Source organism: the organism of the source record quoted next, unplaced genomic scaffold (assembly GCF_019419815.1).
Source record: "Pyrus x bretschneideri cultivar Hongxiangsu unplaced genomic scaffold, Pyrus_bretschneideri_v1 Contig14, whole genome shotgun sequence".
NCBI classification, from domain to species: domain Eukaryota; kingdom Viridiplantae; phylum Streptophyta; class Magnoliopsida; order Rosales; family Rosaceae; genus Pyrus; species Pyrus x bretschneideri.
The window spans coordinates 5,014,406-5,086,494 of NW_025999435.1; the positions used below are offsets into that span (position 1 = coordinate 5,014,406).

The 72,089-nt window shown below is 35.8% G+C and overlaps 2 protein-coding genes across 2 annotated transcripts in view; both read right to left on the reverse strand.

The window, feature by feature from the left end:
- The window catches only part of LOC103926607 (uridylate-specific endoribonuclease B), a gene marked incomplete at its 5' end in the record, with an annotated part of 2,758 nt that extends 144 nt beyond the window's left edge, over positions 1 to 2,614 (reverse strand). Inside the window, 8 exons of the mRNA XM_009335407.2 lie at positions 1 to 299; positions 492 to 563; positions 713 to 1,321; positions 1,687 to 1,758; positions 1,837 to 1,911; positions 2,191 to 2,259; positions 2,364 to 2,441; positions 2,552 to 2,614. The exon at positions 1 to 299 is cut by the window's left edge and continues 144 nt beyond it. Coding sequence (XP_009333682.2) covers positions 66 to 299; positions 492 to 563; positions 713 to 1,321; positions 1,687 to 1,758; positions 1,837 to 1,911; positions 2,191 to 2,259; positions 2,364 to 2,441; positions 2,552 to 2,614 — 1,272 coding nt within the window. The remainder of the gene's footprint in view (positions 300 to 491; positions 564 to 712; positions 1,322 to 1,686; positions 1,759 to 1,836; positions 1,912 to 2,190; positions 2,260 to 2,363; positions 2,442 to 2,551) is intronic.
- Positions 2,615 to 13,273: 10,659 nt separating this feature from the next.
- LOC103926609 lies at positions 13,274 to 54,107 on the reverse strand. The gene is given in 65 exon segments (XM_009335408.3): positions 13,274 to 14,020; positions 14,575 to 14,683; positions 15,336 to 15,388; positions 15,509 to 15,721; positions 15,798 to 16,079; positions 16,179 to 16,337; positions 16,694 to 17,053; positions 17,134 to 17,355; positions 17,513 to 17,639; positions 18,246 to 18,382; positions 18,480 to 18,657; positions 19,340 to 19,843; positions 21,006 to 21,187; positions 21,509 to 21,664; positions 21,733 to 21,831; positions 21,913 to 22,261; positions 22,369 to 22,442; positions 22,567 to 23,331; positions 24,326 to 24,826; positions 24,981 to 25,105; positions 25,641 to 25,683; positions 26,134 to 26,328; positions 26,553 to 26,822; positions 26,947 to 27,109; positions 28,624 to 28,787; positions 29,335 to 29,824; positions 29,936 to 30,295; positions 30,607 to 30,942; positions 31,107 to 31,191; positions 31,299 to 31,588; positions 32,724 to 32,827; positions 36,594 to 36,785; positions 36,886 to 37,536; positions 38,833 to 39,126; positions 39,297 to 39,440; positions 39,643 to 39,751; positions 39,893 to 40,077; positions 40,169 to 40,282; positions 40,989 to 41,120; positions 41,206 to 41,553; positions 41,635 to 42,054; positions 42,257 to 42,331; positions 42,405 to 42,569; positions 43,069 to 43,167; positions 43,262 to 43,358; positions 43,771 to 43,880; positions 44,038 to 44,241; positions 44,346 to 44,393; positions 44,396 to 44,557; positions 44,636 to 44,756; positions 46,146 to 46,213; positions 46,807 to 46,902; positions 46,976 to 47,080; positions 47,184 to 47,508; positions 47,628 to 47,720; positions 48,092 to 48,262; positions 48,715 to 48,875; positions 48,966 to 49,154; positions 49,261 to 49,362; positions 49,900 to 50,017; positions 50,105 to 50,199; positions 50,585 to 50,635; positions 50,722 to 50,856; positions 52,301 to 52,404; positions 53,789 to 54,107. Coding segments are annotated over 65 exon segments (13,023 nt in total). The 5' UTR covers positions 53,886 to 54,107; the 3' UTR covers positions 13,274 to 13,672.
- Between the last annotated feature and the right edge of the window lie 17,982 nt (positions 54,108 to 72,089).

Below are 72,089 nucleotides of genomic sequence, written 5' to 3' on the forward strand. Positions count from 1 at the left end.
AAAATCAAGAGATAGAAAAGGGCGTGTGGAAACCACTCCTCTGAGTGAGTCTTTTACCCTTGATTTCAACACTCTGCCATGGGAAACACAGACCCAATTCTTTCTCCAAAGCTATAGCATTTGATGTTGACTTGGTATGGACCCAGCTCAATACGGTTGTCCTCCCCACCCATGTAGAAACACAAGGTGTACAATGCAAGTTCAAATTCTGGGCTCACTCCAACTAATGTGCTTGATACCGCTTTCAAAACACCATTCCACTCGAACTGGATCGTAAGCAACTGGGTTTCAGAGTCTGGCTGCCATTTAGTAAACATAAGTTTCCAATGTCAGAGTAGTAAAAAGACTCAGATTCTAGCAAGGCAGTTGTCAAAACAAATAGAAAACGATGAGACGATGCTGAAACAGTACGGAAGTAATTTAAGAAACAAATACTATTGTTTCCACTATCTCGTAGCCTTGCAGGCGGAATATAGGATAGATTTACTTACAGTTTGTCCGCGTCTACGGGGAAAAATATAACCTTGATAGTCTACCCTTCCTTTTGCTTCTTCAAGGTAAAACTGGTAAGATATGGTAAAGGTACTTAGCATTTTCTAAGGGTAAATAAAAGTCATCAACTGGTTTGTCAACTAACATCATATTCATCTTGACATAATAAGATATGACAGGAATAAAAGTTATAGGCAAAGAATAAGTCATAAAAGACAACCTGAAGCCAATTGTGGAAGCCAGAAACCTCTTCTTCACCACGTTGTTTAATTTCTCCGACAAAAACATGCTCAAAAGCCGAGGAGGAAGCAGATGTACCACCACGGCCGTAAAGATCAAACCAGAGAGTGGACAATGTTCTTTTGAATTCCTGATAGCTCTCAGATACAATGCCCTTACGTGAGAGATACTTGTGAAGATATTTAATGGGGGCAGTTCTGCTGATTTCTTCTACGAATGCAGCCTGCTCTTGCTTCTCCTCGGATGTGATAACTTCTTTGCAACCCGCATTTGGGTTGTAGTTATCTAAAAGAGAACAGAAACGAGAAAAGGTAGGCCTCCGAAATATATCTTCACTCAGCCAGGTAAATAAGCTTCCTTCTGCCAAGTCTTCTCGTTGGTGGACCTTCTTCCCTCCACCACAGTCAATTTCATAGTCCTTTCCAGGCACTAGACGGTTTAAATCAAGTTCCCAGAGTTTATTGCAAGCTTGTGACAGATCAGAAAGCTCTTCTCCAGAAGGTTCTATGTTAGCACCTACTTCAGCCTCATCGGAGTATTCTTGCTCAGCGGCAGGCCGCTTATATCCATTCCACTGGCCCATCTGAATCTGTTGATTTTTATATCAAGTGAGAATTACATAGTGTGGCAGTACAAATTCATTTCATGTTACTTAGAACTAGTAAGGCAAGATTAACTAACTTCGTCAGATTGATTTATTACAAGGATATTCTATAAGATTAAACAGAATCTGTGAAATCGAGTATTTGATCAAACTGTTTCAATGTTATGGTTCCAAATTTTCTAAAAAAACAGTAAGTTAAGCTCAGAAGCCAATCTATTGACAAAACAAACTATAACCCAACATCGAAAAGTTAAAGACCAAACTTTTGACAGTGCTGTCCCCAAATATGAAATGCAACTAAGATCTTCAGGTGACCTTTTTAAAGTTTGGTAAACTCAAAGAAAGCAAACCTTGTGTGGTTGTTGCCTTGAAGGCTTCTTCTTGCCGACAGTCTCCCAACGATCCTGATTTTCCTCTTCGTCCTTCACCATGGATAATCAAATATAACGAAAATAGCCCCTCTAAATTATAATTAAACAGATAATTTTAATAAGACAAACCTTCCTGCGTGAGTAGTTTTGGTTATAACCATGTTGTCCACCATCATTATTCGTTTCATATCCTTCATGCGAAGCCTGCATTTGAGATATCATTGAGAATAGGACATATCAAGCCTTAATCACGAAGTCTTACTTTATTGCCACATCAGATGGTTTACAAAATCCGATTCAAAAAGATGGTTTCCCTAGCATTCTCCGATTATGAAACTAAGAATAAAGTCCTCTCATTATGTATCCGTAGAATTTCCGATGCAGAAGTCTATATGTTTTTTTTTTTTCCTTACGCATCAGATGTTTACTTTTCTAGAAAATGTTGTCTTGAGATTTAAAACAATGATGAAAAACAAAATTCACCTTGTGAGGTCTCCTTGAAGGTTCCGAATCCACATTGTATCCCCCTGTGTTCCCCAAATGACTCTGTTCCTGCAACATCACACAAGCAAATCACATCAATTACACACCAAACAAACCGCGATAATGCAACCAAAACCCCAATCCAGTCCAGTCCAGTCCAATCCAATACAAACCTGTCTATTCCATTGATTTTCGTTTAACCCATGTGGGCGATCACGATCACCCTCATCCTGCTCCTCCCCGGACACAACCTGCGAATTTTAGCACGCACCAGCAGCAAACTTCAACTCTCTGACTCTTAATCAAAATTAAGAAATTCAAAAGGGTTTTGTTTTGAAGAATACAAGGGGTGGTAGCTAACCTGCGCCCAAGAGGATCTGGACTGTTCCTCCGGTCCCGTGGACCGGGTTCTTCGTCCCTGTTGTCATCGTGACCGATCGCCACGTCGATCAGACCCTTGATCAGACCCTCCATTGAATACTAGAGAGAGAAAGGTTTTCAGAGAAATACTAGAGAGAGAAAGGTTTTCAGAGAGACAGAGAGAGATCCGAAAAGTTGAAGAAGATGAAGAAGGTAGTTGGGACTGAAGGAGTGGCGGGTAATGGCAAACTTTATAAATAAGGAAATTGTAAAGTTTGATCGATTTGATTGGATTGGATCGCGTTTGACGTTTTTGCCAATTATTTAATGCATTGGATATATATTTCAAATAATAAACAAATTTTTAAATGCCACTCCAATAAAATATTTCTCAAATCATTATTCAAGGAGATTTTAAAATGCATTCAGAATATAGGATGTTACAGTTTATGATGTTATATAAGTGGAAAGAAGTTTTTTTTATTTAACTATCGTTCCATTTTATAATAACATATAACGTATGTGTCCGTATTCTAAACAAATTGAAAAATCTCTACATTATTCATAACAAACTTAGTTACAAAAAATGGAAATGCTCCTTCAATACAATAGACTAGCAGTAATTTAAAAAAAAAAAATATATATATATATAAGTAGACTGTAACATAGCACTATAACAAAATTATAAAAATAAAGGATACAAATTTTTTTTTTTCTTTTTTGCTTTTATGATAAAAGAATATGTGGTCTACGAGAATTACCTAACTCACACGATGAGTCATCAATGATTTGACCAAACACACTATTATGCGAGTTGGATTTAAAATTTTCACTAATAAATAAAAAAATAATTAATAAATTGTAATACCGATGATAAGTTATATACTTAATTGAATTAGACATTTTGACAATTCAGTACTATGATACGATGATATTCCTCTACATTTATAAGTAAAATGTTTTAGATTCAAATATCGTTGATTGAAAAAGAAAATGGCCTTTTGAACCTTTTATATTCTTTAATAAAAGGCAATTCTTTTAAAATTGTTTTATTTTTTGCCGACACATTTCCACCATACGAGTGTTGACACGTGCGTGGTGTAGAAATAAACACATTCTCTTTTTCCAGATCGAAGTCGAAGTGCTTCTGCAATATACTTTTAGCCACTACGATCTACGACAACGTGTTGGGTCCTCTTATAATGAACTCTCTCATATATTCCGAGCCTTCATTTTATTTTTCAATTTTTATTTTATATTTTTTTAACCAATGATAGTATCTACATTAAAAAGGGGTATGGTTAGTCTTATAATGAACTAAATTCATCTTTGACGAAAATCGAATCTAAGATCTCTCACTTACAAGTGAAGAGAAATATCATTCAATCTTAATACCAAGTGGCTTCTTTTTGTTAAAGTCTTCATTTTGGTCATCATCATCTTTTTACTTTTTTTTTTTTTTTAAGGATTTATTTATCATTGTTTAAAGATATTCTTAAAATTATTCATTAATTTGGAAACTGTTTACTATGCATAGAGTAAAGCAAATCAACGAGAAATTTTTTGGGGTTTTCGTAACATTAGCTGAGCTGGTGTTCCCAGTCCATAAGAATTTTAGACCTGTTTGTCTATTTTTTTACATTTGATGAAAATGACTCCTATGTCATTTATTAACTAGGGTTTACTCTTATAAATATATGCTTTTAAATTCCTACCGTCAAATAGACCAAACAAATAATATCTCATCACTATCTTACGTTCTCTCTCGAGTCTCAATGATTTTGAATCCAGATCCTACTTCTTTTGCAGAAAGACACTTTCAAGGAGAAACGGATAAAATTTAGGAAACTTTAACAAAAAGCTTCCGGAACTGTTCACTTTAATTAAAAACCATATTTTTACACTAAAAAGTCAATCCTAGTACTATTCATTTTACCCTTTATTTTGTCCTTACCGTTAAAACTCAAAGTTTTCAAACCATTTCCATTAGTTTTTCTTAAAAATTATGGATTGCTTTTTGGTTCTTCCAAAGACTAAAATTGCAGGATTCAGCAGTTTACAAGTTTTGTTTTTGTTTTTGCTGTGTATCAAACAACAGTTACAAATTTGGTCATTACCAAAAGTGAGATACAAAGTGAATAAGCAAAAGAAGAAAGAAAACATTGAAGCAAATGAGTATGAATCTAATAGGCATAATTTTCATATCCATAGTTTATGTACGAAGTTGTGGTGTTGTATTTTAGCCGACCGGCATTACAAGAAAATATCATTTTGCCAACAAATTTTAAGCTGACAAAGCAAAGTTTTGTCAGCACAAGAGTTCTTTCCTAATGAAAATTTTAATTTATCAGCTCATAGTCATTGAATCTATATCGACTATAAATATGTCAGCACAAAATATTTGTATCGACAAATAAACCGACAGTCACAAAAGCATACAAGTTTGTCGCCTCTGACATATAAAAAGAAGAGTGCAGACTAAATCATTCTCCCGCCTTCCGGTTTTTAGTCTTTTGATTCACCCACTTCTTTTTTGGATAAATTCCCCCTTAGTTCTATAACCACTGTATTTTTTTGGTAAAATAAAAAGAGAAAATGTTGTATTTTCATTCAACCCTAATATTGTGGATAACCCACCCTCCCTTTCTCTTTGACTTCGTAACGCTCTGCTCTCCGTCGATCTCGCTCTATCTGCTCGTCGTCGCTCTGTATTCTCGTCATCGCCGTCGATTTGTTTGCTTGCATCACCGTCTCTCCATCTACTCTCCGTCACCCGTCGCTCTATCTGCTCTGCGTCATCTTCGAAGTGCCCAACCATTCTAGTTCCAAAATCTCCAATGCAGAGTGCTTCTCTGCATGTCGTTCTCTAAAACCTTGGGTATGTTCTCAATCTCTATCTACTTGTCTTTCCCCTTAGTTTTTTGTTTAGTCTCTACTTTATGGTGCTTTTCTTAGTTTTGTTCGACCATTGTAATTTTGAGGGATTTTGGTTAACTGAATTTGGTTGAGAATCTCATTTAGGTTTGTAGTTTCTTCTGGGTTCCCTGGGCTTGAGGATGATTAATCCACTTTCTAAATTTTATTTACTTTTAACTTTGACTTCTGGGAAACTGCAATCAAAATGCAGTTATGGTCATATAGTTAGAATCGAATACGAGTGTTTACACCACATCAATCAATACATCTGTGTAACCAATTGAATATGGAGTCAACTTTAACTAAAAGCTAGTATTATATTCTGTAAGAGTAACAGTTTTGAGAAGATCAGCTTCAACGCATCCCCCTAATTATAACAGTAGAGCAATTTTTTTAGGTATTACTGCAAGAAAAGTTCATCTTCTCCTGATTTACATGTTGTACTACTGGTGTACTGATTTTGGAAGTAATCATGATTTAAATTATTGGTTGTGAATCTTGTGATTCAAGTGAAGTACTCTTGGTTGATGTATTCTTCCTTCTAGGAGAGGAGAACTTTTGCATGTTGTTTTTCTGGCCAGGATCTGAGACCCTTTTGGCATCTGCTGCTTCCTTGTACCTCTATAGTTTCAGGTGTTGTTGGATCATTCAAAGTGTTGTTTGCAAAATCTATGTAAGTTAGTTTTGCAGGATAATTTTCTTTGTGTAACGTAAGTGGTGCAATCATGCAATTCCCTTATGTTTCTAATTCCTTTGTTTTTCTTGGCAGATCTAACCTGCTATGTTTCGCCATGTCTAGCAATTACGAGTTATATAGCTGGTTCACATACTCCGTGCTCCTTTTATTTCTATGTACAGCTGGATTTTGGGTATCAGTTATTGCAAAATAAAGTTTAGATTGCTTGGTTTACAAATTCTTGCAATTGCATGCTATGGTGCTAGTTTTATTTAGTTTTTATACATTAATACTTTCTACTTCTACTTGTGCAGATGGTTTGGTTGAATGAAGGGTTATCCTTTTTCGATGCAAATCTTATTTTTCATATGTTTCAGATTGCTTGGACATTCTTTTCATTTGTACCGGATTTGTATAGTTTCAAGAATTCCACGATTTGTATATATTCACATTCAGCCTCTAAATGTACATTCGAAATTTATCAATCAATAAAGTATTATTTCTTAACAATTTTGTGTATCGTATTTTGATATGCATATATAGTAGCTGAGCATTGAAGCATTTATTTTTATTTTGTTTTTTATAAATTAAATGTCTTTCTTGACAAAACAAATTTTGTCGGGAGAGAGAAGACTGCGTCGACGAAATATTCATGGCAATAAATACATTTTGTTGGCTGAATAATACTATTTTGTTGGCTGAATAATACTATTTGTTGGCTTAATACTATTTGTGGGCAAAACAAATCTCCAAATCCTAAACCTTATACTAGAATCTAAGGCTCCAGATAATATTTTTTCTGTAGAGATCCATTTTGTGAACTCTGGTTCTGCTAGGTACTAGCTGGAATTTCTACGGTACAAAATAATTGAGGTTCACCATACCAGCCTAAGAAGAAGGGTGATGAACAGTCAACTAGTCATTGGATTAGATTAACCTAGAAGTCATTGGATCAATCTTACGGTAGGTGTTTATAAGCATAAAAAATTTGTGAAGCATTTATTAGTAATGATTTAACTAAAGCGCCACATGTTGTGGTTGATAAGAAGAGAGGCCGGGTGTCGAAGTCCAACTCGTGGGGAACACCACCTGTCATGTTGAGGTGTGTGTACCTGAAATATCGAAAAATTTCTCCAAATAAACAATTATGGTGGTAAATAATATTTTCATGATTGTCAACTTATTTAATTCATAAAGAAGGTCTTCAAATCGAGTTAAAATTTGCAAGAGATGATATGTTGAGAGAAGTGATGTCATATCGTTATGTGATAAAAAATAGCTCCTTACATTAAGGATGGAATTAAAATGACATTGAATGGTGCAGTTAAAAAACAATTGCATACTCCTCCCAACCCCCTAAAAAAAGGTCAAAACATAAGGGCCATTTGATATCCTACTAACAAATTTTATTATTTTAAAAAATATTTCGTAAAATCATGTCTGAAGAACATTTTTTTATTATAAGAATCAACAACTTGTTTGGTATGAAATTTAAAATTATTTTTCAATCTTAACAATTAAAGAAATAAGAAAAGGAGAGAGAATATCAAAAGAAGGGGAGAGAGAATCCAGACTAAGACAGAGATAGCTGAGGAAAAGTATAGGAAGACAGAGATGAGAGAGTAAGAGGAGAGAGAAAAATCATAACAGATTGGAAGAGAGAGGAGAGTTCAGAAAATTATCAGATGAGAGGGATGAGTGAAAATAAAAGGAGACAGCAAGAAAATCATAACATATGGGGAGAGAACAGAGAGAGAAGGGAGGAGAGAGAAAAATTAGGAATAAATAAGATAGAAAGAGAATATGAGAGACAAATGAATTTAAAAACTGACTTTTTGAATTTTTCGTAAGTAAGTTAATTTTTTAAGTTGGTTTTGAGTCTACTTTTTAAAGTAGTCTTACCAAACAAAAATTATTGACTTGAGACTTAAAAAGTGTTTTTGAGTTAAAAAAATTGGATTATAATTGCATATCCAAACATGCCCTAAGTAATTTGGGCTCACGAATCACAAATACAAATTTAAAAAAATGCAGGAAATGAATGAAAAATAGAAAAATATCTCATATTTAGCCAACAATGGAAAATGACTACTACACATAAAATTTTAGCTCTACTACTGTCTTACGTAAGGAGCCAAGTAATGTCCTATTTTGGTTTAAGTGTCAAAATAGTTCATGTGTTTTACACACTTGGCCAATTTTGTACGTGTGTTTTCAATTTGACCTATTTGGTTTTGTATTTAGCTTTGTTAGCCAATGTAATCCAATCAATCTAACTTAACTTGAAAATTGTTTTTGAACTATTTTATAAAAATTAAAATATTAACTATAGATATTTTTTAATACAATCGATATTTTACCGTAAACTACTTTGATTGAAAAAGTGGAGTTGGCAATACGATAGGATGAAGCAAAAAATCCTATCCATATGGCAATCAGGGCCGGCTGAAGTACACACCCACCTAGGCCCCCAATTTTTTTTTTCTTAAAACACACATACACACACACACACACACACATATATATATATATATATATATATATATATATATATCTAATAGTTATAAAAAATAAAATCATAGGCAATAATAATTTTTCACAATTTTTTTTTTTTACATTTGTTTCTTTTCTCTCACCCACATGTAACTATAGTTTTACACCTAAAAGGAAATTACTATCCTATTCACTCTAGTATTTTCCTTAGCCGTCATATGTAGTCCCTGTAATCCAACCGTTCATTCATTTATTGAACGTAATAAGTAACTTTGTAACAATAAATAATAAAAAAAGATTAGAATTTGACGTCCTGGGTAGTGAGACTAGCGACTCTTCTTTCGGTCAAATCGGTCTGACTTAGTGACAACTGGTAGGCAATATCCTTCCTCTCTTATAGGTCAGGTCACTGCTTTTCTTGTCCAGCTTCCATTTCCTCTTCTTTTTACTTTAATTTAATTTGTAAGCTTGTTTATAAATGGAATTAGGATTTTTGAATCTGTGCCCCCTCTAGGGAACTAGGATTTGAAAGATTTTAAGGATTTAGAGATTCAATCTTTTAGGTGTTTATGATTACTATAAGGATTTAGGATTTGAAAGATTTTAGGGCTTTTTCTAACTCAATCTTTTAGGCGTTTATGGATTCAATTTTAGGGTTTTATTTTGAAATATTGTTAAGTTGGAAACATAAAAAATAAAAACTAATGATTATCAATGTCATCATCCATTCACAGATTGAGTGTGTTAGCGATGCAAGGCGCAGCAGCTAGAAACGAAATAAAATGAAAAATAGAATTGATAGGTAGGGTCCACTATCTCTTGGTGCGAGGAAAGACATGAAACCCCTATAAACTTTGGTTTTAGTACCAGCCTACAACATAGGCACTAGAAAGAACAAAGCAGCAGACTCTTAAACAAGAGCAGGGTAGAAATATGAGATAGAAATCTCTCTGAATATTTCATTCACCATCTAAAATGTTCAACTCCTTCATCTTACAACAAGAAATGGTTTTTATAACCATTTTGTAACTTACATTTAGAAATGGTTTTTCCAAATAGTTTCTAGTGATGAATAGGCTTGGAAGAGTAATCCAAGCTCAGAATCAAACTCACCAACTATTTTTTTCCAAGGTTTTCTCATGATGTCACGAGCAACAAAATCTTCCCAAACATAATCATGATACAAATGCGAAACTTTTACCTCTTGATGAAACTAGACATGGAAGTCTTCCTCCATTGTAATCAAAATGTTACTATGGTACTCATCATAAATTGGTGGATAGTACCAATCAACAAACTTCTCATAGACTTCTAAATCTTCATCATAGACAAAATTATAATCAACTTTGTCGGTACATTCCATATGTTCAACTTGTGTTTCAAATCCAGTGTCAAGAAGTTTTTCAACCTCAAAACATAAACCACAACAAATGTCACAAGAACCTTCTGGACAACTATCGAACTTTGGAGGAAGATCAAGATTTATGAAGTTGTCATCTGAAAATTCCGAAGCAACCATTTCTTTGACTTCCGTTTGTAAAACATACCTAGTCTCAACTATTGGTAGCAGTGACATGCTTTAGTAAAATGAGAATATTGTTTTGCACAAATAACAGATTGGAAAACCGCTTGAAGATTTAAAAACTAGACTGGAAAGGCTTTCTAATGATATATGGCTTGATGGTCAAGTAATTTTTAATGAACTTGAAACCTTGCCCACAACACAGATGATATGCTGGCTTTGCGCAGCACCAACGCTATGTGGTGTTTTGCCAATATCAGTTCACACAAAACTCCGTTTGATGCACATTTTATTGCATTAGAATTTAGACTCCCTAAGCCTTCCGATGATGTATAACTGTCAAAATAAAAGGAAAGGAAACTAGGCCAGAATTGACGACCAATAGAGATGATGTGCCAGTCTGAAGAATGTCTCAAGCTCTAATAACCAACTGATGCAGGGCGCAGCGGATAAAAACGAAATAAAATGAAAAATAGGACTGATAGATAGGCTCCACTATCTCATAATGCGAGAAAAGGCCTGAAAAGCTTATAAACTTTGGTTCTAGTACCAGCCTACAACGTAGACACTAGAAAGAACAAAGCAGCAGACTCTTAAACAAGAGAAAGGTAGAAGGATGAGATAGAAATCTCTCTGAATATTTCATTCACCATCTAAAACATTCAACTCCTTCATCTTACAGCAAGAAATGGTTTTTATAACCATTTTGTAACTTACATTCAGAAATTAAAAAGACAATAAACATAAAAACACCTAAAATTGAAAATTACATAAACAAACGCTATTACCAGCCATAAAAACGCCCTAGCTATTATAATTAGCCAAAAAAAGGCCTTGTAATTAACCTTATCAGCCATTTGTATTAAAACCCTCTTTATTTCAGCACATGAATTCATCTTTCAATAATTTATGTGCTTCATTCCACATGCATCTGCTCTTTTCTTGTTCTGCATCAGTTAGCTACTTTTTCAATTGAAAATGAATTAGTTGAAAATTAGATTTATAAACTTATTTAGTACATTTGTGTCTAAAAAGAAAGACATATAATATTTAAGTAATGTTTACATATCTTTCTTCTTTTGATATTAATTTTTAATGATATTTGATGTAGAGGTAGATTTTTTCAAGTATTTAGCGAATATTTTTTTTTTTTTGTACATACCAATGTACAAAGGTGGAATTTAGAAAACTCTACTGCCCGCTTTAAAAGCTCGCCTAGAACCCCAAATTCTCAAGGATAGAATGCCCCACGAGCCCAAATCTGTAGACTTGGCATAGAGATGCACGCATATGCATATTAGGAATTGAACTTTTACATTAGGAATGAATATATTAAGTTATTGATTAGGTGCATTCAACATATTAACGTACAAATTAAACGTGCATCGAACTTTACATAAGATTATTGATTAGGCGTATTCAACATATCAACGTAGATAAGCAAATATATAAGGTTATTAGGTGTACTCAACATATCAACATAGAGATGCGCGCATATGCATATTAGGAATTGAACTTTTATATTAGGAATGAATATATTAAATTATTTATTAGGTGCATTCAACATAATTAAACGTGAATCGCACATATAAATTTCGTAGATCTAGTAGTATTATAACAATTAATGTCCTTCTATAAATTAGTAGATTCAGATTAAATTTTAAATCTACCCCTCATTGGTCAATATTAAATACAGAGTCTTTTGGATCACTATATATACCTTGGTCATTACTGTATATATATTTCATGCATTAGAAATGTATTGTTTGGTTTTGGTAAAGTTGGAGGTAAATTCTAGTCGGTCATTGATTTACCAAAAAACTAGATAGAGAGTTGGCATCTCGACTCAGATTTCTGGTAAATCAGTGATTCGATTAGAACTTAATTCCATAAAACTTCATTTTCATGACGAAGTTGCTTAGCGAATTCGAGTTCAAGAAGCTAGGACATGAGTTCCAACCTTACACATGGTGAGATTAGTCGCCTACTATAAATTATATTCTTCTAGTAAATTGCAAATTTTACAACAATTCTAGCTGAGAGCTTGTATATTTTCAACATAACTTGTTACTTAGCTTGTATATTTTCAACATAACTTGTTACTTCTATTGATGAAATTTAATATTTTTCGAGTAAATATATGAAAACTCCATCCCCTATGATTAGATAATTGAAGCTTAGAAGTACAATTTAGTTGTATTCATCTTCACTTCTTAGTAAGAAGTTTTATGTTCGGATTTTACAGATGACGAGTTTGAAACCAATTTATCCCCCCCCTCTCCCAAAATTTCTTTAGACGTCAGACATTCTAAAACAATTATTATTTTTTGTTTATTTTGCTATAATTTCCGCGAATAATAACTACACATTTATAACTTTCTTTTACATTTGATTGCTTTCTGCTACTGTGGTAAAATGTCATTTATTAAGAATTGAACTTTTACGTTAGGAATGAATATGTTGAACTTCCTAACGAATATGTTAGGTTATTAATTAGATGTATTCTATATATTAACTGTGCATCGCTAGGTTATTAATTAGATGTAGAGATTAAATGTGCATCGCTGTTTCTTAAAAACTCTTTTTTAAGGTCAAATCGGATAAGGTATTTGGAAGATAGTCATTATGCTAAAAAAACTCAGATTTAAACCCCTATGGTGTACTCCGTTAGCAAATTTAGTCCAAAAGTGATTTTTCTGTTAACTATCTGTTAATACATGGGTAAAATTGTACAGCAAGAATTGAAAGGCTTGAAAGACCGGCCTCTTGCAGGACATGCTCAATGTTCCAGTCCTCTATATCATTGGAGCTTTTTCATGGCATACTTTAATGTGTGGTCTGCTTGGAATTCCTCTATCAAATGGAGTCATCCCATAGTCTCCAATGCATACAAAGAGTTTAGCTACTCTTAAACACCAGGTAATCACACAAAACCTTTTCTTTATCTAACTGTATGGAAATATGCCTATCGACAAATGCAGACACCTTAGGTTTAGCAGGAGTCATCTCGAGTATGACATGAACATAAATTTTGATTTTCAAGTTTTTTGATATATTAAACCTGAACATTCATAGATGAGATCGCTCCCTGCAAAAGCTTGTGACGGAACAAATGATGGCTTAACAAAAAAGTGACAGGTCTGAATCGATAGTTAATTCTACCACATTCGTTTTTCTACAGAGGTCGAATTGCTGAGTCACTTGACTCATAAGCAGAAAGACTTAAGCGAAAAAATTTCTTTCGACTCCACCAGAATCCAATCGCGGTGTCATACAATAGTCGGTTCCCTTCCCAGGAGAGAGATTCATCATCACCTTGAGCGAGACATCAACCGGTAATTGTTTACAGAGAGATGAACGTGATACAAATTGCACCCAACGCTATCCGAGAGACGATATGCTGTACAGAAACACTGTACAAGACAGACGATATGCTGTACAGTAACACCGTATACGAGAGACCTTTTTCTAGCTAGAAAATTTTGGAAAAGGTCCTTACAATATAAACACACATTTCAGTTCTCTTTTAGAGATCGCAAAAGAGGCTGCGGATCGTCGAGAATCCTCATAGGTTTCCAGTCAGATTCTTCCTTGGTTTGCCTTAGAGCCACAAAGTGAAGTGCGTCGCTTTGGACTTGATAAATGTGACACGCCCACGGGTAAGAATCTGGAGCAGACCAAACCTTTTGCGCTTCGAATTCCGTCTCTTCAGCAAGTGACTCGGACACGCAATACACTTTGTCAAGTTCCGGCTCCCTAAAACCAGCCATAGCAATGCATCCGGGAGACGCATATCCCTCCGGAGCCCGAGGATGCCAAATCGATACCGGTGCTGCATAGTCATCCGTGCAGTTCCTCCACACCTGCATATGCGCGTATATGTTAACCATTATATAATAGATGACCGTAGAAAGGTCATTAATATATGACAAAAAAGAGCCATCATATAAAACTTCAAGCGAAACAGGACTCATCATGGTTCAATGTCGAATGTAATTAAGGCAGGCCGCGCTGACCGGGGTGATAGATTATATTGAGCAAACTTAACCATGATCCAGTTCACGATTACAAGTTTAAAACAAGTTTGAAAATGAGTGAATGGTTTATGATGAAAATTTCCAATATCCCCTACTTTCATTCCAATCGTTATTATGTGAGAACGAAACGCTCTAGACTATTCCACACGTGATATGCCTGACATATGAAAAGAAAACAGACAACTTTCTCCTGATGATGATTAAGTTGACCATCAATAGCTACAATTTGTAAGAAGGAAGTTTTTCAGTACAATGAGAGAGATGCTATTAAGGCAAACCACAGATATAACACACACAAAAATACGACCTCAAAAGTTCTATTAATCCTCATAGACTATCCTAACTAGGTTATAACTCTATTAGTGATTATAAATTCTTACCAGGTCATAACCAACCGGAAGTGCAAACAATCTGTCAATCTTGCGATAAACAGCGGCAACATTAGGAGGATGGCTACCAATGCGAGCAATATCACCAATCGAGACATAGCTGAAGAAAATAAAACCACTCATCAATTTTCCCAATGACAACTAGCAAGTTAGTAGCATCTGGTAGTGAAATGCATAATTTCAGGAGACTGAAATGTTGAACTAGCATATGAAACACGGTTCTACTTTCTTTAGAATACGGGGTAAAGGATCATCTTAACACAAATACTTGAGACACGTTTTTCATTTTCGTAAATCACATATATTAAAGGCTAAAGAGAACCACATATGGCCATTTTCGTCTTTTCCTAATTTTTCTCCTTTAATTGGGGAAGATTCGGATGGAGCCCTCAGGGTGGGGCATTAAACCGGTGATATACCATAGCTTTAGCTCAGCTAGAGAAACGTCTAGGAACAGCACTTTTCAACATGCCAGTTGGTCCCCTTAGGTTGAGCAAGAATGTGACGGAGCTTCTTGAACTTCATGAAGTTCAATAACAAATAGCTTTCAAAAGTATCCTAGCTAAAAACAGAAACAGCGCTCTAACTGTTGCAACAGAACATTCACATGAACAGGTCCTGCTCCAAACTAAGTAGGCTCTTTGACTGATACATTGAAAGATGCATTTGTAGTCCGAGACAAAAAAATATAAAATGCAATGAACATTAATGTTATCAGGAAAAATAGAAAGTAGAAAATCGATAATAATTACCCGTCTGGACAGATGGGTCTCCAAATGCTACATATTACACCATCTTCAGGAACCTAATTATATAAAACAATGATTCATCTTAGACTGCAAAACCATATGGTGCTAAATCTTGACCAGATAACAAGAAAGTACTAAAAATGGAAACAAGGTAAGCAACGTGAACAGTAAATCACCTGTTTTCTGCACAACGTGCACCGACTTCTGGATTCTTGTTCGCTGCTCCAAATCTTCGAAAAGTTAATACTGTGTTTAACAAATCTACCATCCAATGCAGAATTGTATGATGGGATGTCTCTCAGCCTAGTAATTGCCTTGGTCGGTATACGGTGCTCTCTCCCATCAGCTTCAGACCCAGAAAAATACACATGTCGCTGGCTTGATGGAACCTGAGAATGATGAACCATATTAGAATTGTGTATATGTTACCTCTTAAAAGAACGAATCTTTATGTACAGTATTAACCTTCAGAATTAGGCAGTTCATGTCCGACTGAGATGCTTTCCACATCTTCCGTACTACGGAACAGATCCTAACAGCTTGGGGTTCATTTCCCTCAATTTCTTCAACACTGCACTTTATCACCTGGACAAAATTTTCTGATCTTCTAAAATTTTTGAGGTGGAGGATCAAGTGAGATGGTTGATTGCAGCCTGCTTTTGCCAACTCCACAGCCATGAGCTCTTCCCAAGGTACATCCCACATGATCTTGCAAGGTTTCTTATCCATTTTGTCTGGAGCCAAACACTAGAAAGCAAAGAAAGAAGATTGAATGTCAAGCAGACAAAAACATTGGGCACATACAACAGAAAAACCTATAGGCCATTGCAAGACCACTTGACTAACCTGAAGCAGCATGACTCGCTTATTTGTCACTAAAACAATCCGTTGGTAAGGCACAACAAAATGATCCTCATAATAATCAGACCAAGCAAACTTTGATGGTTCCTTGAATAGTTCAGTACAACCAAAGTGCCGATGTGCTTCAGCAAGGTATAAAATCATCTGCCGAAAAGAAACAAAGAAAGTAAAAATAAATAGGGCTTGTACATTAAGATAATAGCGACTTCTTTTTGGTGGAGCAGTGTGACAGTGTCAAACAAAATTACCCAAGACTCGCAAACAGTTGCAGTAAAAGGCTAATAACTAACAAATACTTTTGATTCGTATTTGAATCTTTGATACATGTATTTCAAGCATCTCAGCAATGTGCCAATTGAAGTGAAAGACTTAAAATCACAAAACTGAATTTTTTACCATCTCCTCCTTATGCATCCCGTATCCTACTCACTCACACTCCTCCCAGGAAAACCAAAGCAAATAGTTTATTTGATCACTAAAGTTAAGAAGTAACAAATTACCTGCCCAACAGCTTCTCTCTCACAATACTCTCTAAGTACAGCATCAGCATGGATTGCTCGGGGATTTCTAATTCTCTGAAAGGTTGTCTTGCTATTGAAAACCTCTAAGCATCTGGAACAACTTGCTCCAATTCCATCAACAGTCAATGAGAAGAAGTCCAATGCCCCACTGACTGGTTGTACTATCACTCCTAGAAAAGCACGCCCAAGCCCATGAACTAGTCCTAAAACACCATTCTGTCTTGCGCTCTCTACAGGCTTTTTCAGCACTCCAGACACTCCAAAGGCAACACCTTGCACAAGTGCTTCTGTACCTTGCATAATTCCATCACCCACCCCAGTTATTCTCCTTGACGTCACCTGAAACCATTTCAAAAACAGCCTTTCATCATAACATTGCATTACTAATTTTTATTTCTTGGTTAATATGAAAACATTACCTGCTTTGAACGCAGTTGCAGAAATTGTCCATCAGTCGACAGCTCAGCAAACCCATTACTAAGAGAAGCCAATGTTGAACTTGTCATACCAAGTACATCAACTGAAAATATCAAATGTAGAGGATTATGGATCAGATCTCTCCAAATACGGTTACCAATGGCAGAAGCAATGGAACTCTTCCGCATGAATCTGTCTTTGTGCATCACCCTTCTCAAATGCACCTGCAGCAACGACATATTACTGTCATGACTATAGCCTCACCTCAATATTATGATGGATTGGAAACATGTTCCGTAGTTTACACATGAAGACTGTTTACAAGTTTGAGAAACTGGAGAGCAAATCATAGCATCTGAATAGAGAACCACCCAGACTCACCTGAATCTTGAATGCATTTCCGACAGCTGATAGTATGGGGCTCCACACTCCTAGAACCCCATGAGGTCTTTGGGCTGGTGCTGTTTCCAATGACACCTTCAGCCTAACTTCTGAAACATCTATTAGGCTGGAAAGAGAAGGAAAGAAAAACAGAAAAAAAGAGAGTAAGGAAATAGAACTAGTATCCCAAAATTAAATCACAAAAAATTATTCCTGATAGTTCACAACTCATATGGGTGATAATACAACAAATCCTATATGTAATTGCAAAAAGAATTGGCTGTGCTCAGACAGGTAACAAATATTTGAGTGATAATACAACAGGAATATGGAGGGAGGGAGTGCAAAAAGAATAGGCTGTGCCCAGACAGGTAACAAATATTTGGGTGATAATACAACGGGAACATGGAGGGAGGGAGGGAGGGGCACCCAATGGGTCTCGGGGAATGGAACTAGAAGGGTATCGATGTTTAGTTGTATACTTATATCTTTCTAGATCATATGGCTAATATTAAAAGAAGAGGAAACGGAATAAATGCTATATCAAATGACATATGAACCAATTTTGATTAATAAAAAGAAGGCTCAATGCCTTAGCATATGAGCTTAACCGCCAAATAAGGACAAAGCAGTGGTGGTCAATTTTTTTCCCCATTACAATTTCTTTTTTTGTTTGGTGAAGGAATCCAATGAATTGCAGTTTCTGCACACAAGCAGAAGTTGTCATACTTACTCAATGCGTATTTCTGGATCAACTTCTGTGACACTAGAACTTTTAGGCAAACGATCCAACTGTAGATTATTGTAGAAATCCACCAAAGCCCAAATTATTGGTTCATGAATATTAAGCCTCCAACACTTATCGGTTACCTATCATGTCATCGCAAAAATTTGGGTCAGAGCTTAGTTACTTCTCACTGTTACAATTGATAACAAACATTTTAGGCAACGTGTAAAAAGGCATTACCCGTATATAAACATAAGGGTACACCTGTACGCCATCACTATTTTCCTTGCGCATTGTAATAGTCGTTTTGAACACTGGATAATGCATGTCAGAGTTCATTTCTGGAGCCAACAGCACTGGCATCAATGTTAGAGGGAGCTGGTTGTCCAGCTGCAGAAGACCCAATATGAGCTTGAACCTAGAAGAGTGAAACACAAACGATTGGTGTGTAAAGCATATTATTTAATAAGAAAAGCTATATTGGAGTGAGGATGGATCTGAAAACACGGAGTTCGAAGGATCAAAAATTGGACACAGAAAAAGAATCAAACAAATGACAGTCGCATATGCAGAGAGTTCTGTAAAGTTAAAACAAGTGTTTAGCTTAAAAGAACTTGGGTTCTGAGTCTCTTGACAGAAGATTAAGAAGCAAAAGTTGTTTCATGGACCACGATACTCTACAATAACTTTATTGAATATAAACACTAGAACTTGGTTTGCTGTAAATTTGAATGAAAACTTATTTTCGGTTTTTAATTCAAACTTTCAAACTTACGACACCACCTTTACAGCCACAATTCAATTAACATTTAGTTGTTTTAATTCTATTTAATAGTCATGACACTACTACCAATATGCAAATCACATGACTCTTTTAGGCATGCAAATGAAACAATGCTTCATATTTCTAGTATGTTTTTAACGGTTTCATAAGTGAGGTGATTACAAATCACTAGTCCTCTTTAATGTCATTAATAGCTCAATCTATAGGATAACATAAGTGATAAGAAAAGTTGAAATTTCAGAACTTCACATAACATTACAGCTGAAAGACATCCATAAGAAAATGCTAGAGGAGTATAAGAAGGTTATGCTCTCACCTGGCTGTTGTACCACCATCATAACCGGTCGAATATGATACAAAGACTCTCTCAAAATAAAAGTAGGAGACCTCTTTTGGTCTATGGTCAACAATAGAGATCCCTACAACTCCAAACTCAATTATAAGCTCAACAGGTGAGGCACTATTACTTTGATTGGTGTTTTGCATATGAGAATGCCCCCAATTTCTAGCAGTTTGCAAATCCAAATTTGTCCCCGAAGTTGTTGTGTCTGTGAACCTAGCTACCTTGATATCACCAACTTCCATAACATGAAATTGTAAGTTAAGTCCCTCATCTGCATAACATATCCCAGTCCTTTCCAAATCAAGTTCCCAAGGCCCATTGCTAGCACTGTCAACCTCAGCTTCTATGATTTTTTGGCCATAAGGGTCTTCCCAAGAAAAATTCGTTGTTGAAAGAGGTGCTAGGCGAATCCAGGCATCCTCACCAAAAGCAGACTGGCGAATTCTAATTGTTTTGCTGACTGTCCTGTTCTCAATTCTGCTCAAATGAAGCTTTAATAGGTTAGTCACCTATAAAACTCTCATATATATATAATTATATATATATATATATATATATTATACACACACTACACACACATGGCCCATTTCTTATAAGGGATGCCCTTTTACTATTGATTAAAACAGATCTCAAGTGGGCCCAACCATCACTGCGATTAAAAATTCAACGAAATTGCAAATCATTTAGCCATCTAACTACAACACAACAAATAAATGAGTAAAACGTGTGTGATAACACTACGACATTTTTTTACGATGATCAAATAGTAAACAATTTTCGATTCATAGAAGTTTTTGCAGGGGCTTATCCCCAACTGGGGATCTAAAAACTAAAGTTCGAATCACTTGATCATATTGCAGAGAGGCCCGGTCGGTGAACAGGTGTGTGTATCAATGTGCACGTATGCATGTTAACCTCCTTAAGAGTGATCAAAACAGATTAATTGTTGAAAGGGATCATTGGGAGGGGTATTCGGCATTCCACAATGTGGGTCAATAATGAGAATAGTCTAGCTTGTAAATCCCATTCAAACAACCATCCCTACAGAGGATCAGACAAATCCTGTTTGACCATTTGACGATCGTAAAGATCAATATTTCATCGATCGATAGCCTTTTAGCCAATATTTGACAATATAGTAATATACATACATGTCTGTTCTTTAATACACACCATATTTCATCGATAAGAGAATATACATATGCAAAGAGAATATATGGCGGCGGATATGGCACCACTTTTTTTACACAACTTCTGACACACGTTTTTATGGGCCCACTTCGCAATGTATTTCAACGATCTAAACCGTCTTTTAGGTCTTCCCTCAAAGATCATATCTAACAAAAATCACCCAAATCTGAAACCATATTTCTTTTGTATGCAATAATTCTTTATAGAACGGTATTCGTCCATTTTCTTCACTACAAATGACTGTTTTAATGGTTTTGAATTTGTCTAATTTTTTGCGAAGATGATCTATAAATGATGTGCTAAAAAATAGATGGTTTAGATCGTTAAAATCCATTTCGGAGTAGGCCCCACATTATATGTGTGTGTGTGTGTGTGTGTGTATATATATTATATAATATTATATATATTTAATATTTACCAGCATATAACAAAAACATGATATAAGTACCTGATGGGACCACGGGTTGATCCGAGGCGGAATACAACGATGAAACGCGAACCTTCTTCATAGCCCCGAATCTCTGTTCTCAAAAATCTCCGAGTACCATCATGCTTTCTCAAAACAAGATAAATGGTATCCTCCTTTACAATTTGAACAGGGAATGACCAGTCGGTATCTTCTAGTCGAACCTAACAATGGAACCAAAAAATAGAAATAAGTTTTTCAGAGTGCATAAGATTAAAGCTCGGATCATTCATCTACGTAGATAATTGAAACAAAAACTGTCCAGCATGATTCCAAATATGATATATAATTTATACTATATTTGATCACATGGGACTTGTCAGGGGTCACATGTCCCTTACTAGGTGAAGTATCGTATTGTGAGTAGGTTCTTTAGATCCTTTTAGGGTAAAACGCACCCTGATTTTCCAAAACAATGGATACAGATACAAGGACCATTGTTAAATATGTTTCCTATAAAGAATTACCGCATACACTCCACTAACCTGAAGTTTATCATGTCCTTCTGACTCACGATGTACAAATGAGACCCTTGAATCAGATGCTCGAAGAATCTTTGGTTCATCCTCACTGCATAACTTAATGGATATGTCCCGACCAAGTCTATTGGTAAAAGTCATATATGGTCGGACAGAAATTACCTGGAAAGAGAGCAAAGGGTAAATAACCAGTCTTAAGATTTATTGCAATCTCTAAAAATTAAAATTACCTTTGTGGGAACAGATTGATATAGGCATGGTTTTGTTGTAATAAAAATCCGCATACAATTGCCTTCACTATCATAAGCATAGAGATCCAAAGACCCATCCTAACAAACAAGGAAAGAGAAAATCTTAACGAGATTTGTTTACCAATAATGGATCCATATAAAAAAGACATAGACATCTACCATGTCACCAAGGGGAGAAAGATCTTTGGCAGGTCCAAACTGCTCCTTGCCAGATTGATCAATGGACAATGCAAGGCCCAACAATTTAAATTTCAAAGGGGAAGCAATTGTATGACCTTCATATATTTCCTCTTCAGTTATTTCCTCCAGGATAGTTTCATTGTCCTTTTTAGAATGAAATGGATTACCAACCTTTCGTGTATGTTTCTTTCCTTTGATATCTAAAAGCCTAAGTTTGAGAGGGGGACACCTAGAAATTGAATACCAATAAGGAGCATAGAGCCTAATGATCTTGGCTCGCAGTGGCCGTTCTTTGTCAGAATTCTGTTCAAGAACAATTTGAACAATCCTGCAGAAACAATTATCACGGAACTATCAGACTATAAAAGAAAGGCACTTCAAGAAATGTAAAGACTAAGATACACAATATAATTTATGATGCAGATTATTTGAAACCTTCCAGATATCGAACTTCTCAAACTTATAGTTTTCGGCGGAACTTCATGAGGATGGGAAAAAAGAACAGCTTCCTGCAAAAGAAATAAATGAAAGGGTGGGATATATAATAAAATTTATGTCAAAGAAAAATAGAATCATACAAAAGAAAAAAAAAAAGGAAAAAAAAAAGGGATTAGTTTGGTCTTAAAGGCTCACATTTATAGGCAGCCACCCTCTTTGTGGAAGCAGTGAAAAGAACAAAGGGTTTCTTATGTCAGCACTATAAACATTGACACTTTTGCCTGGAAAGAATACCCCTCTAGAGCAGGCAAAAAAGTTACCACTATCTTGCATCTCAAAAACAGAAAATTCAGCTGCAAGTGGAAGAAAATTGGAGATAGATAGTGGGGACTTGATTACAAGAGTCCAATCCTGGATTGGATCAGAACGAATATCTTTGGAAATTTCTGTTGCTTGTACACTCATACAAAACCACAACTTATGAGAACCGCTTGAAGAACTACCACTTATCTGAGTGCAATACAACAGTTCCTCTGACTCAGTGAGAGAAGACACACTTATCCCAGAGCATACGTTTGACTTACTAGAGTCCTCTGTTTGTTCAGACCCATCCACCACTGAACTCCAAGAATATTCACTACTATTGCGGAGAGAGGGCCTTAAACGCAATACATACATTCCAGGTTGTGCTATCCCAGATAGAGGAAGTGATACCGTATCTCCGGGTTTCAAAAGTCCAACATATATTTCCTGATGTGTATCATTTTGTTTTCTATTCCTGATCCATCTCCTTTGCCTTCCATAGTTTCCAGATCTTAATGGATCAAATGACTCGGGCCATTTTAAACTCTCAACATCCGGAGCATAAACCCAACCGTCAGCAGTGTTAACAGATTCCATATCCAAATGCCAATCATCAAACCATTCCCAGCCGAGTGGTAACTCAACAGCAGGAACTCCCTGCATTACCGACAATAATCAGAAACAATCTAATAGCTCCAGAATTACTAAACCTGTCTAGTAATGCGACAGACCACAAAAAAAACGTTTAGTCATCACCCAAATTAAAATACAGTGAATGGCCACAAACATTTGTTACTTCTCATCCAAAAAGAAAGCCGTGCCTCAAAAAGGAAGACTCTGCTCCTTCATTTTCATATCAGTCTGTGTCGTACAAAGCTGTGAGTAGGTTTCTTCTAGAGTTTAGATTGGAGTGGCTTCGACCAAGAAAGTGTAGTTCACCAAAGTTTTTTTTTTGTAGGGAGTTAGACTTTGTAGATCTGTAGTTCTGGCTACTGCTTGGACTGTTTTGAGTAAATGTATTAAACAATCTCCAAGTTGGTATACCATTCCACGGTATAGGGGGTTTGTTTTCCAGGTGATCAGGTATCCTTAAGTTTGAGGTCTATGAGTGTAATGGTACCGGGCTGAGTGTTAGAGCATTAGGGCGTATTTCTTCTATTTTGATATTTATTTTGGGCCTACAGGCGACATTCCACTTGACCATGTTTATAATGTGATTCAGTTAAAAGTTGAACCTTGTTTAATTTACTTTTCCGTCAGGCTCTGATGTTCAGACATCAGCATGCCGATTTTGGGCGAATATCGACATCAGGGTGTGACAGAAGATGGGAAAGGAGGTTTTACAAGTTTTATAAAAGGTTTCATCGCATTAATTTCTCTTTTTATAAATGTTCTTATATCCTAAGTTCCTAACAAAAGAATCACAAATGTTTCTTCAATCCATATAGTATCACTAATTTAGGGACATCGTAACTACCAATTTTGGATGACAATATGTAACAAAAGTAATATACAACAAAACTATGAAAATCAACATGAAACATATGCCAAGCATGGAAAACTTCAGTCGGAGAGATTTAAATTCAAGGTTCAACCTACACGAGTTATCAACACAAGAACACATGCCAAGGACATCAACTAATTTCTTTACCTGATGAGATCCTGCACTTTCAACGATTTCTTGACTTGGTTGTACCGTGGTGCAAATCCAACCAGTACCAGGGCTGTATTTTTCAGTTTCAAAGAACTCATCGGTCTGAAGTTTCTTAAGATGTACTTGACCTTCAGGGGTACTGGTGTTGTTTTTTAATGTTGCGTCTTCCATGGGAACTTTTGACACAAGGCACAAATCAAGTACAAAATCCGTACTGTTACGTACGGAAACAAGAGACCTAATATTCACATATCGATTGCCATCTTTCACATGTACTTCACTAGCAACAACGTCATTCCCTAACCGCCAACAAGCAGCTGGTGCAGCATAATTAAGCCTCACTGTAGTCCAAGGCCCTTCCCTGCTTGGACTTATCTGAATAAAACCAGATTTTCTGCCACTGTCATCAGTTTGATGATCACTTATCTCAGCTTCAGATATCGGTGACAAAAGCACCGCACATCGGATTTTTCCACAGGACTTTTCACCATTATATCCCTGAATCACAACAATTCACATAAATATTACAAGGTTGATCTACTTGTTAGTAAATTCTTGATAAATTTCTACCCCTAGAACGAGGTACATGTTCTGACACAAAACAGATACAATAGGAAAAATGATATTTCTAAAACATGGACGTGAACTCTACCGCAGAATCTGTTGAGGACAATTCAACCCAGGTCCATTTGTTCACGCTATCATATGGGTATGAATTATCAGGGATGATCCATGCAATCTGCTTTAAGGGGGCTGAAAATAATCCAAGAGGGACCCCTAAAATCAAAAATGAAAAGTTAAACCCATCTTGCCCAAAATTGATAGGATAGACAAAAATGCGTATTTCTTAAGTACTTAAAAAACAAAATTAAAAAACAATTTAAGGAGTGCGGAAAATTCATTTACTTTACAGAAAATACATATATATTTTAGGTCAAAGTTGAAAAAAAAAAAGATGCACAACAGATAGGAACTAAACAAAAATAAACTATAGTATACAACAGGATTCACAATTTTTTACACGAGGACAGTGAGTAGGATCGAGGCGGTGTAATGAAATCTGAAATACTATGCTTAGTTGGCATTTCTACATCTTCCGTTTCTGAGGTTTCTTTCAGTTTCTTAGTAACAATGGGTGATGGTATTCTGCCTAAATAGTAGACACAGGTAATAAATAAGAGAATAGGATTCACAATGAAAATTTCAATATTATACAGATATGGCATGCAGATAAATAACAAATGCAGAAGGTGATTCCCCATTGTGTATTAACTAGAAAGACCACAGATCAAATAAATAATAAATGAACTACCTTTCCCCAGCTCTGTCACAATTAATTCCACCGAGTAGTAGTCCTGCACAAATTTGGATAGAATAGCTTGAGTGGGAACAGAGACAATGAAGATGAAATGGGATAACCAAGAAGATTACTTATATGGTCATACAACCTCCAAACAATGATATATAAAAATAAACCAAATGGGTTGATACTGTTTAATGAATCATATACATCTACAGGCAGCATTACTATCTATCATTTGAAATTTATGAAGCCGAAATTCAGTAAGTGAAGATTAGAAAATTCACTTTGCATGTCCTAAAAATACATTTTAATTAAAAGATGTTACACAAATTTCATAGCACAAGAATAATTAACGTTTAGAGGCCTAGTAATCATCCTTTTGGTCAAAATTGTAAAATTAAAGTTCAGGTAAAACAGATGTGAAATCCAATGTGCAAAGAATACATGCAAAAGCAGAGCAGTAGTAATTGGGAAAACGTGCTAAAAAAAATATTCTACATACTGGATCGTCGACTTTAAAGAAAAAAATTTCATTCCACTTGACCAACTCAAGCTCTGAAGACAAGTGATCTGAACTGCTTCCGCAAGTACGTGCACTTTGTTGATGGCTCAGTGATCCACTAGGGAGGTTCGCATCAGGACTAAGGCGAATTGCTACGGTATACTGGGGGGATGCTAACCCTCCAACCTGTGGGAACTGCATTTGCAGGTAGAATTAAAATTCATATATTTTTTGTTATAAAATAAATAGAAAAAAATTGTAAGCAACTTTATTTATTTACTTATTTTCTGAGAAAGACCCTTTTATTATGAAAAGACAATAAAACAATAAGCCAAAAAAAGTGGACAAGATAACCACTGGAAAAGAGAACGAATGTAAGGAATCAAAAGAAACTGAATCCATGAGGAATGAGAGAGTACCTGCCCGTCCACTATGATAAGAGTAACCATTGTTCTAACTTTACGGAAATGTTTTCCTTGCAAGTGAGAGTCCAGCATATTCTTGGAAACAGGAACTTTCACGGGCCTCATATCCCCAGGCGTCATCTTAATTATGTTTGCGAGTCCCCTTAATTCTGTAGCTCGAATAAAGATATCCTGACCAAGTTTGTTTTGTGGAATTATATAGAAGTTTCTCTTTTGATGAACGTCAATAGCAGATCTTCCATCATCTGTTGGCGAGGATGCTTCCTACTCGATATCATGTTAAAAGAAAAAGAAAAGGTGAAACTGTAAGCAATAACCGTTAAATGCAGACAGGAGAAAGGGTGTACAAGGAAAACTTCATTTAGTGATGGAGGCAGAAGAAATTTACTCTTTTTCTATCATATTCATGCACATGAATAAGACTGTTCCAGCTTGCATAAGCTTGAATAATCATATTAGCATTAGAGACAGAAACATTCAAGTTCAGATCCCTAGTAGAGGTAAGGCGTAACTGGGAAGCTGTAGTTGTAGCACTTGGATCATATTGGTACCTGTATGTGGGCCGATATTAGTAAATAACTGCTGATGTTTCTGAAATGAAATTTTAACCAAATATGAGCACAACTGCATCAAAAGTGATGTGGAAAAAAGAACACAAAGTTTACACAAGATGAGATATAAAATCTTTTCTCTAACCTTTCAACTAGTGGAAACTTCCTAAGCACCAAAGCTAAAAACATTTTTAACTTTTCTTATTTCTTCTCCACTCTACATTATCAATTAGATATTGGCCTAGAAGATGCCTGATATTTTATACTTTTCACCTAGAAGATGCCTGACATTTTGTGTATCAAAGTCAGACATTTGGGTAGCAAACCCATGTTTTCAAGAGGTTCTATGTTTGATCGTCATTCCCAATTTCTTTGTTGGTTTTCGGGCTGCGCGGTGGGTCAGCTCCTGCACCTATATATTTCTCTCTTTGTCCATATGTCTAGCTCTCCAGGTGCAGTAGGGGCTCCTCGTGGGCGAGGGTAGAAGCCTGACATATACAGTTGGACAGTTCCTCAACAACTTAAGCTTTTGGAGCATGTAATTGAGCAGTTTCCATGAAAATTACCATTGAAATGATAATTCACCCACCGCGACCTCATTTAATCCAAGCATGGTCGACAATAACTAAAACATATATCAATTGCCATATTGTGATATCTGGTATAATTAGGGCGGGATACAAAGTCTTAATGAATTATCTCTCATAACCCACAACCATTGACAGCACCAATGTATTAAAAGCGTGAGGCGTGGGCGAGGCGTCCAAGGATAGCCCAGCCTAGGCATGAGGCGAAGCCTCACGGGACCTAAATTTTTTAATATATACGCTAAACGTACACATATATTATATTAAAAAAAAAAAAGAACATTATTAATCAATAATCACCCTGAGCACACACATATATTATAAATACATATACACACATATATATACTTATATTATATTATATATATATATATATATAAAATGGAGGATGAAAAGTACAATGAGCACACATATAACAATGCACGTAGACAGCACACGCATCCATTATATAAAAAAAATAAAAATCAGAAAAAAAGGTAGAGAGACGATAGTGCAAGGAAGAGGGTATGAGGCAGTTAAAACCCTAACAAAATTTGGGCTTGGGAGTAAAAATAAAAAATAAAAAAAAAACCCTAAGGTGCTCCAAGGCAGCTCCGGCGACACCTTCTGCCCACTCCCTCAAAACAAAGGCAGCAACCCTCAAGCCCAGCCTCACAGGGCGCCTAGGCGCGCCCTAAGGCGAGCCTTTTAAAACATTGGACAGCACCCACAAAAAGATTCATAACCTTGAGAACCCACGGCCCTTTATTTGATCCTTACAAAATTTCCAACTTTTCCACACCACCCATTATGTATGCTCGACTTTTCTAGCTTCCTAGGTTCCACATGGATTCCTTTTAAACATTGAATTCAGAACTGATAAGCTACCTAATGCATCCTATATGTTTTCATAGAATTTTTTAATACTGAGGTAGAAAAGAAAATTACCGTAAGACACCATCTACTGGCTCAATGAGAGGCTCCCAAACTTCAAACTTATCGTTATATGATCTAGCAGCCAAAGAGAAGCTCACAGTAGAATTCAAGTAGTTGGTTCTTCCATGCAAACTGAACCCAATTCCACTTAAAGAGACATTAAACAATGGAACCATCTGTCATATTCCGTGAGACAAAATCATTAGAGAACTTGCTGTAACTAACAGAAAATTAAAGTAACAGTAGGACTTGAGCTTTCAACATAACAACCACCAAAGACAGCATATATTTTTCTTTTCTTCAAAGAAAAAGATGGAAAGCTTAATATTATGTACTTGTGTTCCATGTTCATAAACAATTAAATGCACAGTAAGAAGTTATTATAAGAAGAGACGACTCAACCGAGAAAATACCAGAATTGTCCATAAGGTTAACTTTATGAACATAACAGAATTGTACATAAGAGTAAGTTTTCTCAATTTCTTGACACAACATCGCTAGATAAGATTAGGGGCCCATCCATCCCTTGAGCTTGCTTCACATTTTCTTTATTTAGAAATATGGCGTCCAGTTATCACTTATTACGGATGGAAAATTGATACGTACAGAGAAAAAGTAATTATTAAAATTTAGACGAAGGTTCCCTAATCCTCCCTTTCATTATTCATTTACAAATCACTACGTTTTATACTCCATATGTGCTATTTTAGTATGAATTCTTACCAAGCCACTATAGTCATCAAAAAGTGCAGCAGAAAAAGTTCTGAATTCTGCATCAATTACAGTATCATCTGAACCACTTGGTACATTTGACTCGGCCAGCTTTAAAGCAAACCTTCTTGGAGGTTTTTTGAACCCACCACGAACTATAAAGGTCCCCAACTCATTTCCAGCTGACCAGATACTAAAAGAATCTCTTGTAAGCTTGGCATCAGATGTATCCCATACACTTTCGTCCAAAAATTGATCTCCAGTGACCATATCACTGCGTATGCATCTTAATGAGCTGAAATCAGATTGCTTTGGTGTTCCCTTGCATGCAATACAACCAAGGGGAACAAACCCTGGAGGAGCCTGAGGAAGCCAGAAAGATATACTCTCCGTTCCCCTTTGTTTCTTAACTTGCCCAACAAGCTGGAAATCAAGAGGGGCTTTGAAGATCTTGTCATCTCCTGTTTCATGAAGAACAATGCAGGTATTTGGGGGCTCGTACCTAAGTTTAGTAACCATCAAACTTATGTTACTTAAGATACAACAGATAAAGACATAAACAAAATCATAATGTTATAAAGATAAGATATCCCTCAACACCATTATCATATACCCGTTGATTGCAACATCACCAAAATATACCATCCCCTGAGGGACAACTGGACGCCATATAGACAGTTTCTTCCTTGAGTTTGATCCCTGATTCCACCATATCAATTGGAAACTAGCAACAGCTTCGTAACGCCGCCCAGAGCTTACAGTTGCCAACCTTTCTGATTGGACGTCATGACTTTGAGCAGAAGTATCTTGGACATCAAAACGATTAGATGATTTATCAGGTGCTTCTGAAAATCCAAATATCATGTGACGCAAATCATAGGCTGTACCCATTACACTAGACGTATTTGGAGCTGCTGGCAAAAAGGTGCCAACAGAATTATCCACACGCCAGAATGCTAAATTTGACTGATACCTGCATTTTAAAATGGAACAAAAAATCACGTTTCAATCATTTTTACCAATGTAAACAGACCAATTTAGTTGGAGATCTAACAGAAAGTGAATTTGGACCCAAAATCTAATAACAGATTCATGACAATGCGTTAAAAGTTTGAAGCCAATAAAAAATGTATTCCACTACCTATTCGTATGGAATAGACATAAACCATCAAATATGTTCAAGTATTGCCAAATTTGGTACTTTTGAACCTCAGTGTAAACTATTGGCAACTTTAGTGTAATCTGAAATTATTAGAAGTGAGAGAGTTTGAAAGCACGACATACAGATTGTTGGTACTGATTGCAATGCAATCCCTTAAGGAAGAAGAAGAAACTAATGAAGCCAAGATACAAAAAGCAGAAGACAGTGGTGGCTGTGTTCTTCCAGGGGAAACGACACAACCCAATGCAACATATTCATTAGGTGCTTCAGGAAACCAAATGGAACAATTAGCTCCGTCAGAAAGGACATCATTTGGTATTGAATCAGAATCATTTACGCTATCAACAGACGAGCCCTCAGAAGGTAAAGATGGCCAAATCAGCTTAAAAGATAGGGGCTTCTTGACTCTAGCAAAATTGGTATTTACAGCAAGAACTGCTTTTGTAGGCGGCTTGTCCCTGTCATAAGAAAATGGTATTATCAACATCCAAAACTATAAAAAATGAAAACCGTTGCAATTTTAGTAATACTGATATTTAAAGAGCACCATGAGGTACAACTAAGATATGACACTAAAACCATTAATATCAAAAGAAGCCGTTTTAAAACAGCATCCACTAACAATGGTGTCAGATAATCGCCAAGAACTGCAAAACCAGGAGGTGCACGAGGCCTCCAAAAAGCATATATTTGATCACTGTAGGGATCTGAAAATGTGAAGGAAGCAGGAAATACGTCATCAGTATGTAACTTTAGCAAGTCAAATCCTTCTTACAATATAGAAAAATAAACAAAATAAAACACTCTGGCCTACTTTGTATCGTTCCAATTTTGTCAAACTGCGAGCAAACCACTGTCATTTTCTTTGATGTTGTCCTTAAAAAAGCCAAGATATCCTCTTCAACTGCTATAAAAAGTCTGAGGATGCTGAATGAAAAATTCATAAATACATCTGAAACACTTAGATGTATATTGGTCTTTCCAGAAGCATTTGAATATTTTACAGAGGTGTCGAAAGGCTCCAGAATCGTGATTCCATTACTCTCCATAGTTAAACCAAGCACATTTGCATTCATCTCCATGGTATCACCCTTCATAACAAGCCTGGAGGCAGAAAGAGCATGTATAACGTCACTTTCCATTACATTTCTGTAATATTTTAAGCATTCAGAGCATGGAAACCGATGCAAAAGTGATATAGGCTATTAAGTGAATCTCAGGATAAATGCACGTCTCAGCAGACTCATATGAATAGAGAGAGAGAGAGAGAGAGAGATATGTATGTATGTATGTATGTATGTATGTATATTTCAGAAACATTAAAATATTTGTCTGAAGTTCAATCAATAAAACACAGTTTATAATCCATCAATTAAACATGAAAATTTCATAGAGCAGTATACCATTGTAAATATCTCTTGATAATTTTATTTTTTTTCCGGACAAATGCCCCTCCCAAAAAAATAAAAAATAAAATAGAGAAAACGAAGAAAACGAAAGGAAAAGACAGAAGGTAAAAGGAAAAGGAAGTCCTTGGGACCCATTTGAGAAACTATCCATAGTTATTCCTAACTAGAAGATGAGCACACACTTTGTGTGTGAACAATTTCATTTTCTTTTTTGTTTTTGATTAAGGAGTGTGATTAGTTTTTAAAATTTTTAAAAAGAGTATGAGACAACGATGATGGGATCTCTTAATAAGGGCATATTTTTCTTAATATTACATAATTACCATTTTGCCCTCTTTATGTAAATATTGTGCATCAAAAGGGAGGGTCAAATAGGAAAATGGGGATATGATTGTTATTTTCTCAAAAGATACAAAATTACTATTTTGCCCTCCTTATGTAAGTATTGTGTATCAAAAGTAAGGGCAAATTTGGAAAAAAAATGGCAAAAAGTTGACAAGGAGGGTTCTCTTAATAGAACAGATAATATTTCTAGCTACAGAAAAAATGGCAAAACACATAAATAACATCAAACATTCATAAAATCTGCACATGAATTATACTAGTACGTCTAAAGTTCTAAACAACGATAAAAAAAAAAATTGACCTGCAGAATCCATCCAACTGTGCATGCAAAAGTTGGTTAGAGAGCACAAGTATCCATAGTTATTTCTAATAATATTTCTAGCTACAGGAAAAATGGCAAAACACTTAAATAACATCATTCATAAACTCTGCACACAATTTATACTAGTACGTCTAAACATGATAGCAATAATAAAAAAATTGACCTGCAGAATCCATCCAACTGTGCATGCAAAAGTTGGTTAGAGAGCACAAGTGATTCCCCAACATCTTCAGAAGTATTATAGAATGTCAGCTCTGGGCCAACCAACTGCAGCAAAATATTTTAATTACAAATTAAATTTAGCAGTTCCAGAAATGAGCCTGAAATTGGGAAAAAAACAAAGGCTTATTTTTTGCTATGCCCCCCGGAACTCGATGATAATCTCATTTTCTCCTCTGAAACGCAAAATGCGTCACTAAACCCCCTGGAACCTCATTTTCGTCCCATGTTGCTTGATTCTGTCATCTATGTCTTAAAATCTGTTAAATCCTCTTCCGTGGCTTAGTGGGCTCGAATTATTTGATGATGTGTTTACCATGTGTGAAAACAATAACAAAAAAAATTTAAATGAACAAATTACAAAATATCTAAAAAAATTATTTTCCTCCCATGGTCCCACCCTTTCTCCTCTTCTGTGACTAAAACCCCACCCACCATCTCTGCCCATCAGTGCAATTCCAGCATTGTACCCATCCACCCAGTTTTTTTAGAAGAAACGATAGATTTTTATTAAAACAATACAAGGAATTACAACAAGTGGATAAGAAATCCACCAACTAGCTAAGACCTCTCACGTAGGACTACTTTACAATTAACTAAAGCTGAACCAAATTCATTTTACGGCGGCTAACATATCCATCACTATATAGGAAAGAGAACAATCCCTCGATGCCCGGTACCTTACTCTATCCCATAGTTCCTCTAGTCCCACTCCCTTATAATCGTAAAAAATTCTTCTATTATGCTTCAACCAAATGTTCCAAAAAACTGCCAACACCAAACAGCCCCACAAAGGTTTAGCTTTCTTCTCCTTTCCTAGAGACTCGAACTGGGTGCTTAGAAGCTCGAAACAACCCTTTGGGTTACAACCCTTTGGAATAACCCAACTAGCTCTAACTTCCTTGAACAATTTCCGCCACAGCTGTACCGAGTAAGAACAATGGAGTAAAACGTGATTAACACTCTCCTCAAATTTACACAAACTGCACCACTGGGGAGAAATGCAAATAAAAGGCCTCGCTTTTGAACTTGATCACAGGTGTTGACCTTCCCAATAGCCACTAATCATGCAAGAACTTTGAATTTTGGAGGAGCTTTTGATTTTCAAATTTGAGAATAGGATGCAAAATGTTGCACACTTTCATTATTGCACAAGAAAGAAAGAGCTACACGATCTGCAAGTGAACAATCCTGATCTGTCTAGTTTCCACCACCTATTAGCCACTCTTGATTGAAAAAAAACGAACATCTTCCACCTTCTCTAATAACCCAGCTGCCTCTGCTTTCTCCAGCTGATTCAATTTTTTTCTGAAATCAAAATTCCAACTCAATGATTGAACAGAGCAAATCCACAAAACTTGAAATTCTTTGATCATTCTTTCTCGATAACAAGAGTAATCTAGGATATCGCTCTTTCAACGGTCCATCCTCCAACCAGCCATCCTATAAAAACCTCACCCTCTCCCCATTGCCCACCTCAAACTTGCAACACTCTAGGAAAGAAGGACCTGATGAAATATCTATCCATGGACTACGACTTGAACCACGCAAGAAGGGTTTGCGTCTGACCCGTTAGCCTCCTGAAGAAGTTGAGGGTCCACCATAAAACCAATTGGCAATATGGAGAGTAGCCCAACTTACTCATAAGCCCATGCAAGGTCCCTCATTCCATCAATGTGAGATTCATTCCCAACACGGCCCCATGTGTGGAGAATTTTCAAGCCTAACAAGTGGACAACACAACGGGGGGACGTGGAGCAATTGTGGCCATTTGGCTCCACACGTGGGACAATATGCTCTGATCCCATGAAGAAGTTGAGGTTCTACCATAAAACCAATTGGCAATATGGGGTGCAACCCAACTTACTTATAAGCCCATGCAAGGTCCCTCCTTCCATCAATGTGAGATTCATTCTCAACACCTCCGACCCTGTACTTGCTCCTTATCACCTTGTGCCAAAGAGAATTTGATTCCTATAGGAATCTCCACAACCACTATGCAAGTAAAGCATTATTCCGTAAACCCCCTTCCTCCTTACTTTTGATCACTACCTCCCACTTAACTACATTGGTTTTCTTTCCTTCCTATGCCTCTTCCCAAAGAAACCCCTTCATTAGTTTTTTTCAACTGACCAATCAACCCCACAAGGAATTTTGAAAAAAGACATAATAATTTGGAAAACTTCCCAGAACAACTTGAATCAAAGTTAATTTACCCCCTCTGGATAAGAATGCCTTCTTTCACAAGCATCACCCGTTGAATGAAAAGTCTCCATAAACCAGAGATGTTGAGGCAACCCCTCTACTGCTATCTAACCTCCATAACTGACTACCTTCTAAGCATTCATCAAAAGGCTTGCCCACCACTCTAGAAGATATGTTTGGCTGGCCTTTAAAAAAAGATCCCAACTGTGCAATCCCTCCAGCCTCCCCAAAGTTTTGACATCTGAACATAGCCTTATTACTTTGAAATAGATAATGTTTTGTTTCCCTTCCAGGCAACTCCAGTAATGAAAATTCAATCTTCTTCCAAGGTTGATGAACCACCTGTCTCTCACATACCACCACACACAAGAGTTTGTATTCGGAACTTGGAAGCTTTGTTTCCCCCCAGATAAAATTTCAGTTAAGAAACCTTCCAAACTCCTCCACCCTGCAGCATTCTAACAAAACCATTGACCTCGGTTTTGAAGAGTCCCAGGAAAGACCCATTGTTGTTGATGAAGCTTTTCATCCAAAACTAGTAGTTATGGCTTCTAAACTTTCTGAAAAAGCTTTAGTCTCTAGCCTCCACAACAACTTTCAGTTGGTCGATTAGCCACGAAATACATCCCAAATCAGCAGATAACTGGTAGCTTCTAAACATGTTTCTCTCAGTAATTCGCTTGCTTTCTATGAACGACTCCTATCTCCAGAGTTCAGAATGATAACCTTCTGTCCAATTTTGAAATCTCTTGCTAAATGTCTATATCTTGCATTCCCTGCGAAACTAATCGCTCTAGCCCTCTCCCTTCCTCCCCACTCCTTCACTGAACTCCTAGAACTAAAGTGCATGTCTCTCTCTCTATTCCTCCTTTTCCTAGTTAGCCCAGTATTTCAGACATATTTCCTAAGCACATACGAAGGCGAAGAAAACCTCCCTTCTTCGTGTCTGCACTACCAGGCCACTCTCCCACTCTCAAATGCCAAAATTTGAGAATGACAGTTGGCAAACTTGATGAAGATAGACGACTGTCAAGTCATCACCTTCATCCATGGAAGACAGTTTTAGTAAGAGGTGGTCATATGTGGATTAGTCAAGTCATCTTAATCCATGGAAGGCGGTTTTAGTAAGAGGTGGTCATATGTGGATCAATTGATGCCATCGTTTCGTCTATTAGGGTTTGATTGCGATGGACTAAGAGAAGCTTAGATTTTGGGGGGGTGGTTGGGAGTAGATCTAATTTCTGGTATTGAATTGGGAATTTAGATCACTTTGCTGTGTTTGGTTATGTAAGGATATTGAAATGGATAGAGGGGGAGAGAAGTCAGGTTGGGCGGAGTAGGGGTTGTTTGCTTCTTTAATCAATTTTGTACACGTGGCAATAATGGGTTACCGCATCAGCAACCAAATGGGTCCCATTAATGCCACTTACAAGATTTTTAACAGATTTTTTGCCAGAAATGACAAACTGCATGCTTGTTGAAAATCTAGTTTCAGGGTGTTAAGTGACACATTTCGCATTTCAGGGGGGAGGGGGGAAGTGAGACTAACATTAAGTTCCAAAGAGCATAGCAAAATATAAGCCAAAGAGAAATAAAATGAAGCAAACACCTGCAACTCAATAACAATCTCTGTCGACCTGTCGGCCACAATACTTTGAGGTGGCACATTATTGACACCTTCTGTTGAGGAATTCATATTAGAATCTTCATTCCCTCCCACTAAGGAGACCTGATCTTCCTTCAAAGCTGAATAGCTACTGTTGGATCCCATAGAAACGCATGAATCTAGGTACAGCCCATTCTACACCCACAGAAGTCACATTAGTAATTCAAATATCATAAAAAATTTTAGGTACTAGCATGTGGATAAACAAGAAAGGATGATATCATAATGGGAGAACCTTGATGACAACATTTCTGAATTGCAACCTCTTCCCATCTCCTATATATATTATTGGCTCTGTACTAGACCTGGAGAGATTAAAACCCTGCCTATCTTTCAAATATAGTGTACCACCATTGCCATCATAAACAAAATGATCATGCCTTCCATCATCAGCTATTAAAGGTCTTAGAGGAGAAAGAGAGAATTCAGAAGAGGGTTGCTTGTAAGTTGACTGATCCAAAATCACTGCATCCATTCCATGGACAGAGTTCTTTACTTCTTCACTTGACAGAGTATTGCTGATTGTAGGAACAAAAAACTCAACGACACCCAGCAGAAAGTCAAGTGCAACAAGCAGTTGTGGCCTTTGGATGCATAAAGAAACAACCGTTGACAGCTGAGAAAATTTTGCATCAAGAATGAGCATCGAAGGAACTAATGTCAAATCATTCAGTTCCGTATCATGTGCTCTGGAGATTTGTTGAGAACCATCATGAGTCACAAAATCTAGGGGACTTGAACCAACACATTCAGGCTTTCCTACTGCCAACCTAAACTCTGGTTCAGTACCCTCACGATCATCAAGCACAGCAAACCCCTTTAGTGTTGCTGATAGGAAGCCTTCCCCTAGTGTATTTGATTTGTACAGTAACCATGCACCACTGACCTGTACGAGGAAAGGAGGTGATGGCATTATAAACCGAGAAGATATATATGTACATATAACATCTATTCTTTTCTTAAAATGGGGATATCAACCATGGTTACACACACATTGTACTATGATGACATAACTCCCTTGATTCCAATGACCATACACGTTAGAGAACCTCATACCAGTTTCGACAAGAAAGCAATATATCTAAATGGTAGACGGTACTTTGAATAAACTTGAAGAATCCAATACGGTCCTATTAAGTTCCAGTCTGCAAATTTAATATATCCTACAGTTACTATTATGAATTATGAAAAAATCAACAGTTCAACCATGTCCACAGTTGATTATGACCTGTGTATTAAAACAGTATTACTTTATTGAGAACTCTATATAGGAAGAGATAGCAGTGGCTGGCTACTAGCTTTACTTTTTCCATTAACCCTCCTAATGCTAGTAGTTAGCTTTAGGAGCCATTTTCAAGCTGTAGAATAGTGAAATAGCATTGCTTTAGTAGTTGTGTACAACAAAGCAGGCAAGGAAGAGAAACTAAGGGGTTTACAGGTTGATTACCTTGACCGTTTTACATATCCACTCCCTTCACATTAGTGGAGTATTTTACTTTCTTTTTTTTTTTTTTGAAATTAGTGGATAGTTAATTAATTTTGAAATTAGTGGATAGTTAATTAACTGACTTCGGTTGAACATTGTGGTGGGTTGAAACGAATATTGGGTATCACATCTATATGTGACACTACTTCTATAGGGGAGTGACTTACATCCACCATTTTTATCTCGCTATGCACCCCTATTTATTTTTGGCCTTCAGATTGAAGAAATCATAGAAGAATCAAGGGACATACATACAGGTGTGCAGAAATCATTCCCCATTTTAACTGCATGGAAGAATATTAGGTATAATGGTTGGTTAAGATTGTTGATGAATGAAGACCCTGTTGGTCATATTAAAATAAGGGAGACTAAGTTGGATTTTAATTTTCATCTTTCTTAATGAAGAAATCCTGTTTGCCAAAATAAAGTGTAAATCACTTAAACAAGGAATGTCCAAATACTGTATACTGCACCAGAAAATTTGAACAGAAAAGACATTTATATAAATGCAAGGCTTCGAAAATGAATTTCAATAAAGATGGATGTATTGATCAATCAATGATATTAAGGGGACTTGCAGGGGCCAGCTCAATATGTTAAAACCGAATATATATAAATACCTCCAATTTTCAAGAGACCGAATATAGATGCAAATATTGTAATCAGTTAAAAAAATCTACCAAATTAAGAAACTACCTGTACAGTGGCTAGAGATGCATCTCTGGCTACTCCAGTATGCAAGCACAATTCAACCAAATCAATAACAACAGAGACTTTCATCATAACCCAAGCTCCCTCATTTGCATTTCGAGATTCGACACCAACAGGGTCCTGAGGAGTGACGTGCTCTTCAACATCAACTGATGATGATATCATAGACTCATGGTTCAGAGGAGGTATAATATGTGGAGTTTCAGAAATGTTAGACTGTGCACAATCAGTGATAATCTGATATTCTCTGTTTGACAAAGCTGCTTTCAATTTCTCCATCTGAAAAGCATGAATTATAAACCTTTAGAATGTGACTTCTCTTATAATGCATTTTTCAGAAACACACCCTATACTTACACCAGCAACTTTAACAAATAATGTACAAGGGTGCACGGAATAGAAAAAAAACTTGGATTCACATACTGGTTGATGAATAAGTGATGCATTACCTTGATTACGACCTCAACACTTGGTATTTGATGCAGCAAATCTCGAAGTGACCTTCGAATCACAACAGAAACTCCCTTCACATCTTGAATTATACTTTCACCCAACTCTGCTTTAGTGCCAACATTTAGATTGATGTCCTCAACCTACATCCCCCCATCGATGAAGATTAATTAACATGAAGAGAGTAATAAAAAATTACGATGCCAAGCACTCCAGGGTTTTAAAAATCCATTTCAATTGGAACCTCCGTATCCTTTTCCAGCCACTACCCCTCAAAACAAATAAATAAAAATTGAGGATAGAGTTTAGAAGGTAAAAGAAAAAACATCAAATGTACACAATCACCTGAACTGTTAACACTTCCATATGAACAGCATTAATTTCACTTCTACTTCCACCAAACCATTTAAAGGTGTTCCGGACAGTAATATGAACAATGTCAAGCTTCAAATAGCTGAAATAGAAAAATTCAGAGAATTAAAGAACGTACATCAGAAATATCAAATAAAGATATGAACTATATTGGTGCACCAAAGGAGCCTAAATTCAAAATCTAAAACTAAAATACAGAGTCTAAATTCCAAAGTAAGCATACTCAGGACTGTCGGTTTTCCGAGGCATCAAAATAATAGGCTTCCTAAGAGATACATCCAACTTCAGTGCAGGTGATCCCTCAAAATCACTAGTTGTAAACAATTTCTCTGAATTTGTGACTTGATCTTTTAGCTTGACAACACCTTTTGAATTGTTGGGAACAAGACCCATGAAGTAACTAGCCACCTACAAATGATTTTATCATTTCACAGACATAAGAGAAGTGGAAACGAACTAGAGTGCATAACGAACAAAAGAGAAGTTAAATGTAAATTACCTCCTGTATAAACCTATTCAAATAAACAATGCGTACTTCTGAAAGCTGCCCATCAAGGCTAAACTCATAACCTTCATAATCTTCCTCGTCAACACTGAATGAAGTAAGCACCAACTGCATCATAATGAAAATAGGTGTTAAAATATCGATGATAGCCAATAAAAACAATTGAAATAGGAGAATAACAAAACAGCATAAGAAAAGAACATCCGGCAGAGCCGCGAACACAAGTATATATTACTGTCAAAATAATGCAGAAACCCTATAATTCTTTATATATTTACTTAATGTTAACTATATTGCTATTCAAATTTCTCTATCAATGCTTACAAAACAGCAGCGCGCAACAAGAAGTCAGAATATTGTTAACAATCTGATCTTCCCAGTATCAACATTCCCTTTTTCCCATCTCCCTCAATAAAATCTCGCATCAAAATTATTTATTTCTTCCCCAATCATCCCCTTGTCGTCATTGTATTTCCAGTCACTCAATTCCAACAATTTTATCATATTCATTTTCCTCCTCACATTTACCATCTTATCAACTTTTTGGTATTCACATCGCCCAATTTTTCCCAAGCCAGTTCATCATTTCCCTCCACAAGATTTCCTTGAAACAAGCTATTCATATTTTGATCTTAACTTGCCCTCTCCCATCGACCAACAATTCCTCCCAATTTAAAATTCATCAAGGAACACTTTTTAAATTTTATTTGGTCCATTGATCTATTCAATAACCATCCAACAAAATACACAAGATTACGAAGAAATAAATCTTAAATTTAGAAACCTCCAGATGGATAAAGAGAGAATGGAATACCTCAACAAATGAACTGCCTCCTGGATTTCTCATGTCACATGCCCAGAAATACATATGGCTGCTAGGAAGACTCTCATCACTTATTCTAAGATTTCCAAGGGCTGCCTTAATACTAAAAGAGGATGGAAATACCTGAATACAAGGAAGTTTAGTAAGCACGAATCAGGTAAGTTCAATAAAAATGGAAACTCTTCCAAAGATGGGAACTTGAAAAAACCTTAATATCGGTAACCAAATTATCTTGTGACAAAACAGCAAGCTTGCTTTCATCTTCATTCATTAATATAATTTGAGCACGAGCCATATTTAATGTTAAATTAAAAACGACCCTGGACTTTCCCTTTCCCAGCAATCCTTTAATAGATGGCTCACTGATGGTCACTGGTCGTGGATCATCAACTGCATCATCTCTGGAGATGTCATGTTTCACAATAGCTGCTGAAGAACTGTCACTGAAAGATTCACAGCTTTCATCCTCAATGGTAATAGCATTAACAAATTCCATGATGGCAAGAATTGTTGGTCGACGGCAGAAAAATGATAGGGTAGCCAGGGTGACCGAGACCTAAACATCAATTTAAAGAATAATTATTCAAACCACAATGCAAGGGATTGATGTCCAAATTTAATGCAGAATAACACTCACCTGCATGTCTATGTTATGGTACAGAGGAGAATTTTGGTCATAGATAACTATTTGAGCTTTCACAAAACTATCCAACTGATCATCGAGTTCAATGTCCTTCTCAGTTGCTTGAAGACCATTGCCAGGGAGTAAACCAGCAATACGGGTAAAACGAGGGGATTTCAACAATAAAGTTTCGGGGTCAACCAAATTTTCTGGTGCCTCGTAGAATTCATCTCCTTCATTCAGGATTACATCACTGCCATCCAAATTTTGATTCCCAGTGGCACCAGGGGTTAAATTTGTTTCTGCATTGCCGATAAATGATCTTGCCAGATAGCAAGGCTGAGGCATTCTGTGACCAGAAACTAAATCTTCAATCTCCAAAGATTTCAAAACAGTTCCGATGAACATGTCACTTGCTCTAACCGATAGCTCAACCTGTATCCAAAAATACAACTCTCTGGAGTTGGCAAAACCGATTGAAAACAGTACAACAACAACAACCAAGCCTTATCCCACTAAGTGGGGTCAGCTGGACGAATCCTAGAATGCCACTGCACTCGGTTTTGCGCCAATTGAAAAACAGCAAAATAAAACATTAAAATAAAAACCGATTTGTCTAAATCAATTGATTTATTACCTGGCCACCTATTGCTCGAAATTCAAATAAACGCCTTTCTTCAGTTAGGAGCACTTTCATAAAATTCTGGTCATGCTAGAGAAAGTAGCTCTTAGTTAGATCTGTCCCTTACAAGGAAACTTTTGTCAAGTATATAGTTGAGGCTTACCTGACAACTATAACTGAAGCAGACCTTGAGTTCATCAAGAACACCAGTAATAAATGCTCTCTCCATTTTTGATATATCAACCAGATCCTCACTGGAATTAAGCTCGATTACTGAATCCTCAGACTCCGATGAAGTTTCAGTTAGACCAGTCACAGGAGCAGAACCCTGCATATAAGATTACTTAAAGACATTGTTTATGCTTTTCCTTACAGTTGAAAGTGCTGCAATTTGTGGGAGTACTCCCTAAGAAATACCAAACAAGTTTCATAAATTAACACTTATAAGAGAGATTGCCTAGCAGGAAAGTAATGACCAGAAAATGCTATATTCGAGGACAGAAACAACCTCCGTAATTATGTCAGTACCAGTAATTCTGTGAATATGTTATTCAGTAAAGAAAATCAGGAAAATAGGAACACAAATCAAACTAGATAAAGAGAGGAGGACGAAAGCACTGCAACAAACGTCAAAACACCTATCTGTGACTGCAGAATCCAGGTCTTTGTGAACAACAATCCCAACAACCTAAACAACATTGGGCTGAGACCTACAAGAGAATTCTGATTCTAGCAGTATGGACCTTATATTGTGCAGGTTAAAGGTTTATGGCAAATGGTAAAAATCATAAAATACTAATTTCAATCAGCAACCACACAAGAATTACCGATGAACGATAGACAGCCCCCTGCAACCGGCTCTGCCAAGTTTTCTTCAAATCATCAGAGTCACATTGCAATATTAGTGCATTTGCATCCTCCACCACCTATATAAAAACATCAAATAAGTATAGTCAACAAAACAATTTTATAGGGGGCAACCGAACTAATTTTCTTAAACTATAAAGATGGAGCTACAACTTTGGCATTTGCTCGTGCAGCATCACAGACAGCCAATACAAGATCAGCACCACCAACAGACTCCGGAGGAACCTGATATATGTGTTTTCCACTTAACCTGCAATAAGCATATGGTTCCAAGAATCAGTTACAGTAAGAACAAATTCTACCAAACAACATTTCATTTAACATAAACTATTACATTAAATAAGGCATTGCTTATGAATTATGATGTATAGACATGAAATACTGAAAACTATTTCATAATTTACTGGTGCAACAATCTAAATAGCAGTAAATTTATGTGTCTAGAAAGTTAGAAACAAATAGAGGTAGTGGCAAAACAGGACAAAGACCAGTAACAAGTCTAAGATAATTTGGAAAACTAAGGTGCATTAAAAATACCCCTAATAAAAAGAAAAGGATTAACAGCATCTCTATACGCAAATATGTCTATTTTTGTTTTTCCTAACATACCTTACTTTTAGATAGATAGACAGATAATATCAAGGAAAAGTTGGCATCAGAACCTGATATACTGTTTGTACGATTTCGAGCTAGGGCTCTCAAGTACATAAAGGAAAGGCCCAACTAAGCATAGGTAGCGCCGCTGCCACACTGCTTCCCTATTTCCAAGACCCTTCACATTAAAATAAATAAATGAGTGTAGATATTCAAACATAGCACTATAGAATAGACATGAAACTTTTTAGAAAGTGTTCGTTTGTTTCGGGGATGAGAGGGAAAAAAAGAAGGGATAGATTGATTGATTGAAAGACAGCACGAGAGAGAAAAACCTTCCATGTCAGAAGACACAACCAGCCCTCAAAGTCAGCCTCATTCCAAGGGTAAAGAAGATCTGAGTCCTCACTATCCTCCTTCTCAAACATCTTGACAATTTGCATCAATCGATGATACCTAGCTGGAGAGAAGTGAAACCCTAATGATGGCAGCCGTACAGCGACTCTTGTTGACACGTAGGATGGGCGCTCTAATCTAATCTGGATAAAGTGACAAAATAAAAATAAAAACACCAGAAACAATCTTTTCACATTCAACAGAAAAACATGCTTCCATTTTAAGCTAAAAAGGTCCCAGCGTATACCTGTTGAAGCTTTACATTGACCCCACACTTATCAAACAAAGGCAACAACTAACAGTAACACCATTTGAGTTGGCAGAACTAGAAGACTTCTTTGAAGGAGATTGGCTCCAACAGTAGTCACCATCAACCAGAAAAGCAGATACGTCGCTTAAAACTAAATTAAACTGCAGATACAAATCTAGCTCCTCTTGTGATCCATCTTCACAGCTATCCTGCATGCATTTTAAGCTTGATGTAAATTTTTAGAAGAAACAAACTTTCCCAAGTCAAGCATGAGCTTTGTTGTTAACCTTGGTACCAATAACCAACTTTCCCAAGTCAAGCATGAGCTTTGTTGGATGTGTGTTGTCAGGACAAAAATCAGTAGGAATTGTAATCTTGGGGGCTGCAATATCCAAGTCCAACAAAAACCTAACAGAAGATAATAAATGATAAAGAATATAAAACATACATTAATAAAATAAACATAAAGAAGCTAAAGCATCACGTACTTTTATTAAGAAAATTATTAGAAATCACAAATAGATGGGAAGTCCATCAAAATAATCATCAAGCAAGAAATTCAAAAATCCCTGAAACGCATATGAGGTTCTCTAAAAGTCCTAAAATACATTAACCAGAAGCCAAATGAGTGTACAAATCTAATTCTACTCCATAGTGATCCCACTTACAACACCTTTGCATAAAAATAAAAGAAGAAACTATATTGATTTCCAAGCATACAGTCCAATCCATGTAGGTCAATAGCACACACTATCAAAGAAGAATTGCCTTTTGTTGGCTCCGATGCCCAAATCATTTTCCACTAGAAAGCTATAGCAACTATGAGGCCAACCCCACAGCAGTCTAAAACCTATCCCACATGACATGAGTATATATATACATACACACACACGGGGGTTAGGATCAAGGGACACCCATTTTTTGGCACACATTTGTAGGACCCACTCCTAACATTTTTTCTAGTATCCAATGAAGAAAGTTGAGGTTCCACCATAAAACCAATTGGCAATATGGGGAGTAGCCCAACTTACTTATAAGCCCAAGCAAGGTCCCTTCTCCCATAAATGTAGGATTCATTCTCAACATGCCCCCCCTCATGTGTGGCGAATTTTTGAGCCTAACATGTGGACAACACAACGGGGTGACATGGAGCATGTGTGGCCGTTTAGCTTCACACATGGGACAACATGCTCTAATACTATGAAGAAAGTTGAGGTTCCACCATAAACCAGTTGGCAATATGGGGAATAGCCCAACTTACTTATAAGCCCATGCAAGGTCCCTTCTCCCATCCATGTAGGATTCATTCTCAACATCCAAACCGTCTATATTTTAATTCATCATTCATAGATCATCCTTCATAAAAAATTAGACAAATCCAAAACCATTAAGACATTCGTTTGTAGTGAAGAAAATGAACGACTACAGTTTTGCAAAGAAACACTAAAATGACTATCATTATATCCAACGGTCATACGTTTCGTGATTTTTGGTAGACGAGACCTTTGAGGGAAGACCTAAAAGATAGGCGGTTCAGACTGTTTAAAGACATTACAACGTGGGCTTTACAAAATGGGTGTCAAAATGTGTCTCCTGGTCCTAACCCTATATTTATATATATATATGTCCACCTAAGAAGGGCCCCTACTATACTGTATATCTGGGTATATATAATCAGCACTTCCAGAGCCCTTTACAATTGCACAACTATCCCACACTTGAAATGATCAATACAAAATTTAACAGGAAGAACTCAAGTTACTCCATAAAAAGAAACGAAGAACCTAATTAAAAAACCTGGAATGGTCCTTCAATGCTCTATTCACTTGTTGCTGAGCTGTGCGCTTGACTCCATTGATTGTCATCTGGTACAAAATGAACAAGACAGTTTGTATGTCATTAATCCCAAACTTGACCACCATGCTTGGGAGAACAGAATAACAGGCAGCCACAGGTCAATGAAGCCATGGTAAACAATATAATCACTGTTTCACTAAATTCTTGCTAGAACATTCCACCTTGAGCATGTTCCACCAAAAAAAAAAACAAAGCATGCAAATTCTGTACTTCATTTAGCATCCTCACAATATTATGTACATTTTCTTTATCTTTGCATTATGACACCAAGGGAAAGTCCGAAGTGACATGGCATAAAAACATGCTAAAGAATTTGTCCAATGCATGCATGTTTCCCTTGAATATTTAATATTTTTTCCCTAATTTCTTCCACGTATGTGCTCTAAAAGTCTCCCAGTATTTAACCCCATGAATTACATGCCAATCTAATAATTCAGATTTAATACTTTTGGAAGTTCAAACAACAATCTTCAAATAGAAGGAACACACATACACACACAATGACTGGAACATTTTAACATGTCCAACAGCAGAAAGCAAGGATACTAGTTTAAACAACTATTTAAGCATATTTCAAAAATTAGCACAAGCTAGATAGAACCTGCACTGCAGCTGCAGTTTCCAATGCTATTGTCTGACTGACAGCTGTATTACTTCGAAAGAATTTGATAATTTGACCAATTACGTCCTTTAGATACTGCCAAATAGATCAAATCGGTAAAAAATCACAACTTAGAGGAAGAAATAATTCAGGCGTAGCAGAAATCTACCGTCACGTAACAAGGAGAAGCTTTAGCAACCAAGCTCCAGTCCACATTTTTGTTTAAAGGCCTATAACAGAATGTGCCAACTAAAGAATCATAGGCACTCGCACTCTGCAGGGAAGTAGATGATATGTGGTTTTACTAATCATGTAGGGAACTAAGCCACAAATGTTGATGGGAAAATGACAAAGAACACATCAGGATAAAGGCCTACCTCCGCAAGGAGACCACTCGGCGTGGATAACTTGTATGATCCTAATTTCATGTCAAAAACTTTTGTCTCTGGATAAAGCTTTATAAAGCAATCCAAGCCTTCACATGATAATTCAGCAAGACACTCCAGGGACTCATCAATAAGCTTAGTAGCATTATGTTTCATGCAAATGCTCAAGGATGTCTGAAGGGCATCCTCCTTGCCATTACTTAAAACTGAGAGACTATCATCACTTTCCTTATACCCAATGATGCTATTTAACTGCTTCCAGTCTTCCTCACTGAAACTAAATGGCTCACTCTCATCTATCTCAGACTGACTCCCCCTGGAACAGTAGATAGAATGAAGGCAAAGAAAGACTAATATCAAGCTACGGTATATGCAAATAAGTAGGGTCTCGAACAAGGAACAACCTAGTTTCAAATTTTAAGGTAAAATTATTACCATCCCAACGACCACCAAGATTTCTTTGCTTTCTGTTTCCTCAAGTCAAGATCTGACTCTAATGACTGCTCTACAAACTTATGAGCCAACATCCTGCACGAATGATACCACAATACCATCAAAGTCCATCTGACATAAAACCATTTCAAGTAACATACAGTGTCATATCTAAGCAAATAAACTTAAAGCTACCAAAGCAGTTAAAAATGTTGTATAGAAACAAGACAGTTTCAACAAGTACCAATAATTATCAGAAGAGTATCACTAAGCATACCGCATTTTAATACCACTTGACAAGTGATTTAAACAATCAATATCCAAGAAGATGATTCCACTAAATGACACGGCACATACACTTCACTTGCCACATGATGTGCTACTAGAATATGGTACAAACACGTGCTGTGTGTAGCAGTATTACCATCAGAAACTAATAAATAATACATTTACGCAGAAAAGAATACCTCCACTGGAGTATGAGTTCAATATCAAGCCCACGATCTAGCTCCTCGATATCTTGGTTGTCGTCAACTACTACCCGACTAGGATCAGATCTAAGAAGTGAAGCATATAGAGAGATATATCTTTTACGCAAGCTTGCATACTTCAGAACATGGTCCCAGGACAATCTCCCACTGCCACAAAGATATTACTTTAAGCAAATATAAAAATATAATTCTAACTTTTGTTTCAGAGCATACAAATGAAGTTCACTGTCAGTTTCATTACGTGAACAAAAATTGCACAAATTAGAATGCATTGAAAAATATAAATGGGTAGTGTTATTGGCACTCCAAAAATCTCAGTGTGCACTCCTCCGAAGTGTATTTTGTTCCTAAGTATAGAAGTTTGGAGTGCACAATGAGATTTTTGGAGTGCCAATAACAATACCCAAAAAGAAAAACTAAATTAGCTGGTTAGATAGGAAGCCCTTTTCTTTATTCTTTCAAATAAGTATTCCAATATTGTGGGAGAAAATGTCGGCTTTTTAGCCTATGGCCAAGAAATCCATCAGAAACACAAGTTACACAAACAATTCTTATGGGAGGATAATTAAAAAAAAAATTAAAAGAACAGAAGCTGATACCTTGCCTTCTTCATTTGGTCAGCAACAACTCTATAAGCATACTTCCACCAAGATCTAGGATCAGATTTTACAGAGACGTGTGGACGATAATGAGCATATTTCAATCGCTGATTAAATGCAGCAAAATTATCTGCTAACTTTAGCGCATCCCTGTATCCATCCTGAAATAAATAATACTCAACAGCTTTTAAGCGAATCAAATTACCTCCCAGCACCAAATCTGAAATGATTGAAGTAAGATGGAAATTAACCTTTGGCAAACAGAGAGTCACATCATCCAAATTAACTGCTGCTTTGTGTAAAGGCTGGCCACTATCAGCAAATTCATTTGGACGTAGTTTTGAGTACTTGGCATTTCCAGACACAGGTTCCAGTATATAAGTGTGCCTTTTGGCTAATCTATCCGCTGGTTTACCATATTCAGTACCAAATCTAAAAACCTGAAGTGCCAAAATTAATATAATAAAAGTGTATGCACATGTACATGCAGGTTCGTCTGCTCTATTTAATATTTATTAGTATTAAAAGGATTCCTTGAGCATATACCTGGACCCACTCTGATGGAAGCAAATCCTCCCATGGTTTGTTAACATGCCATGGAGCAATATCAGAATCCAAATAAAGTGCAAGCTGATCAAGTTGAACAGACTGCAAACAATGCCAGATCATAGTGTGAACAAACATGGTAGGGACCAACATATTGATGAAGCCAAGTGATTCACAAGTATAAGAAATTTTTTTCTAAAATAGACGGTTTTAATCAGTCATTGAAACGATCCCAGGAATGTAAGAAATCATATAAAAAAACCAAACAAAACATGAAAATACAGCAACATTGCATAACATTTGTGGAAGTTTGGATGGAGTGGCATAAGAGAATATTACATAACTTCGGCATCATACGAGCTGCTATGGCTTCAGAGTTGGGACTATTCTGTTTCTGTTATTTTGTTTATTTTCTTGTTACATTGTATCTTCTTTGTTTGTTTTATTGTCTACAGATTTTTTTAGCTTAGAACAGGATGTCAGTGGAAACCCCTTTCTATGTAATGCCTTCTCTCATTTTCCATTGACGAAAGTCCTTTTTTCTTACAAAAGCAGATGTACTTATAACATTTTAAACGTGGAAGAGTAACTGAATATTGTGTGGCAATTATAATTTCATATGACATGATATTAAGAAACCTTCTGTATACGGTCTAGAGAACCCCCAGTGACAAATGTTTCCATTCCGTTGTTATCAACGGTCACAGCGGAAAGACTTTCCAAGGTTATGCCTGCTGAAAACGGATGGCCCGGATTGCTACAGCATAAAAGACAAAAAGCATAAGCCCAAGACATAGGAATTAAAAATACCAGAACACTCAAAGAGGCTTTTTGTTTCTTTTACCTTTCAAAATCCTCATATCTGATGTGAATATTTGATATTGAAAGTTTCAAATTTCCAATTATTGTACTGATCAGGGATCCCAACCATGATGTATTCTTCAAAGAAAAACAAATTATAAATAGTCGAATTATAAAACATAAAGAACATAGAAGTTCCAAATACATGGAAGATAAAGTTAATTCAATATTGAGCATAATCATAATCAAGTAAATATTGAATTTCAAACAAACGTGTAGGAGCAAGGACAACTAAGATAAAGGTAAAGCCATATTCTGAAATGGAAGAAAAAATGGATATGTGTACAGCGTACATTATACATACGCAGAGGTAAAGCCATATTCTCAAGTGCAAGATAAATTGGATATGTGTATGCTGTACAATGTACATTATACATACATAGGTACACGTGCAAACCTACTAATATAAGATTTTAATAATGGCAAAATTCAGTCATGGCACTTGGATTATGGTCAATCCTACCATTTCTGACTTTAGTTGCTGCGCCCTCTCTAACAGCTTCATTTCCATTTCCTATTTACAAGGGAAAAATACAAAATGGTCACTCAGCTATTGGCAAAGAACACTATTCATTCCACAAACTGATTACTATGCCTCACCCGAATTCGGTTTTTCTTAGCTTCCTGTACAGCATCCTCAGTGGATCCTTCAACTTGCGTTTCAGGTTCAGCTAATAGAAAGATGCGATCCAGAGAAACTAAAACTGGATCCTGGCCAAGCCTGCTCCATGGAACCTTGGTTCAAGAAAATAAAATAACCTCATTGGAGAAAGGCACTTAATTACAAATATCATAAGTGAAAAATATTCCACACAAACAAAATATTGCCAGTAACTTCGAAAATGAAAAAAGCTTGTAATAAGGAAGTAAATAGGAGGTGAAAATTGCAATCATCCAACAATATGTTCATCCCAAAGTTATAATACATCATCCATTAACATAACATCTTTTGTCACTTTTGAAATTATGCACCAATCCCTTCACCATTTTCGCCAAAGAGAACAGAAGAAAACACAAATTGAAGAAAAAATATTAATGATGTAGATAGCTATCTATAGAATACTATCTGTAAATTATTACAGTGGAGGATTTTCAAAAACAATTAGTTAAAAATAATATCACTGCAAGTAAAATCAATTAAACAGGAAAACAAAAAGCAATTCAAGCCTGCAATGAATGGAAGAAAAACAGCACGAAAAAATTACACACACACACATATATTCGCACCAAATATATACTGCAGAAAATATTGAATTCCACTGACATCACATCTTCCAAACCAAAAGACTTCGAATTGCCAATTAATGACATTCCCGCACGACTAATAATAACTACTACAATTCAAGTCATTCGGTACCCTTACAGCTCCAAAGAAACTCTTTTCCTGTACCTCATTTAACTAGGAAACCTTATGAGAACAATCTTTTGAATTATATACTGCATTGAGCATCTTGACATCTCTGCTTACATTTCCAAATTGTTCCTTGAAAGCTAATGAATGGCATCAAATAACCTTGTTTTATTTTTAAATAAGCTAACAATTTTTTACTTAGCAAAATTACATCATGGTGGACCACTGACCCACTTCAGTAAACAAGACAAAACACACAACATGGAAACCTATATACAACCGTTTCCACTTCCAAAATGGTCCCCATTCCCAACCTATATGGCATCCTGCATCTTTCCACTACAGAAGAATAGCAGAAAGGGGTTATCCTCGACTCTTTCATGACTGAAGCCCATAGTGAGAACCAATACTTAACCTTATCAAAAAGCTTATCCAACCCAAATTAGTCAAAAAAAAACCTCTAAAATCCCACATCCCCACTATACTTGACACCCTTTCCTCCCTGAATTACTGCAACGCTTTCACACATAAAGAGTAGCCACCAAGATTACTTATATACACAGGTCCATTTTTATTATGAGACCAAGGCAATGATAAAAATTCCACATATCAGCAAATTTATCTCGTAAAGCCACCAAATGATATATACATGAGTTCAATTTTATTATGAGATAAATCCAAGGCAATTACATGAGACTTCCAAACATAATACAGACAATTATGAGAATGAAGCCAAGCTTCTCCTCTATTGTCCAATAGGGAGCTGATGGACATTCCAATAAACAAAGAAAACCAACATAATCATAAACATTAATGTTAGTCCCGCACCTTAAGTTTCACTGATCCAAGAAATCCTGCCTTAACCTTCACTGGTAATTTTAGTGCATTTAGTGCCTCAGGCTTCAACTGCATATTTTTTAGCTCCACATCACCTGATTCACATTATAGCAAGATGTACTTAATAAGGTTCTCAAGCTTTACCATAATATTTTTTTTTTCCTTTTTGAAACAAAAAGATGAAAGTGTAATACATAAGAGAAACTGTACGTAAAGTGGATGAGTAATCCACCATGAGTATAGAAGCGAACGTTAAATCAACAAACTACACCTAGCTTAAGAAACCATAATTAGTCATGACAATATAGCTTTCCAAGCTAGAATAGATCGGATAGTGATCTGCTCCTAAAAATAGGAGATACAGAAGCCCAAAGCACTGGCCAAAACCTGACCATAAGGCGGGCCCTGGAAAGTTTTAACATAAGCAGAAGGGATTCGCAAATCCTCCAGATTATCTCCCGCATGTCCTCCACTTCCAACCCCCTAACATCTTCAAAGATCCGCTGATTCCTTTATGACCAAGGGAAAACTGGAAGAGAACAAGACAGAGGACAGGGTTTCTTCTGGCCCAGAAAACCTAACTTGCAATCACTCAGAAATGAATAAACAGCCATTCTCAAAGTAAACTACAGCCAAGAAGCACACACGACAAGAACAAGACTCTAAGACACAGTACAGCTTCCCACACGACAGTGTAACTGGAAAACCATAGTCTCTGAACAGTGGAAGTATCGAAGCCCATGAAGCATGCCCAAGATTAGACTCTGTGTCAATTAGATATTTAATTTTGTTATCGTTACTCATATTTCTGCCCAAAAAATTAAATGTGCATTTATATGCATATATATGCGTCTGTGTATTTTATATGCAGTGCCATTTCATTGAGGACTTATCCTGAAGAATGAACTGCGCCGCCCTGTATCCGAACTCTACATCCCTCAGGCCCCATTCATTTTCACTACAATGGTAACCAAACTGAAAACCATGTAGCCATCTTAGTTTAGTAAAGTGAATAGATGGACATTGTGCTTCTTAGTCCTCACAAACACTGAAATGCTCATCGTTATACCCAAATGGCTAAACCATTTCTGATGTGACTAATTTTCTTCGGCGACGAAATGGACAGTTGGTACAATGTCATTGACACTTAGAAACCCATTTCCCATTTTTCCCTATTGGCAATGGCAAGTTGGCAACCGACCCCAAGCATCTAGTAGAGTGTCACTGCACTACACTACAAAACCCTCCCCTAAAACCCTAAATATACCCTAGCATTCAATCGACACCACTCGAAACGCATCGTTTCGAGCAATTCCCAATTCAATCCACAGAAACCAAAAATTCAGTAAATAAAACCAATCAAAGCACAAGAGTAAAACATTTGCAAAAGAAAGAGAAGAAGCAGGAAAACCAAGTAGGAGAAGCAGCAGCAGCAGGAAAAGGAAGCTTCTTGTCGAAGGAAGGAATGAACGAACGAACCTTGCCAGACGCTGATCTTGAGGGCCTCCTTGTTGAGCCCCCTGACGTAGTTCCCCAAGTACCTCTGGAGGAGGTTCGCCACCTGATCCTCCAACATCTTCTCTTCCTTCCAGAATCCAAATCGCTATCTCATTTCTCCGCGATTTCTAATTTCCGACTGAAATAGGAAGAGGTTTCCAGACCACGCTACCTACGTACACAACTGGAGGGTGCGGCCCGGATCAGAGATTCTCTGTTGCGCGGAACATGTTTTTATCGTGGTCCTACCAGTGCGATGTCGCCGTGTGTATGGAAGGGATCTATGATCTTACGTGGCGGGAAGGCAAATGGTTTTGGAGGTGGATTGTCAGTTGGGTTCTGGTCTTCGGCGGTGGATGCTTTGTTAAAGTGACGTCCTTTGGCTGGTCTCTATGGTCTGTGCGGCGGGTCTCTTTAGACACTGCCACGTGCAATAAACGGCCCCAAGCGTTAAAAATATTACCGGCCACCTGGCCCTCTCACCTGCTGACCGATGCGAAACCCAATGTTTTATTTTATGTTTTGGGTCAAATTTAAAATTAAAAAAAATAAATAAATAAAATAAAAAAGGTGAGAATTCTTTATGGCTTTGTAGATACCTCTTTGCACAAGCAAAAGACCATTCCCTCGTACCTTCATTCCTTTGTTCCTTTAGCTCGTTGACTTCTTAACTCCTTGGATTTGGATGATTGAATAGAATCTTCAAGGTTTAACGGACTTATTTTGTTGTTTGTCGGAAAATCATTCTCACGGCAATTTATCATCTCACATGGAAATATTTTCTCAAGAAAATTTAACTTAAGCGATTTGGAATTGAAAACATATAGTTCACAATGCTCATTCAATAGATTTTGTAATGGTCTTGTTTTGTTGTTTTTATGATATGCAGGTTTAATGGACTTGTTTTTTTATGTTGTCCAAAGGCATTCTCACAGCAATTCATCATCTCACAACATCTATATTTAGTTCTCATCCATTCATTTTTTTTAAATTTATGCTTCACACTACCTCCAAATTTGGTTTGTAATATTATTTTTGTTTTGACTACCTCTAAATTATCTCTACTAATAGAATGTCAGAACCCCAATTTGGGTTCAACAGTGCTTAGCTAAGTTTCTATGCTAACAAAATTATATTGTCAGCAGCATGGATTAATGGTGCACTCTTGTGATATATGTGTTACTAGCAGAATGCAGTTCTAATATCAACATGAAATTAAAATGTTGCTTACATTTACGAAATTTTGACCGATTTTTCTTCATTAATTTTTTGTTTTAAATAAGCTTTTGGAAATGATGAGTAGTTATATTAGATTTTAGAAAAATTCTTTGAAAGGTTCTTCAAGTGTCTAGAAAAGTTCAAAAGCAAAAAATAAGAATGAAATTGTTCTGAATAAAGAATATTTAGCAACTTCAACATCATTAGTAAAACAACCTACTACCTATAATTCACTTTTTTTCCTTGGCCACTTTGTGCGATGCACAGTTATTATTTCAGGCCTTAATTTGAGATCCACGGCCTTCTTCGTGATCACCCCCCTTTTCCTCGTCCTTCGCATGGGATGCGCAGCCTTCTTCATGATCATCCGACTTCTTAAGTATACAATCTTATTCTTGGGTGACCTACTTCTGTATGCATCCAACGAAATTTAATAAAAGAAAGAAAGAAAAGAAAAAACAAAATGATACTCAAGTGATCAAATAACTCATTTGGGGAGTTGTGTCCTTAATACAAGGTTGGTTGCATGTTAGGTTGATATTTTACGTATAATACATAATTGCATGAACAAAATATGGCATTGGAGGCTTAAATTGGAGAAAACCTGACGAGTTATTTAAGATGGGTTGCGTGGGCTTCATTATACCTGTGCAATATTTGATTTGGAGTCAAAGAGAAGTCAACCCCATGATGGACTAGTGCAAATTAATCATGTTTCCTAACCTAATTGGCATGTGCGTGGTGATTAAAAAATATATGCTTATTATGTTTCTGAGAATGATTGGTTCTGGATGTTGTTTTACAAGAGGAGTTGCGGCACAAAAAAAAAAGGGAGATCAAGAGCCTATTAACCACCCAAAGCCGCAAGGAGAAAAGGCTACAGATTCCCAGCGCATACTCGCACACAAATACAAAATTGGAGATTTGGGTTTTCTTCCATATCATCGGATTCATCCATGTTTTTCATTAGTTCAATCATGAACTAAGTCCTTTTGTTAGGGTTAGGGTGTATTCTTATCATGAACATATAATTCTAGTTTTTTATATTAGTCTCAGTTATTTTCCATGCTGAGTAATTGTTATTGTGCTTTGTTGTTATCAATAACTAGCCATTATTTGTGTGAAGAACTAAATTATAACTGATATGTTAAGTTTAGTGGATCAATTCTCATAACAATTACCATGAATTTTGTAGCCGAGTAGACATACTACTTATAATTTGTGTAGTTTTGAATCATTATCCATTGAGTTTTGGCATCTTTGCCTCGTTGTGGGCTTTCATTGTATTTGGGCATCTCTGCCCTGGTTATATATCCAATTTCCCATAAATAAAAAAAAAGAATAGAGTTTCATATGAACAAATGAATTTAAGTGAATCAACTTGATGTTACAGTCTCATGGTATTTATGTCACATCTCGACCCGGGCCCCACCACATCCCGCGCCCGACTCTACCGTAACACAATATTGTCCGCTTTAGGCCCCTACCACACCCTCACGGTTTTGTTTTTGGGAACTCACACAAGAACTTCCCAGTAGGTCACCCATCCTGAGATTGCTCTCATGCGAACTCGCTTAACTTCGAAGTTCCTACAAAATCCAAAGCCAATGAGCTCCCAAAAAGCCTCATGCTAGGTAAAGATGGGAATATACATATAACGCTTACAGGATTCACTTCCTGGGCGATGTGGGATGTTACAATCCACCCCCTTCGGGGCCCGATGTCCTCGTCGGCATGCTTCCGGCCAGGGATTGGCTCTGATACCAAACTAAGATTCTCACATCCCACATCACCCAATGGAGTAGATCTTGTAAGCCTTATATGTATATTCTCATATCTACCTAGCACCAGACCTTTTGGGAGTTCATTAGCTTCGGGTTCTATCGGAACTCCGAAGTTAAAGCGAGTTTGGGTGAGAGCATTCCTAGGATGGGTGACCCACTGGAAGCATGAGGCCTTTTGGGAGCTCATTGGGTTCGGGTTCCATAAGAACTCCGAAGTTAAGCGAGTTTGCGCGAAAGCAATCCTAGGATGAGTGACCCACTCGGAAGTTCTCGTGTGAGTTCCTAGAAACAAAACCATAAGGGTGTGGTAGGGGCCCAAAGCGGACAATATCGTACTACAGTAGAGTCGAGTCCGGGATGTGGTGGGGGCTCGGGGCGAAATGTGACAATTTATCACATATAACATATGAGTTTTAAGTTCGATTTGTATGTTCACTGAGCAATGCATTATAATCTAATGTTATTATTTTTCACTTGTAAGTTACAAGTCTTAGTTAAATTTGAATCTCGTGAGGACGATTTCTATATATCCATTTATAGATTTATGTGAAAAATAGGATATTTTCCAAATTTAGAAGATGAAGTTTTCATTTCTAACTATGCACTTTCCATTTATAAATGAGAATTCTGAACTTACATAAGTTACAGGTTTCATACCCATTTTCTTTTATAATTTGTTATTGATACCACATTGCGTGACTTTGATCATTAAACTTTTTATCATGATATGAAAAAGAAAAAAGAAGTATCGCCAATTGTAAGAGCATATCCAATGAGAGATGTAAAATGGTACATTTTTTGTTAGCCAAAAAACTATGTAGAAAGATGTAAAATATCCATTTTGATCGAAAAATGTAAATAAAAACTCACGCCTATCAATGAGAGAATTAAATAGAATCTCAAATTTACATCTTTCTCATTAGAGCAAAACTCAAATTTACATCTTCTAAAAATATAAAATGAGATGTAAATATAATTTTTGCATCTCAAATTAGCATTTTCCCATTAAAGATGTGCTAATGGCTAAATAATTTCCAATTAATGAGTGTAAGACACGACACAAGACACCACAATAATGTGAATGTACCCTGTTTCAAGGAGGAGGACTTATACGGAATGGATTTACTATCATGTGACTTTTTTGTCCAATAATACATTGGTATGTGCAAGTTTTTTTCACATATTAATAAATAACTCATTTTATATAAATTGCCCTTTGTTTGATGGTATTAACTCATTTTATATACATTGCCCTCTGTTTGATGGTATACGAGTACAATGGTTAACTTTTTCTCAAATGCGGATTTAAATCTCTGCAAATAAGGGACCTGTACTCCTCTAAGTCTTCTCCTCTCTACAATCAGAACTCATTAACCTTATAAAGGACTCCTCACCATTTCTCAACTTTCTGATTTCTAAACTAATATCCTAATATTATACAAAATGCTTTGGATGCTAATCATACCATATCCTACTTAATGTACTTGAACACTAACAACATATATATATATATATATATATATATGTGAGGCTTTACGTGAAAGAAAAGGATCCCCATCTTCTCAAAAAGTTAAGAATTCACAAAACCAATTGAAAATCTAATTCCAAAATTCCAAACACCCACCAAATGATTTTGGATAAAGTTCTAAACTGAATACATGTTACTGATTCATAAGACTAAAAAGTAAAGCATGAAAATTTTAAAACAAAGGGTGAATCCTGCTCTTTGTTGAATCACATTTTGAGCTTGTTTACTTTTCAGTTTCACTATACGCTGAGATTTGTTCTTCTTTGTGAGTAACCTTCCAACCTAACATCCATTAACAAATATAATTGTCCCCAGCTGCGCTAACACAAATCTAAAATCATATATATAGTATTTAAATGTAAATCAATTCTTAGCTAACAACATGTTCAAATCCTTATTTTCTTGTATGATTATATAGCAATAGGAGTAGGCAAATCTTTAGCTAAATAACATGTTTAAACTCTCACAACTTTTCCATAAACAATGTGAATGCAAAAATATATTCCAAATATGATTAATTATCAAATTTAAAGTGTAGAATTTATTTCTTAACTTTATTTTGTTTGTTCCAAAAAATAGTGCAATATGTTGCCTTGCCTTGCAAGACAAAAATCGACTCCCCTTAATGGCTCACTTGTGACACACTCGATTGCACTTATGTTCCAATCGTTGTCAGAACTATTGCATTATAAATTATAATGTCCGAGTTAGGGGGTCATGTCAAACATGATTAGTACAAAATCATTTTCTGATGATCTCTAAAAGAGAACAAAAGTTCAAGTAGTTTAATTAGAGTGAAAAAAAATTATGTTTCATTGCATTCTATAACTCCAATTACATATAGAAAAGTGGTTTCTAATTAAGAGGTGTAGTCAATTTGGATTTCAAAGAATTTTAAAAAGACTTTATAAGTGGCTGATTTCAAAGGATTTTAACATATTCTATGATTTTATATGGATTCTGACAGATTTATATGAATTTGTATTATAAATTTCCATGGATTTTTATGGATTTCTTTCATACATTTCTTAGGATTTCAAAGGACTTTCAGAAGCTTTCAAATGGACAAACTTGTGTTGTGAGTTTCTTAATCAGATTTAACAAAGAGGATCTAGTTGTTAATGATTCTTTTTGATAAAATTTAGTAATTGAAGGAGACAATATCAAGCATAGTAGTTGGGAGTCTTCTAAGAATATGATCTTTGTGTCACTTGACAAATTGTGCTTATTTACATTATACAATTTATCGCATGATCATGATATGTGACGAGTGTTAAATTTTAGAAAAATTCGTTGAAAGGTTCTTTTAGTGTCTAGAAAAATCCAAAAGCAAAAAATAAGGATGAAATTGTTATGGATAGAGAATATTTAGCAACTTCAACACCATAAGTAAAATAGCCTACTACCCATAATTCACATTTTTCCTTGGCCTCTTTATGCGATGCACATTTATTATTTCAGGCCTTAATTTGAGATCATCGCCCTTCTTCATAATCACCCCCCCCCTTTTTCATAGTCCTTGTTGTGGGATGTGCGGCCTTCTTCATGATCACCCGACTTCTTCTGTACACAATCTTATTCTCGGTTGACCTACCTATGTATGCATCCAACCAAATTTAATGAAAGAAAGAAAAGAAAAACCAAAATGATACTCAAGTAATCAAATACCTCATGTGGGGAGTTGTGTCCTTAATACAAGGTTGGTTGCCTGTTAGGTTGATGTTTTACGTATAATACGTAAAAGATGAGTTGCATAAACAAAATATGGCATTAGAGGCTTAAATTGGAGAAAACCTGAGGAGTTATTTAAGATGGGTTGCGTGGGCTTCACTATACTTGTGCAATATTTGATTTGGAGTCAAAAAGAAGTCAGTCCCATGATGTGCTAGTGCAAATTAATCATGTTTCCTAACCTAATTGGCATGTGCAGTGGTGATTAAAAAAAATATGCTTATAATGTTTCTAAGAAGGATTGGTTCTGGAGGTTGTTTTACAAGAGGAGTTGTGGCACAAAGAAAAAATGGGTGATCAAGAGCCTATTAACCACCCAGAGCGCAAGTAGAGAATGCTTGCAGATTTCCAGTGCATACTCACACACACAAATACAAAATTGAAGATTTAGGTTTTATTCCTATCATTGAATTCATCCATGTTTTTCATTAGTTCAATCATGAACTAAGTCCTTTTGTTAGGGCTAGGATGTATTCTTATCATGAACATATAATTCTCATTATTTTATTTTAATCTCAGTTATTTTCCATGTTGAGTAGTTGTTATTGTGCTTTATTGTTATCAATAACTGGCCATTATTTGTGGAAGAACTAAATTGTAACTGACATGTTAAGTTTAGTAGATCGATTCTCATAACAATTACCATGAATTTTGTTGTCGAGTATACATACTAGTTATAATTTGTGTACTTTTGTATCATTATCCATTGAGCGCAAAGGGTTTGATTATTTATATCTATAACTAGACATAGCATGGGTAGATAACAGTGTTTTAAAAGGTGAATGCGTAGGCGAGGCGTTTCATGGATAGCCCCGTCTAGGCGTAAGCCTTGAAGCGTGAGGTGAACCCTCACGAAATCTAAGTTTACACACACACACACACACATAAAATGGAATTACGAAACCGAAACAGGTGAAGTCTACCGTCCCCGGTAGGTAAAATGGTGGGACAAATTCAACTATCAAAAAATCATCAATCTGGTTTCCATAGAATTTCTCATTGTCCATGTCCCGATGGTATCTCCACCAACAACAACAAAGGTATTGCCAGAAATTCCATAACACACACCATCTTTATCAGACATTAGTCCATCATCTTCCCTCAAAGGAAAATCTAAATCATCAAAGTTATTTAGTTCGAAGAAAAAAGAGAAATCCTCACAGCTCAAAAAATTAGCAGATAAACTCATGGCAAAAGTAGCTTTGCTGCATAATGAAGATGAAGAATCAAGTTCCGACTCATCAAACGCTTCGTCACAACTTCTTGCCAAATGGTTGGCTTATCAAGATTCTCAGAATCTATTTGAAATTTGAATTTCACAATGTAATAATTTGTAATCATTTCGAGTTTTTTCCCTTGTAAAACACATAGTAGAAGCCATGTGATTTTATCACCAAAAGTAGCATCAATAGTAGTAACAATCATTCAGACAACATATTATTCATCAGCAGTAGCAACAGACAAATCACTATTCATAAATAGTAAAATCACTTTTACTACTCATTCATCATTTCAGAAGCAGGAACGTGAATCCACAGTAAAAAACATCATCATTCGCCAGCCTTTACATTTTTAGCACATCCAAAACGGGAATCCCGCTTCAATAACCGGGTCTCATCTCCCTAAAAAAGAAGAGCTCATTCTTAGAGCAAGCAGGCTGTAGCCAAAGTTGAACTTCTGCGTATTCAAAAGAACAGAAGCTAATATTCAGCTCCATCCCATATCCAATCAAAATATCAAACACTTGTATTTAATTTTCAATCAATGATGCCTGCGTACACCATTGTTTTTCTTATCAATCGTCAGTAGACAAAATTCTAAGTTGGTTTCCAATTTGAAATAAAATTATTTTCAAGTATATATATGCATCATTAATTTTAATTCATTATTTTCATTATAGAAAATATTTTATCATGACTAATTTTGATTCTCTTACTCCTAGACAATTCATTGAGTTTCTCAAATTCAAGGTAAATACTGATCAAACTTTTGTTCAGTTCTTCCTTTGCATCTATAGCCTTTGGCATGATATCTGTAATCCCCCTCATCATAATAACTGTAGTCTTGAGTGTTATCCTCATAATATATATATATAGGCCTTTTTAAGGGAAGGGATCCTCATTTAAAAAAAAAAAATGAGGACACCCTCTCAACCATTAGATTTGGCTTTAATGAAATTTTGTGGTTGAGATTAAATCCCCATTTATTTTGAAAAATGGGGATCCCTTCACTTAAAGGCTTCATATATATATATATATACACACACCAAATGGGGCGGAACTATCAATAGGCAGTAAAACCGTCCATAAAATCAAGAGTGCGGAAGTAAAACATATATAAACAAATGAGTATTTCAATATATTGAATCAAGAAGAAATGAGGTTGATTGAATTGGAATATCCATGGATGGCAGATTATGATATGAAAGCATAAAACAAAATTAAATATAGATGTTATTTCCATGAAAATAATGAATTAAATTTAATGATGCTAATAGATTATGAAAATAAGTTTTGATTAAAACTTACTGAAAGTTACAAACTGTTTTTGCCTAATGGCAGATGATGAACATGAACAAATTGGAGCTCACAGGCATCCTTGATAATAGTATAACTAATAAGTGTTTGATATTTTTCTGAGATTTTCTCTGTTCTTTTGAATACGCAGAGAAATTTTCTTTGCCTACTTGGCCTTCCTCTTCTTCTGAGATGGAGCTCCCTTTTTATGTTGGAGGGAGGAATGATTGAGGTTGGGTGGTGAGATCTGGGAATCCCGCTTGCATGTGCCAAAAGCTGGAAAAGCTGGCAAATAGTGAAAATGTCACTGTAGAATCACGCTTTGCTTCAGAAAAGCTGAGTGAACAGTAATCTGTCTGCTGCTTTTACTGTAGACGAATAGTGGTCTGTCAAGAGTTTGAAATGATGACAGCTACTGCTGAAGATGTTGTTGTGATAGGATCACATGGGAAGTTATTACAATTTCAAAAATCAAACGAGTCTTGGGCATCTGGGAGATCTGCCCATTTGGCGGGAAGTTGAGACGAAGCATCTGAGGCATTGGAGTCGGAATCGGAGTCTGAACTTCTCTTCTTCTGGAGCATTGCTGCTTCTGCCATGAGCTGTTGAGCCAAATCCAGGAGTTGGGAAGATTTTGAGGATTTCTCTTTTTTCTTTGAACTTGAGGATCTGGAGGACTTTTTATTTCCCTTAAGAGAGGATGATGGACTTATCTCAGAAAGAGACTGAACTGGTTCCTGAGCCTTTGGAAGTTCAGGAAATTGCTGGTTATCTAGCAAAGCCTGTGTTGTTGGTGCAGAAATTGGTGGAGCTGGAGTCTGGGGAAACTCTGATTTTACTAAATCGATGACTTTTTGGTGGTTGAATTTATCCCACCATTTCATCCACCGGGTTCTGTAAATTCCACCATTATCAGTTTCAAAGTTCCATTTGAGTATCCAAGGGATCTTGTATTTGGCTATGAATAATGCTAAGAAGGAAACCCTGTTGTCGAAGCGAGTGCGATCAAATCTGTGTTGAAAGTTACTACTGAGTACTTGACGAAGGTCTTCAGGAAGGAGATGGCTGTTTGGACTATGAGAAGCCCACCAGTCTGGAAACCATGCTGGGAACCTTAATTTGAAACTTTTATCAAAGGTTATGAACCATGAGTGGCTGAAATCAGCTGTTTGATGAAGAAAAATGTTAGTCCATGCTTGGATGTAATCGTAATAATTGTAATGGTTGTTCAGGATGAGAACATGTTGGGTATGAAGGATTTTGGTATGATAGAGGGGGAGTACCCATTCTTGTTCAGTGAGGAATTTTCCGATATGGAGGGAATGATAGAGAATTTTGTTTTCATGGGTAGTGCTGAAAATAGGCTTAATAGCAATGCTTTCTGTCTCATTAAGAATGGCTTGGTAATATTTGAGGCTTTTGTAGGATTCTGTTGGAAGAAAATGGAAATTTGGCGGAAGGAGAATTTTGGCAATGCGCTCTGGGGGTTGATTTTTATCAATGTGATGAGGTATGCTTAAAAGCTTTTCAGAATTTGGGTTTTAAACATATGAGGATGCTTTAGCAAAGCTTGGTGTTTTTGGGATCGAAGGAGATGAGGTTCTTACTGAAGAGTAAGGATCATAAGGGGTGGCTAAGGCCGTTTGGTAATTTGGACGGATATTTCCTACGGTCGAACCTAAGGGTGTAAATCTGTTTGTGATGGCTAGGGCCGATGAGGAATCGGGAATAGATTCCTGTTTTACTGGTGTTGGGGTTTAGGTGAGAGTGGCTAGAAGCTGTCGTTGGTTAGTACCCATTCTTCCCCTGCAAAAAATTCTCTGGTTAGAAAATCTGGGATGCAATTCTGACTGCCTTTAATGTATTCAATTTCAAAATCAAAAATACTTAATATGGCTTGCCAGCGTGCAAAAATCTGTTTTGATGCAATGTTTTGAACATCTTTTTATAAAACATGTTTTGCAAATTTGCAATCAACATGAACCAAAAATTTTTGATATGGTAAATCATCTTGAAATTTGCTAATGCATAATACAATAGATAATATCTCTTTTTTAATAGTACTATAATTAGATAGAGTAGGGTTCCAAATTCTTGAATGGAAACGAACAATTTGTTCAGGAGATTCGGAAGAAGTTTTCTGCTTGAGGATACCTCCATAACCAATGTCAAATGCATCGGTTTCAACTATCTTGAATGAGTTGGGATTGGAATGCCAAGTCAAGGCAAAGTCTTGACATGATTTTTTATCTGTTTAACAATGGAAGTATGAACTTGAGACCATGATGGAGAATTCTCTTTGAGACGATCGAATAAAGGTTTGCATTGCTGTCAAAGATGTGGATGAAATTCAAAAACATAATTGAGAGATCCAAGAAAACGCTGAAGTTGAGTTTTGTCAGTAATCTGATTTGGGAATTTTTCAGCAAACTGGATAACTCGATCTATCGGTTATATGGTAGACCTATGGATATGATATCCTAAAAACCTAACCTTGGTTTGAAACAACTTAATTTTGGTGGCTGAAACAACTAATCCATTGGACTTGATGATTTTCACAAATGCATGCAAATGCTTCCAATGCTCATCTATTGATTTTGAAAAGATTAAAACATCATCAATGTAAACAATCGAAAAATAATATTTTGAAATTCACTTGGAGCATTTTTCAAGCCGAAAGGCATTACATTCCATTCATAATGACCAAAAGGAGTAACAAAAGCAGTTTTGTATCGATCAAATTCACGAACTTAAATTTGCCAAAAACCTGATTTCATATCAAATTTTGAAAAAATAGTTGCTTAAGAAGGTCTATTTATCAAATCTCTTTTGTTGGGGACTGGATATCGAATCCATTCTAAAACATCATTCAAAGGTTTATAGTTAATGACTAATCTAGGAGTACCTCTTTCTAATTCAGCATTTTTCTGAACATAAAATGCAGGGCATGACCATGGAGATTTACTTTTTCGAATAATTCCTTTTTCCAAAAGCTGATTAATTTCTGTTTTACAAAACTCTAAAACTTCCTGATTCATTTGAATAGGTCGTGCTTTTGTGGGGATTTGTGATTCATTGAAATCTTTAACATAAGGGAGTTTAGCAATATATTGTTTTTTGTGCCAAAAAGCATTGGGGATATCCGAACAGATTTTCTTAGCAAGCTTATCAGTAAATTGGCTAATGGATTCTAACAAAGACTTATTTGTTAGCTGTTCTTCAATTCTTTTGTGCTTAATTTCTTCTTGTAAGAAATTTATTTGTTGTGATTTTGCAGTAATTTGGTTGAGGGTTTTGGAAACACTGTCCTTCTGAAGTTGTTTTAATTTTCTAAGGTCTGTTTCCATACAAAACTCAAAAGTGATTTTTTTGGTAAAAAACCTTTGTGGAAATTTGATTGTGATAAACTTTAAAAGGATAAATTAAAGCTAGAAAAGGGAGTCCCCAAATAACTGGATCAGAAATATTTTTGATTAAAACAAAATGAGTCTTAAAACAAACATTGTTTTGGCAAACATGCGCTTTGGGAATTTCATATTTTAAATTCATTGGGGACTGGTTTGCAGAACTAAGTATTTCAGTAGACTTATGATAATACTTAGTAGGAATTAACCCTTCTTGAATACAATTCAAGTCTGCACTCGAATCAATTAAAGCAATGGTTTCTAAATGAAAATCCTCGATTATTATTTTGATTTTAGAATACCATTTTCTAATTCTTATTTTATCTAAAAGACTTAAAACAAGATCTTTTGAAGATGCTTTGCTCGATTGAGCTTCAGAATCGTGACCTGAAGAACTGTCATATTCTTCAGCAAGAGTTTGAGTACGGACTTTACTGAGTTGTGAACGAATGTCTGTGTTTTCGGATTTTAGAAACCTAATTTCCGATTTAATTTGATTAATTTCTTTTTGCAAATCTTTAATGGTGATTTCTTTTTTAGGTTTACTGAACCTTTCCAAAGTGGTACTGAGAGAAATCTTTTGAGGAGGTGTTTGGCTAGTGCCTGTCTCTTGGGATGAAATCAACTTTTTTAGTTTTTTCAAATAAAAAGACTTTAAATCTGAGTCATCGATTTTGCTTACTAATTCAACCAAAACTTCTTCTTGTTCTTTTGGCTTAATGAGCACTGAGATTTTATTACAACAAGTGTCTGTGCAACCAATTTTAATGCTAGGAGAAGAGACTTCGTTTGAGCTACTATGATGTTTTTTCAAAGGATGGTTGAAGATCAACATTTTGAAAAGCATTTTCAATTTTCTGAATAGAAATATCAATTTCTGTGTCCTGAGAAGAATCTGAATCAGATGTTTTTTCTTCTTCAACAGAAACATCATGATTTTGTAAAACATTAACAACTTTTTCTTTTTTGAGCTCATTGAGCATTTGATCAATTTTTTGCATAGTCATTGACTTAAAAGTAGTAGAACTTGAAGAAGCATCAGAGAAATTTACTAATAGTTTTTCTTTTTGAAGAGATTTTGGCTGAGACCATTTGTCTATTTTGGTTTCAATTTGTCTAACTGTTTTCCAATAGTATGAAGACTCTGGTTTGTAAAATTGTTCTGTTCAATAACAGATTTAAAACCTGAATTCTCTTTTGGAATTTTAAAAGGAGTTGCTGAAATCTGGGTATTACCGGTGGAAATCAAAATAGTTTCTTTGGGAGGATGACTGGAAGAAATCAAAGTTTTGTCTTCCTTAACCCAATTTTCTTTGGTAACAACCGTAAAACTGCTTTTTGTATCATAATGTTTTTCAATGAAATCAAAGAAAGATATTTCATATTGATATTGCTCTATAAAAGCTTTCCATTTAGCATAAATAGCTAATTTTTCTTCATCAAAATACTTTTTTCTGAAAATATTTCGTCTGGGAATATTTTCAACAGATTCGATGTCAGCTTTGAGTTTCCTCAATCGGATTTCATGAGGTTTATTTAAAACAAGTAATTGGTGATTCACCAATGTTGTTTCAAAATCAGAAGTTGTTGGGGAAGTTGATTCTTCCTGATTTAGAGGTTGATAAACAGGATGTGCAATTTGTGATGAAGTGTCAACAGACTTTAATTTGAGCAAATCATTGATTAATTCATTGGTAGAATTAGTCTCCTGCTCTTTTAACTTTTTATTTATCAAAGACTTTATTAAATCTTGATCTCAACCCAGTCTATCGGTTGACGTGGATTTAGAAAAAGACTTTCTGCTGGAAGTAAAAGATTTATGCGAATGCACTGATTCACAAGATCTTCTTGCTAGACGATCAAAATTAATTTTTACCGTGCCATTAAAGTATTGTTCAACATTGTCAAGATCGAAAAGGCTGTTTTGTATGGCAACTGGTTTACTTTCGTTGATTAAACACCAATCTGAAGGTAGACTGATGTCTGACCACTTAATGGTTCTAGGGACTTTTATATTTGCATTTTCTTGGGTTGTTTGAATCAAAAGTGTGTGATCACGTGGACTTTTGGTTAAAGCTTGAAAATTCATATTTGTGCCAGTGACTTTGTAATAAACTCTGTAAATAAGTGCCAAAGGCTGTGTTCCTTCTAGGACTTGGTATCCTGAAGTTTTGATGTTAAGTGTAAGTGCTTTCAGCATGTGTGGGTCTGAAAGACTTATAGTGAGATCTGGAAAACAATCAAAATGGATAGGTCCGTTATAAAGACTACATTCAATCATTCTAAGTATACTATCACTGAAGTCAGTGAATCTAGCATCTCGAAGACACAAAAGAATAGAAGTATTAAGACCTTTTCTTGTTAATGGTTTAACAACAATTTGAACCAAACCAATATGAATGTAGTTATGATCATCTTTCCTATGGGATTTAATTTGTTCTTGAGAAAATAATTGACAAGTCTCATGTTCTTTACTAAGAGCATAAGTTTTCTCAACTGTTTTAACATGATGTTCAGATTTAAAAGAGGTCAAAGACCATTTTTTCTTGTAAATGTTTTTGCTTGAAACTTTTGGAATATTCCAATCACCAAAATCAATACTTTCATCAGTTTGAAAATCAAGTTTTTGTTCTTCATTGACAATGTCTGGTATAGTTCCTAAAGTGGATCTGGAGCTAGTGCTGGCCATTGAATTAGATCTAAACAGTCTACTCATGATAAACACAGATCAAATATTCTAAATGCAAAACTTAAATGATTCACCTTCCTCGTGTATTGTCTAAACCCTTTCCCCGCTTATGCCTCTCCTCGGACCTTACTGTTTGGACCACGCCTTACTGTTTGGTTGGGAGTTTGAACAAATGAGGACTGACAAGTAAGAAATTGCAGATAAAATAAAGGATATGTGAAAGCAAGAATAGAACAGATAGATGCTAATGGAATTACCAACCACTTGACTCTGATACCAAATGGGGTGGAACTATCAATAGGCGGTAAAACCGTCCATAAAATCAAGAGTGCAGAAGTAAAGCATATATAAACAAATGAGTATTTCAATATATTGAATTAAGAAGAAATAAGGTTGATTGAATTGGAATATCCATGGATGGTGTGTGTGTGTGTGTGTGTGTGTGTGTGTATATATATGAAGTCTTAAAAGAGAAAAACAAAGAATAGAGTTTTATATGAATAAATGAATTTAAGTGAAGCAACTTGGCGTTACAGTCTCATAGTATTTATCACATATATTATATAAGTATGAGTTTAAAATTTGATTTCTATATTCACTGAGCAATGCATTACAATCTAATGTTATTCTTTTTCACTTGTAAGTTATAGGTCTTAGTTAAGTTTAAATCTCGTGAAGGACAATTTCTATATATCAATTTATAAATTTGTGTGAAAAATAGGACATTTTCCAAATTTAGAAGATGAAGTTTTCATTTATAAATGTACGCTTTGCATTTGTAAATGGGAATTCTCAACTTACATAAGTTACAAGTTTCATACCCATTATCTTTTATAAATTGTAATTGATACCAAATTGCGCGACTTTGATCATTAAACTTTTTATCATGATATGAAAAAGAAAAAAGAAGTATCGCCAATTCTAAGAGCATTTTCAATGAGAAATGTAAATAAAAACTCACGCCTATCAATGAGAGAAAATTAAATAAAATCTCAAATTTACCTCTTTCTCGTTAGAGCAAAACTCCAATTTACATCTTCTAAAAATGTAAAAATGAGATGTAAATATAATTTTTGCATCTCAAATTAGCATTTTCCTATTAAAGATGCGATAATGGCTAAATAATTTCCAATTAATGAGTGTAAGACATGTCACATGACACCACAACAATGTGAATGTACCTTGTTTAAAAGAGAATGACTTATACGAAACGGATTTACCATCATGTGACTTTTTTGTCAAATAATACATTGATATGTGCAAGTTTTTTCACATATTAATAGATAACTCATTTTATATAAATTGCCTTCTATTTGATGGTATACGAGTACAATAGTTAACAGTTTCTCAAATACAAATACAAATCCCTACAAATACGGGACATGTACTCCTCTGAGTCATCTCCTCTCTACTGTTAGAACTCATTAACCTTATGAAGGACTCCACACATTTTCTCAACTTTCTGATTTCTGAACTAATCTCCTAATATTATACAAAATGCTTTGTATGCTAGTCATACCACATCCTACTTAATGTACTTAAACACTAACAATACACACACACACACACACACACACACACACACTTATATATATATATATATATAAATATATAGTATAACCAGGATTAAATATGTCATGAAACCAACTGTTATAGGAAAATAGAAATAATTGAACAAATGATCGGTCATTGATTACCTTGAATTTGAGATACTCGATGAATTGATTGTGAGTAAGAATTTTATGCCAATTAAAATCAGTTGTTATGAAAATATTCTTCATAATGTAAATAATGAATTCAAAGTATTGATGCAGATATATTTGAAAATAAGTTTTATTGCAAAACTTACATTCAAACTTACAATTGATTTACTGACGATTGAGTCAGTAAATGAGAGAATAACTGATGACTAAGAAATTGATAGCTGAATATTGCTTATGTTTTGATATTAGAATGTGCAGAAGTTTCAGTCTCCTCTCCATAAGACCTGAGCTTTGTTTTTGTAGACTTGAAGAATTATTGAATGAGATGATTGAGGCCGAGAATCCCGTTGTCTTGCGAGCTAGAGGATAACAATGAAAGCTGATGACTTGTTCAATCACGCGGCTTCTGTTGGGAAGTAGAATGATGACTTGCTTTTACCGTTGATGAATAGTGAAAAAAGGTTAAGGCCAATGAAGAATCTTGGTTTAGTTCTTGTTTTACTGGTGATGGTAGAGTGGCTGGAAGTTTTCTCTATTCAGTTATTTTGTCTGTCATTCTTCCCCTACAAAAATTCTCTGGCTAGGAAATCAAGGATGTAATTTTAGCTGCCTTTAATATATTCAATTTCAAAATCAAAAATACTAAATATGGCTTGCCATTGTGCAAAAATTTATTTTGATGCAATAATTTGAACATCCTTTTGTAAAACATGTTTTACAGATTTGCAATCGACTCTGACTAAAAACCTTTGATTTAATAAATTATCTTGAAATTTACTAATGCATAATACAATAGATAATATTTCTTTCTTAATAGTACTATAATTACTTTGTGCTGGATTCCATACTCCTGAATAAAAACGAATAATTTGTTTAGGAGATCCGGAAGTAATGGACTATTTGAGAATACCTCCGTCACCAATTTCAGAGGCATCAGTTTCAACAATTTTGAATGAATTAAGGTTTGGAATGTCAAGACAAGGCAAAGTCTTAACATGTGATTTGATTTGCTTGACTATGGAAGTGTGAATATTGGACCATGGTGAAGGATTTTCTTTAAGACAATCAAACAAAGGTTTGCATTGTTGTCTAAGATGGGGATAGAATTCGGCAACATAGTTTAATGATCCTAGAAATCTCTATAACTGGGTTTTGTCAGTGATTTCATTTGAAAACTTATTTGTAAATTGAATTACTCTATCTATTGGTTGGATGGTTGATTGGTGGATATTGTATCCTATAAACCTAATCTTAGTTTGGAACATCTTGATTTTGGTTACTGAGACAACTAATCCATTTGACTTAATTATCCTAGTAAGCATGTTTAAGTGTTTCCAATGCTCATCTATCGATTTGGAATAAATGAGAACGGCATCAATATAAACAATTGAGAAATGACTATATTGATTAAATATTTCATTCATGACATTTTGAAATTCACTAAGTGCATTCTTAAGACTGAAAAGCATTACATTCCATTCATAATGACCTAAAGGAATGACAAATGTTGTTTGTATTTATCATTCTCATGAATTTGAATTTGCCAAAATCTAAACTTCATGTCAAATTTTGAGAAAATTACAGCTTGACTGAGTCTCTTAATTAAATCTCTTTTGTTGGGAATTGGAAATCGTATCTATTCTAGGACTTCATTAAGAGGTTTGTAATTGATGACTAACCTAGGGGTTCCTCATTCTAACTCTGCATTTT